Here is a 72,089-nt window from a genome sequence, read left to right as displayed (position 1 = left end):
CTTCTAGGACATTTGAATGAGTTTGTAAGGTTTTTGAACAGCGGAGTAACATGATCTGGCAATTCTTAATAGAATAATTCAGGCTGCTGTGTTAGGAGTAGGCTGAAGGGGACAGGAAGGATGCAGGGAGAGAATTTAGCATGCTATTGCACTATAAGAGAAAATTATGGTCTTGCCAGGGTGACCATGTGATGTGGTCGGATTCTGCATATATTTTGACAGGATATTCCAAAATACTGAATGTAGTATATGAGAAAAAAGAAGGAGTCAAAGGTGACCCCTACATGTTTGACCTGAACAACTGAAATGGCCATTACTGAAGTGGGAAGGAGAAACAGCTTTGCAGGGTGGAGATCAGGTGCTCAGCTTGGGGCAAGTTAAAATTTAAGAAATCCAAGTTGATATGTCAAGTAGGTACTCAGATGTAGTGCAATTGTTTAAATGTTAAATTCATTACCTGGCAATACATTTCAGTTGTTGGTTTTTATTTGGTAGCAGCATTCAATTACTAGAGTGTAAGGAAAGGTGCTTAGAAAATGCAAGCAGCTTAATCTCCATAGTGACCTGTAATGACTCAGCTCATGGTTGTGTGTTCAAGATTTATATGCAGGAGTCCTTTGTTGTTAAACCCCAACTGGCTTTCACTTTAGATAAGATACAGAACTTCCTGCTATTGAAATTCTTTTAGATGTAGCACCCAGGACTCTTGCTTTTAAATTTGCAGCAAACTAGCAATTGGTCTCAATGCAAGACATCAATTTTTAAAGCACTCCATATCAGATGTATCCAACTCAACTTAAAATTTATTAAATCCTTTCTCACCTTTTTTTTTGATATTAAAGCTTTTAAATTTATATTTCCTCCCTTTCAGCATTACCAAGTTTTTTCTCTAAGCACATAATATCTTTGGATAATTATCCATACCACACAACTATCATATGCATTTTACTAACTTTAATATAGATACAAAATAATAATGGTATTTATTATATAATGTTGTGCCAAATTGTGTTTAAAGTCCAATTTTCTAATTTTTAACCATACTTTAGAAAAATGAATAAATCTTATTGTCAAATAAGTGAAAAATATACTAATTATTTTACCATTTAATTTTTTACTCAGAACATCCTTCATATTTTTAAATGTAGTTAAGAATAATAGATAGATTTCAAATGAATTATGGAGTAACCATGCATCTTGTGAGAGGATATCTTAGATTTCTTTTGACATTTTATAATTTTTAGATCTAGCTGATTCTTCATGTTGGTATTAGAATACAGTACCAGTTTATCAGGGAAGAGGAGAAAGTCTTAATCTACCCTCAAGATGGTGTCAAGGAATATACGTAGTATTTAATTGATTTTTATAAACAATAAGAGGAAAGAGATTGAGAAAAACAGTTTTTGGAGTTTTCTAAAATTCTCCCTTAAGCTGTTTATTCTTATAACCAAAAATAGCACTAGTTATACACACATACAGTTGTATCATAAGCAGTTTGAGTCTATACTTTAAATATTCCCAATGGTCTTCAAATAAATAGAATGACATGTATTTATTGTTGCTTTAAAATTCATTTTCAAGAGTTGAGAAGATCGTAAAATATAAATAAATTACTTTCAAATATATTGCAATTAACATTAAGAATTTTCAGAGAATTATTACAGTTTTAAATTTATTTATATAAAGGGAAAATGAGCATAAGAAAATATCCTCAATATTATTAGTCACCAGAGAAATTTAAACCACAATGATATATCACTACACACTCACTAGAATAGCTACAATAAAAAAGACTGACAATGCCAATGTTGGTGAGGAGGCAGAGCAACTAGAATGTGTGTACATTTCTGATGTGAATTCAGAGGGGTACAGACACTTAGGAAAAGAGACAATTTCTTATAAAGTTAAACATATAATGAGCATATGACCTTGCAATTCTACTCATCGATATTGACCCCCCCAAAAAAAAAACAAATAAGAATGTGTGTGTGCATAAAGACCCACACAAATGTTTATAGTAGCTTTATTCATAATAGCCCAAAACTGGAAATAACCTAAATGTCCATCTATAGGGGAATGGATAGACAATTTCATTCAATGTCATGCTACTCAGAATAAGAGGATTGACTACTGTGACACACAAGAACATGGATGAATTTCAAAAACATACTAAGCAAAAGAAGCCAAAGTCAAAAGAGTGCATTATGTGTGATTCCAATTCTATAAATTTTTATATTCTTAAAAAAGCAATTCCAATGTAGAGTGAAAGAAAGCTAATCAATGCTTACCTGGGGTCAATGCACTAAGCAAACTTTTCTTTTAAATATTTTCTCATCTTAGCCTCAATATCCAGGGGACCTCTTTGAACTCACAGGCCTGCTAAGAAATATCAGTTCACACAAAGGAAGGACGCATTCAAACGGAATCCTTCCTTTGGGCAAGGCTTTCACCATGAATAGAAAAAAAAAACCCTACCCTGGGTCCTTACCTGTAGGGATCAGTTCACCTTCAGAAGGCTGATGGGGGTCCCCTGATGAGAAGTTAGAAATTCTCTCCGGCCGGGGCACATATCTCAGTTTATTTCCTTGGAGATTTTACATAGTCGGAATTGTATATGCATGAGCATGAAGGGGGGGATGGGAAGGGTAGAGAGGCCATACTCAATTTATACATTTACCTTTAAGGCTAGTCTTATATTTACTTTCTTTTTTCTTATCCAAGAGTTCATAAATTTTTCATGTATAAATTAGACAAGTTACATAGAGAGGTAGCTTGTCATTAAAAGCCCTTAGTAGACATTTAAACAGTCCACTTAGCTCCGAGTTTGGAATCAGGAGATGCACAATCAGTAGGAGTCACAGACCTAAAAGTGCTTTGAAGGAAACCAGGTTTTGTTTAGTATACAATGTACACTAGAAACCCTTCAATTTACTTCACCAGTCATCAAAAAATTGATATAGAGAGTCTATATACTATAAAAATGCTTTCTAATCACAAAGATAAAGCAGATAGGTTTTTTTAGGAAAACAATAGAAGATACAGATTTTACCCTTTATTCTTTATAATTTTAAGTAATTTTGAGGATTCCTGATAAATGCACTGTAGACATTGTAGCTGAGAAGCCACATTTTTTGTAAAGCCCCAAATTTGACATGAGGAGGAGTGAGAAAAACCTTCACTCCATGTGCCAGTTTGGATACATTATAGCTCCCCAAAAGCCATGTTTTAATCCAGTTTTGTGAAATATTTGGATTAGGTTGTTTCTATGGAGATGTGACGCATCCAGCTGTAGGTGAAACATTTTGATTAGATATTTCCATGAAGGTGTGACCCCACCCATTCAAGGTGGGTCTTAATTAGATCACCAGAGTCGTTTAAGTGATACTTGGGAGCCAGCAAAGATGCTAAGAGCTGACCCAGATGCTTGCTGATGCTTGGAGACGCTTGGAGATGCAGACAGAAGGACATTTGGAGATGCTAAGCTAAAAGATGAAGCCCAGAGTTTGCCCCAGGAGAACCAAGCAGAGAGCTGAGAGAAGCTAAGACAAGTGCCCAGAGACATTTTGGAGAAAACAGTTTTGAAACCCAACCTGGGAACAAAGGACCAGTAGATGCCAGCCACGTGCCTTCCCAGCTGATGTATTCTGGACACCGTCAGCCATTCTTCAGTGAAGGTATCTTCTTATTGATGTCTTAGTCTGGACTTTTCTATGGCCTTAGAACTGTGACTTTGTAATGTAATAAATCTCCTTTATAAAAGCCAATCCATTTCTGGTTTTTTGCATGATGGCAACATTAGCATCATCCAAAAAGTGTTCCCTGGTACACTCCCATTTGAGGACTACCAGATTGTCATGAGAAAATGGAGAAAGAAATAGCTCACAATGTTTACACTGGAAAGAAACTAGTACTTGGAATTTGAGCATTAGATGTTTTTTAAAGAATGAATTTATATTGTCAGTAAAGTTTCTATGGATCATGTTTCACAGTGGCAGTTCATGTGAACAAGACATGGATAAACTGGTGCTTATAAGTCTGCATTAGTACATCAGCATTTGTCAAATGAACATAGATACCCACAGGATATGTCCATCAAAGTGTCTCAAGTCTCCTACCTAGCTGAAAAGAGTAATATCGGAAGACAAGAAAACCTTAACATGGATTTACACTGATATGCAAGGAAAAGAGGGAATTTGAAATTAACTAATAGTAAAAAGTAAATTCTGTGATGATAAAGTAGAAATTGCAGATGAAAGAGCCATAACAGTTACTATAGCTGTGTCACTCCCTGCAAAGGCAGTTTCAGCAAAATCCAAGAGGGTATGGAAACTCTAAGATTCAGTCTAGATGGTTTCAGTGTCCAAGGGGACACGGTAGGTCACAGTAGCTCAGTTACCACATGGGAGTCCAGATCATTCTTCTGAGAGGCTGTACACGATGCAAGAATTAGCAGAAGCTGCAACCCAATTGTGAGGCACCAGGAACTGGGCAAGGACACAGCAGACCTGTTTCCTGACCTTAAATGCTAGTTAGGAGAGAAATCCTAATAAACCCCGATTATAACAAAAATTAATAGCTATAGAGTGTTTACTATGTACCATGAATAGTTCTAAATGATTATATTAATTCATTTAATCATACAAGAATCCTATGAGGTAGATATTATAATCATCCCCATTTTACATATAAGGAGACTGAGGCACTGAAGGTTAAGTAATTTGCTTGCTAAAGGTCATATAGCTAGTAAGTGACAGTGCCAGGATTTGAGCCTAGAGAGTCTGGCTCACAATTCTAGTCATTTACCCTCCAAGCTTTCTTCTAGATCCATTTTTCATTGGCTTAGAAGCAGAGTAAGTTTGATCCTAAAGGTTAAAGGCATTATTATTGAGGTAGACAAGGGTTAAGTTCAATTTTTTTCTAAAATAAAATTGCCCTGATTTGTGCCTAAAACATAAGTGCCTTGTATATTACGCATATAAAGAAAATCTTCCTTGAACTTCAGATCCATTTAGATAACATTCTAGTCCAGTGATTCCACCATACAGGATGTGGACCACTGACACTACGAAAGATTATTTTTAGATAGTAGATAAACATGACATTAAGTAGTAGTAATATACTTAGTGAGAAAGTTTTTCCCATTTAATTATCTTTCAACTATTCTGATTTACTTTCCTTAAGAAGAAAAATTCAATTTGGTGCTATCACCTCTTCAGTGATTGCTAATTCATTTTAGCAAAGAGAGAGAAAACTTCTGTTTTTGGCAATATGACAGATTAGATACCCTGAACAAAACTCTCAGTGAAAATCCCTAAATTGGCTAGATAGAAATGTTTTAAAAATATTTTCAAATACATCACAGACCCAACAAGAGATAAATGAATGTGTATAGAGGCCAAAAATGAATTGATAAGTCTAAGAGGTAAGTTCAGAAATTATCTTTACGTAGATAGTATTGGACAAACTTTGGTGACTTCATCATTTATTTTCTTGGCTCTGAAATGTGCAGGGAATGGAAGATAATACCTAACATCTGCCCAAGGCAGGGAGTCTAATAAAAGACCCTACTTAAAACTGGACACTGAAGGGCTACACTCTCAGTGTAAGGGTTAATAAATACTAAAGCTCTTGTTCAGAAGGAAAAAAAGAAAACAAGAAAATGTGTCTTCCTCTACCTTGATGCTTGGTGAAGGGATAAAAAATGTTTCCTCTGAAAATTCATAATGGAAATTCAACTCTAAAATTGTATCTTGACTCTAATTCATGTGTAGTCTAAAAACCCTCACACACAAAATATAATTTAAAGTGATCTCCAGTTGGTGGTAATCCCAAACAATTTGAAATGAGTGCAAAATTTCTCAGATAAAAACAAGAATTCCCAAAAATAAAGTTCCAAGGAAAATTAAACAAACAAACAACATGAAAAAATATGGCAACTTGAGTGACGGTCAGGAGAAAGAAAGGAGAATCAATCTGCAAAGACTACAGATTGGAATTATCAGACTTAATTTTATTAAGCATAAAATCAATATGTTTAACATATATAAAGAAATGCATCTTGAAATATGCAAATAAGAAACACGAGGCTATAAAAACTGAGCAGATAAAAAAAGATCAAGTAGACCTTTCAGGAATGAAAAACACAGCTACAGATAAAAACTCAATGGATGGATTAAATGACAGAATAGACACAGCTGAAAATGGAATTAAAGAGCTGGAAAGTAATCCAAAGAAGTTATTCAAGATGTAGCAGTGCAGATACAAAGTAATGAAAAAAAAATTTTAATGATTAAAGCTTAAAAAATATCTTCTGTACCTATATACATTATAGTGAAATTGCAGAACAATAAAGGAAAAGATAAGATCAGAAGCAGCAAGAAAGTAAAGAGCCTGCCAATCCTTAGGAGTAACAATTAAACTTCACAAAATTAACAAACAGTGGAGTAAAATCACCAATGTGATAAGAGAAAATACTTATTAGTCTGCAATTCTCATTTCAGTGAATTTCTCTTTTATGAATAAAGGCAAAATTAGAATATATTAGACATATAAAAATGTGGGTCCATAATACCCTCATTAAAGGAAATTTTAAAGGATATAATTTGAACAGAAAGAAAATAATTTCAGGTGGAAAGTTTTAGATTCCAAAGGAAATGGTGAGCAAATACATTGATAAATGGGTAAATAGGTCAAAATAAGTTTCTATGGTATAAAATAACAGTAATAATGGCTGTTTTTTGTGGATGAAAATCAACCTAGAACTACAAGACTGAAGAGCAATAGCATATAAATTGGTGGAGGGGCGATAATTGGATTTAAACTATCTTAAGGTTCATATAATTTGAGAGGAGGTAAAGACATTAACTTTAGAATTGTTAAGAATGCATGTTAAAAAACCTAAAGAAACCCTTAAAAGAACAAATAATGTAGAATTTCCATTTACAGGGAGAAAAATGAAGAGAAAAAGAAAAATTAGACAATCAAAAAGAAAACAAGAGTGATGTCATCAGCATGGTGATGTAAGACATCACCTGAGAAAACCTCCCCAGATTCAATAAATAAAAAGACAAATCCCACTTGCTTAGAATTCTGAGGATAGTAGAGACTAGAGAAGGAATCCACAAATGCTGAAACAAAGAAAAAGAAAAAATATCAGGTAGGAAACATCCATCCTGTACAAGCTGGTCCTCTTCCCTCTCCCCTCACTTAGTTCCAGGCAGCTTGGAAGTTGCTCAGAGGTAGTGGCCCAGAACCTTCCCACCTACCACCAGGGACACAGACTATAAAGACACTCATAGCAGCAATAGCATATCCAAGCACAGATACTCAAGTCCACAGAGACACAGGGTGAAACACAAGCTGCTGAGGAGTGCTGCATATAAAAGGGCCCTGGTGGGGGGAGGGGGTCACTAATTTAATCCAGTTACTGACTGCTGGATTGCCTAAATGCAAAACTGACTTTTCTGGAGTGACCCACATTTCTGGATTGACCCCATCAGCCTCTCCAAGGCAGGATACCATAATGGGAAAGACATTTGAGGCAGAAAAGCCTCACAGAGGAAAAAAAAAAAGGAGTTTAAACTGAATTAATGTAAGACAAGAGGGTCCTAGAACAGAAAAGTATAAGGAAAATGGGGCACTGAGTGAGGGAGAGAATTTAAACAAATTATAGGAGCTGGGGAGAAAAGTCTGCAGGAAAACAAACAGAACAGATCAAGTTTCCCAGAGGAATAGAATATAGAAAGCTTTCTCCTGGAGGTGAAACAATTACATAAAAATTACAGTCTTAAAAATTGTACCTCATTTCCAGGGCAAGAATCAGATGAAGAAAAGCTGAGAAAATCTGATCAGTTAAACATGGGATATTCTAAAAATATAGAATAAGCTGGACCAAGCATCAAAGAAGAGCCTTAACACAAAGCCAATCAACAATAAAATCCTAGACAAGAGGGAGACTCTAACCTTCAGAATTAACTCATCAAGATAATCAGATGCCTACACAGCAGCAAAAAATTACAAACTGTACTAAGAAACAGGGAGATATATCTCAGTCAAAGGAACAAACTAAAACTTCAGAGAAGGCACAGAATTTGGAACAATTAATGAAAGAAGTGCTAACAAATCTCCTAAAACAATTCAATGAGATGAAGGAAAATATGCATAAAGATATAAAGGATATTAAGAAGTCAATGTGTGAGTATAAGGAAGAATTTGAAAGTGAAAAAGAAACATAACAGCAATTATGGGGATGAAAGATAAAATAGTGGATATTAAAAATACACTAGAGGCATACAACAGCAGATTTGAAAAGAAAAAAGAAAAATTCAGCAAACTAGAGTACAGGACAATTGAAATAATACAGTAAGAAGAACAGATAGAGAAAAGAATAGAAAAACATGAGCAGTGTCTCAGGAATTTGTGTGACAGCACAAAGCATACAAACATATACATTATGAGTGTCCCAAAAGGAGAAGAGAAGGGAAAAGGGCAGAAAGAATATTTGTGAGAATAATGGTCCAAAATTTCCCACCTTTTATGAAAGACATAAATATACATGTCCAAGAAGTGCAATGTACTCCAAACAGAATAAACCCTAATAGACCTACTCTGAGATATATTCTAATCAGAATGTCAAATACCAAAGATAAAGAGAGAATTCTGAAAGCAGCAAGAGAAAGCCAACTCATCACATGGAAGTGATCCTCAATAAGACCAAGTATTGATTTCCCATCAGAAACCACAGAGGCAAGGAGCCAGAGGTGTGATATATTTAAGGTTCTGAAAGAAAGAGCTGCCAGCCAAAATTTCTCTGTCTGGCCAAACTGTCCTTCAAAATGAGAGGGAATCAAGGAAGACCTAAATAGATGAAGGGGCATACTGTGTTCATGGATTGGAAGACTAAACATAGTTAAGATGTCAATTCTACTCAAAATGATTTACAGATTCAATGCAATACCAATCAAAATTCCAACAGTTTACTTTGAAGAAATAGAAAAACTGATAATCAGATTTATTTGGAAGGGCAATATGCCTTGAATAGAAAACAAACATCTTGAAAAAGAAAAATAAAATTGGAGGTCTCACACTTCCTGACTTTAAAGCATATTAAAAAGCTACAGTGATTAAGACAGCATGGTACCAGCATAAGGATAGATATACCAACCAATGTAATCATATTAAGAGTTCAGAATCTATGGCCAATTGATTTTTGACAAGGCAGCCAAGACCACTCTACTGGGACAGAACAGCCTCTTCAACAAATAGTGCTGGGAGAACTGGATATCCATATCCAAAAGAATGAAAGAGGATCCCGGTCTCACACCTTATACAATAATTAACTAAAAATGGATCAAAGATCTAAACATTAGAGCTAGGACCATAAAACTCCTGGAAAAAAATTGGAGGTAAATATCTTAAAGATCTTATGGTAGGAGGTGGTTTCCTAGACATTAAACCCAAAGCACGAGCAATGAAAGAAGAAATAGGTAAGTGGGATCTCCTCAAAACTGAATACTTTTGTGCATCAAAGGACTTTGTTCAAGAAAGTAAAAAGGCAGCCTACTCAATGGGAGAAAATGTTCAGAAACCACATATCAGATAAGGGTTTAATATCCAGAATACATAGAGAAATCCTACAACTCAACAACAAAAAGACAAAAAGCCCAATTGAAAAATGGGCAAAAGACATGGATAGACACTTTTCCAAAGAATAAATACAAATGAATAAAAGCAAAAAAAAAGATGCTCAACTTCACTAGCTATTAGGAAAATGCAAATCAAAACCACATAAAAATAGCATTTCACAACTACTAGAATTGCCATTATCAAAAAAAAAAAAAAAAAAACAGAAAACTACAAGTGCTGGAGAGGATGTGGTGAAATAGGTACAATTATTCACTGTTTGTGGGAATGGTGAATGATGCAGCCACTCTGGAAGGCAGTTTGGTGGTTCCTCATGAAGCTAAGAATAAAATTGCCATATGATCCAGCAATCCCATTACTAAGTAGACATTCAGAAGCATTGAAACCAGGGACATGAATAGATATTTGCACCCTGATGTTTATAGAGGCATTATTCACAATCGCCAACAGATGGAAACAGCCTGAATGACCATCAACTGATGGGTGGATAAACAAACTGTGGTATTTACATACAATGGAATATCATGCAGCTGTAAGAAGGAATGAAGTCATGATGCACACAAAAACATGGATGAACCTTGAAGACATTATGTTCAGTGACAGACAGAAACAAAAAGACAAAAACTGTATGGTCTTACTATTACGAACTAACTATAATGAGCAAACTCTGAGAATTAAATTTGATAGTATAGGTTTTCAGAAGATAGAAAGAGAGTAGAGATTGGGAATTGATGTCTAAGGAATACAGAATTTTAATAAGGTTGATTGTAAATGTTCAAAAATGGATAGCACAATACTGTGTGATGGTAGCACAATACTGTAAGTGTAATTAGCAAAACTGAGGTGAGTATGGTTGAAAGAGGAAGGCTAGGGTCATGTACATCACCAGAAATAAAGCTAGATGATAAAAAAAATGGATCTTTATAACTTAGCAAAACCTACAATGGACAAGGATGGTGGTTAATTGTACAAATATTAGAAAATTGTTACATGAACTATAACAAAAGTACATAACTATTACAGGGTGTTAATAGGGTGGTATATGAGAAAAATACAATTAATGCAAACTAAGGTCTATAGTTAGCAGTAAGATAGTAATATTCTTTCATAAATTGTAACAAAGGCTCTATACCAAAGCTGAATGTCAATAATAGGGGGAATAAGGAGCATGGGACTTTTTGTGGGAAGAAATGAGAATGTTCTCATATTGACTGTGGTGTTGAATGCATAACTATTTGATTTTACCAAGAGTCATTGATTGTATGCTTAGAATGGATTGTATGGTGTGTGAATAAAACTGTTTAAGCTAAAAAAAAAAACAACTAAGGTGTATGCAAAATTGATGAAAAATACATTATTTCCTAGTTGTATAAAAGGAAACAAACCTATCTAAGAAAGCAATGACAATAAAAGTAAAATAAAATTATAAACCTTTAAATAAAAATGAAATCTATATTCACAGATAAACAGAAACTGGGAGAGTTCATCAACCAAAGAGCTGTCCTACAAGAATTATTCAAGGGAGTTCTGCAGGTTGAAAGAAAAGACAGGAGAAAGTGGCTTGGAGTGGTGTGAAGAAATGAAGGCTATCAGTAAGAGTAACTAAAAGGGTGAATGCAAAACCAAATAGCATTGTATCCTCAATATAAAACTCTACTCCTTGATTCCTGTAAGTATCAGCATACAATCAAAGAAGAAAAAGGCATATTTTCCTTTTTGGACATACGAAAGTTAAAGTGGTAAAGTGGGACAAAAACAACATAAAAGAGGGAAGCATAGGGATTTGGGAACACAGAAGGTGTATGCTATTGAAGCTAATTTGCTATCTTTTCAAACTAGTAGGTTATAGATGTAGGTTGTTGTAACATAAACCCCAGGGTAATGATAAAGTATTTTTAAAATATACAGAAACCAGGTGAGGCAAGATGGTGGTGTAGGGAGATGTGGAATTTAGTTAGTCCTCAGAGCAGCTAGTAAACAGCCAGGGACAACTAGTAAATAATCTGGAACAACTGTTTGGGGGGCATCCATGACCACACACGCATTGTACACCAATCTGGAATGTGTGAAAGGGCGAAGACCACAGTGCAGAACTGTAAGTAAAGCCCCTCAAATGGCTGCTCCCCCACTGGCATGGCAGGCTGGGTTGGAACACTTTGTGGAAAAAAGAAGCAGTCACTACTAGGAGCAAGGAAAGATAGCTCAACCAAGCTCCAATCACAGTTTTAATTAACAAATTTGTACTACTGAATAAAAGCTCTGAGCAGAGGTAAACCTGGAGCAAGAAAGAAAGGAACCCTGAGGTCTCTCTTGGCAGACAGGAGGAGGGCTTGATGGAAAAAAAAAATTTTTTTAATAAATTAAAACAGAGGATTTGGGAGTTGGCCAAGTTCAGAATAATGGAAAAGGGCTGTGAACCAAGAAAAGAGGCCCATAGAGCTGGATATCAACTCCAACTCCAGACTGGTGAAACTGGGGGCCTGGTGACTGGCTCTGAAATGGGAATTTCTTTTGTCTCTCTCTCTTTTTTTAAATTATTCTAAGTAGTTCATTAGAGAAAGCCTCAGGCATTTTCAATTATCAGAGCTGACCCAGGCAAGAGTGGAGTTAAAATAGGTCTGAGAGACAAGTAAGGAGTCAAGTGAAGGAGATAATTCTCTAAAGGGTGTATCTTCTCCAAGAAAAGGGGGGTGGGGCCCAGCTCAAGTGGCAGCACTCCTTCAGAGAATTCAGACCCCAGGGACTGGGAAAGAAAAAATAAAGAAACAGAAACAGCTTAAGCTTGTCTTAACCATGACCCTGGGAGGGGCAGGATCTGCTGAGAATTAAGGACACTGCACATCTTTATGCCAGTGGGAAGCTGCAGGCTGACAAACACCACCTGCTGGACAGGACAGGAAAAGCACAGAGTCTAGAGGCCTCACAGGAAAGTCTGACAACCTGCCGGGTCTCATCCTCAGGGAAATTTGATACTGATTACTCCCTCTTCCTGAGACCTGGGCCTGTCTGGCCTGGGAAAATCTCTTTGGGGTCAATATAAGATACAATATCTTTCCTTTTGTGTCTGACTTATTTTACTCAGCATTATGTCTTCAAAGTTCATCCATGTTGTCATATGTTTCAGGATCTCATTCCTTCTTACTATTGCATACTATTCCATCATATGTATATACTACATTTTGTTTATCCACTCATCTGTTGAAGGACACTTGTATTGCCTCCATCTCTTGGCAATTGTGAACAATGCCACTATGAACATTGGTATGCAAATATCTGTTCATGCCACTGCTTTCAGATCTTCTGAATATATACTGAGAAGTGAAATTGCAAGATTGTAGGATAACTTGATATATGGTTTTCTGAGGAACCACCGAACTGTCTTCCACAGTGGCTGTACCACTATACATTCCCACCAGCAATAAATAAGAGTTCCAATTTCTTCACATCCTCTCCAACATTTGTAGTTTCCTGTTTGTTTAATGGCAGACATTCCTAATGGTGTGAGGCGATCTCACTGTGGTTTTGATTTGTATTTCCTGATAGCTAGCAAAGATGAACTTTTTTTTTCATACATTTTTTAGCCATTTGTATTTCCTTTTCAGAAAAATATCTTTTCATATCTTTTGCCTATTTTATAATTGGGCTGTTTGCACTATTGTAGTTGAGTTGTAGGATTTCTTTATATGTGCTGGAATGATATCCATTATCCTTTTTTTAATTAAATTCCATTTTATTGAAATATATTCACATATCATAAAATCATCCATGGTGTACAATCATCCATGGTGTACAATCAACTATTCACAGTACATATAGTCATGTATTCACCCCAATCTATTTTTGAACATTTTCCTTACATCAGAAAGAATCAACATAAGAATTAAAGATAAAGGTAAAAAAGAACACCCAAATCATCCCCCCCATCCTACCTATTTTTCATTCAGTTTTAGCCCCCATTTTTCTACTCATCCATCCATACATTAGATAAAGGGAGTGTGAGTCACAAGGTTTTAACAATCACACTGTCACCCCTTGTAAGCTACATTGTTGTACAATCATCTTCAAGAGTCCAGACTACTGGGTTGGAGTTAGATAGTTTCAGATATTTACTTCTAGCTATTCCAATACAGTAAAACCTAAGAGGTGTTATCTATATAGAGCATAAGACTGTCCACCAGAGTGACCTTTAGACTCCATTTGAAATCTCTTAGCCACTGAAACTTTCTTTCATTTCATTTTGCATCCTCCTTTTGGTCAAGAAGATATGCTCAATCCCATGATGCCAGGTCCAGATTCAACCCCAGGAGTCATATCTGCATTTCCAGGAAGATTTACACCCTGGGAGTCAGGTCCCACATAGGGGGGAAGGCATGAATTCACCTGCCAAGGTGGCTTAGTTAGAGAGAGAGAGAGAGGGCCACATCTGAGCAACAATGAGGTACTCAGGGGGAGACTCTTAGGCACAATAATATGCAAGTCTAGCCCCTCCCTTGCAGTAATGATCTTCATAAGGGAAAGTGCCGTGATAGAGGGCTCAGCACATCAAACCCCCAGTCCTCAATGTCTGTGACAACATCAGCATCAGTCCAGGTGAGGAAGTCCAACTCTTTACAGGGCCCCCCGAGGAACTGGGGGGAAATGTGGAAAAGTTGGAAAATACTTGGAAACCACATGTGTTGGTTTGAAGCTGTATATACCCCAGAAAAATCATGTTCTTAAATTTAATCCATTCTTGTGGGTGTGAACCCATTGTAATAGGATCTTTGAGTAAGTAAGATCTTAAGTTAAGATGTGACCTTATTCAGGGTGGGTCTTAATATTCTTACTGGAGTCCTTGAAAGAGGATGAAATACAAAAGGAAACACACAGAAGACAGGGAGAAGCATACAGAAGCTCAGAAAGAAAACCACAGACAGAGCATCCAGCAGATGAAAGCAATGAAACCCAGGAGAGAAGGACCAACAGACATCACATGTGCCTTGCCATGTGACAGAGGAGTCCAGGATCACCAGATAGCCTGTTGATACCTTGATTTGGACATTTTCATGGCCTCAGAACTGTAAGCTTGTAAACTAATAAATTCCCATTCTTAAAATCTATCCCATTTCTGGTATATTGCATTTTGGCAGCTTTAGCAAATTAAAATGCCAATATATAAAAACCTACACCTCAACAATAAAAAGACAAACCACCAGTTTGAAAATGGGCAAAAAAGTTGTATAGACATTTCTCCAAAGAGGATATACAGATGGCTAAAAAACACATGGAAATATGCTTAACATCACTAACTATTAGGGAAATGCAAATCAAAACCACATGAAATGTCATTTCACACTAACTAGAGTGGCTCTATTAAAAAAGAAAACCAAAAATATACAAGTGCTGGAGAGGATGTGGAGAAATAGGAACACTCATTCATATAAAATGAAGCAGCTGCTGTGGAAGACACTTTGGTGGTTCCTCAGGCAGCTAAGTATAGAATTACCATATGACCTGGCATTCCTGTTATTAGTATATACCCAGAAGAGCTGAAAACAGGGACAAAACAGACATTTGCACACTGGTGTTCATGGCAGCATTATTCACAATTGCCAAAAGACGGAAACAACCCAGCGTCCATCATCTGATGAACGGATAAACAATGTGGTACATATATATGATGGGATATTATTCAGTCATAAAAAGGAAGTCCTGATGCATGCAACATCATGGATGAAACTTGAGGACATTATGCTGAGTGAAATAAGCCAGACACAAAAGGACAAATATTGCTTGATACTGATCTTCATATTATTAATTAGAATAAGCAAACTCATGGAGTTAGAATCTAGAATATAGGTTACCAGTGAATAGAGAATGGGGAATGGATGCTTAATTTGTACAGAATTTCTGTTTAGGTTGATTGCAAAGGTTTGGAAATGGATGGTGATGATGATAGCACATTATTGTGAATGTAATTAACAGGACTGAAATATATAGATGAACATGGTTAAAAGGGCAAACAGCTCACATATGTTACAAGATAAAAATTAAAATAATAGCATAAAACTTTATAACAGAGTGAACCCTATTGGGGATAATGGACTATAGTTAATAGTACAAGTATAAGAATGTTCTTTAATTAATTATAACAAATGTACAACACTAATACAAGATATTAATAATAGAGTGTGTGTGGCTTGGATATATTATGTCCCCAAGAAAGGTCATGATCTTTTAACCTAATCTTGTTGGGTGGAACCTCTTTATTGAGTATTTCCATGGAGATACAACTCACCCAACTGTGGGTGGTAGCTTTGATTAAATTATTCCCGAAAAAAAACAGCTAGACCCCAGGCCGGGCAAGATGGCAGACTGGTGAGCTGTATGTTTTAGTTACTCCTCCAGGAAAGTAGGTAGAAAGCCAGGAACTGCGTGGACTGGACACCACAGAGCAATCTGACTTTGGGCATACTTCATACAACACTCATGAAAACGTGGAACTGCTGAGATCAGCGAAATCTGTAAGTTTTTGCGGCCAGGGGACCCGCGCCCCTCCCTGCCAGGCTCAGTCCCGGGGGAGGAGGGGCTGTCAGCTCCGGGAAGGAGAAGGGAGAACTGAAGTGGCAGCCCTTATCGGAAACTCATTCTACTGATCCAAAATCCAACCATAGATAGACTGAGACCAGACACCAGAGAATCTGAGAGCAGCCAGCCCAGCAGAGAGGAGACAGGCATAGGAAAAAAAAACAACACGAAAAACTCCAAAATAAAAGCGGAGGATTTTAGGAGTTCTGGTGAACATAGAAAGGGGAAGGGCCCTGAGGCGCATATGCAAATCCTGAAGAAAAGCTGATCTCTCTGCCCTGTGGACCTTTCCTTAATGGCCCTGGTTGCTTTGTCTCTTAGCATTTCAATAACCCATTAGATCTCTCAGGAGGGCCCGTTTTTTTTTGTTTTTTTTTTTTTTAATCCTTTTTTCTTTTTCTAAAACAATTACTCTAAGAAGCCCAATACAGAAAGCTTCAAAGACTTACTATTTGGGCACGTCAAGTCAAGAGCAGAACTAGGAGAGTTCTGAGACAAAACGCAATAATCCAGTGGCTGAGAAAATTCACTAAACACCACAACTTCCCAAGAAAAGGGGGGTGTCCGCTCACAGCCATCACCCTGGTGGACAGGAAACACTCCTGCCCATTGCCAGCCCCATAGCCCAGAACTGCCCCAGACAACCCAGTGTGACGGAAGTGCTTCAAATAACAGGCACACACCACAAAACTGGGCGTGGACATTAGCCTTCCCTGCAACCTCAGCTGATTGTCCCGGAGTTGGGAAGGTAGAGCAGTGTGAATTAACAAAGCCCCATTCAGCCATCATTTCAGCAGACTGGGAGCCACCCTACACAGCCCAGCAGCCCAGAACTGCCCTGGGGGGACGGCACTCACCTGTGACATAGCACAGTCATCCCTCAACAGAGGACCCGGGGTGCACGGCCTGGAAGAGGGGCCCACTTGCAAGTCTCTGGAGCCATACGCCAATACCAAGGACTTGTGGGTCAGTGGCAGAGACAAACGGGGGCAGGACTGAACTGAAGGATTAGACTATTGCAGCAGCTTTAAAACTCTAGGATCACCAGGGAGATTTGATTGTTAGAGCCACCCCCCCCTCCCTGACTGCCCAGAAACACGCCCCATATACAGGGCAGGCAACACCAACTACACACGCAAGCTTGGTACACCAACTGGAACCCACAAGACTCACTCCCCCACTCACCACAAAGGCTAAGCAGGGGAGAACTGGCTTGTGGAGAACAGGTGGCTCGTGGACGCCACCTGCTGGTTAGTTAGAGAAAGTGTACTCCACGAAGCTGTAGATCTGATAAATTAGACATAAAGACTTCAATTGGTCTACAAATCCTAAAAGAATCCTATCAAGTTCAGCAAATGCCACGAGGCCAAAAACAACAGAAAATTATAAAGCATATGAAAAAACCAGACGATATGGATAACCCAAGCCCAAGCACCCAAATCAAAAGACCAGAAGAGACACAGCACCTAGAGCAGCTACTCAAAGAACTAAAGATGAACAATGAGACCATAGTACGGGAGATAAAGGAAATCAAGAAGACCCTAGAAGAGCATAAAGAAGACATTGCAAGACTAAATAAAAAAATGGATGATCTTATGGAAATTAAAGAAACTGTTGACCAAATTAAAAAGATACTGGACACTCATAGTACAAGACTAGAGGAAGTTGAACAACGAATCAGTGACCTTGAAGATGACAGAATGGAAAATGAAAGCATAAAAGAAAGAATGGGGAAAAAAATTGAAAAAATCGAAATGGACCTCAGGGATATGATAGATAATATGAAACGTCCAAATATAAGACTCATTGGTGTCCCAGAAGGGGAAGAAAAGGGTAAAGGTCTAGGAAGAGTATTCAAAGAAATTGTTGGGGAAAACTTCCCAAATCTTCTAAACAACATAAATACACAAATCATAAATGCTCAGCAAACTCCAAATAGAATAAATCCAAATAAATCCACTCCAAGACATATACTGATCACACTATCAAACACAGAAGAGAAGGAGCAAGTTCTGAAAGCAGCAAGAGAAAAGCAATTCACCACATACAAAGGAAACAGCATAAGACTAAGTAGTGACTACTCAGCAGCCACCATGGAAGCGAGAAGGCAGTGGCACGATATATTTAAAATTCTGAGTGAGAAAAATTTCCAGCCAAGAATACTTTATCCAGCAAAGCTCTCCTTCAAATTTGAGCGAGAGCTTAAATTTTTCACAGACAAACAAATGCTAAAAGAATTTGCTAACAAGAGACCTGCCCTACTGGAGATACTCAAGGGAGCCCTACAGACAGAGAAACAAAGAAAGGACAGAGAGACTTGGAGAAAGGTTCAATACTAAAGAGATTCGGTATGGGTACAATAAAGGATATTAATAGACAGAGGGGAAAAATATGACAAACATAAACCAAAGGATAAGATGGCTGATTCAAGAAATGCCTTCACAGTTATAACGTTGAATGTAAATGGATTAAACTCCCCAATTAAAAGATATAGATTCGCAGAATGGATCAAAAAAAATGAACCATCAATATGTTGCATACAAGAGACCCATCTTAGACACAGGGACACAAAGAAACTGAAAGTGAAAGGATGGAAAAAAATATTTCATGCAAGCTACAGCCAAAAGAAAGCAGGTGTAGCAATATTAATCTCAGATAAAATAGACTTCAAATGCAGGGATGTTTTGAGAGACAAAGAAGGCCACTACGTACTAATAAAAGGGGCAATTCAGCAAGAAGAAATAACAATCGTAAATGTCTATGCACCCAACCAAGGTGCCACAAAATACATGAGAGAAACACTGGCAAAACTAAAGGAAGCAATTGATGTTTCCACAATAATTGTGGGAGACTTCAACACATCACTCTCTCCTATAGATAGATCAACCAGACAGAAGACCAATAAGGAAATTGAAAACCTAAACAATCTGATAAATGAATTAGATTTAACAGACATATACAGGACATTACATCCCAAATCACCAGGATACACATACTTTTCTAGTGCTCATGGAACTTTCTCCAGAATAGATCATATGCTGGGACATAAAACAAGCCTCAATAAATTTAAAAAGATTGAAATTATTCAAAGCACATTCTCTGACCACAATGGAATACAATTAGAAGTCAATAACCATCAGAGACTTAGAAAATTCACAAATACCTGGAGGTTAAACAACACACTCCTAAACAATCAGTGGGTTAAAGAAGAAATAGCAAGAGAAATTGCTAAATATATAGAGACGAATGAAAATGAGAACACAACATACCAAAACCTATGGGATGCAGCAAAAGCAGTGCTAAGGGGGAAATTTATAGCACTAAACGCATATATTAAAAAGGAAGAAAGAGCCAAAATCAAAGAACTAATGGATCAACTGAAGAAGCTATAAAATGAACAGCAAAGCAATCCTAAACCAAGTACAAGAAAAGAAATCACAAGGATTAAAGCAGAAATAAATGACATAGAGAACAAAAAAACAATAGAGAGGATAAATATCACCAAAAGTTGGTTCTTTGAGAAGATCAACAAGATTGACAAGCCCCTCGCTAGACTGACAAAATCAAAAAGAGAGAAGACCCATATAAACAAAATAATGAATGAAAAAGGTGACATAACTGCAGATCCTGAAGAAATTAAAAAAATTATAAGAGGATACTATGAACAACTGTATGGCAACAAACTGGATAATGTAGAGGAAATGGACAATTTCCTGGAAACATATGAACAACCTAGACTGAGCAGAGAAGAAATAGAAGACCTCAACCAACCCATCACAAGCAAAGAGATCCAATCAGTCATCAAAAATCTTCCCACAAATAAATGCCCAGGGCCAGATGGCTTCACAGAGGAATTCTACCAAACTTTCCAGAAAGAACTGACACCAATCTTACTCAAACTCTTTCAAAACATTGAAGAAAATGGAACACTACCTAACTCATTTTATGAAGCTAACATCAATCTAATACCAAAACCAGGCAAAGATGTTACAAAAAAGGAAAACTACCGGCCAATCTCCCTAATGAATATAGATGCAAAAATCCTCAACAAAATACTTGCAAATCGAATCCAAAGACACATTAAAAAAATCATACACCATGACCAAGTGGGGTTTATTCCAGGCATGCAAGGATGGTTCAACATAAGAAAATCAATCAATGTATTACAACACATTAACAAGTCAAAAGGGAAAAATCAATTGATCATCTCAATAGATGCTGAAAAAGCATTTGACAAAATCCAACATCCCTTTTTGATAAAAACACTTCAAAAGGTAGGAATTGAAGGAAACTTCCTCAACATGATAAAGAGCATATATGAAAAACCCACAGCCAGCATAGTACTCAATGGTGAGAGACTGAAAGCCTTCCCTCTAAGATCAGGAACAAGACAAGGATGCCCGCTCTCACCACTGTTATTCAACATTGTGCTGGAAGTGCTAGCCAGGGCAATCCTGCAAGACAAAGAAATAAAAGGCATCCAAATTGGAAAAGAAGAAGTAAAACTGTCATTGTTTGCAGATGATATGATCTTATATCTAGAAAACCCTGAGAAATCGACGATACAGCTACTAGAGCTAATAAACAAATTTAGCAAAGTAGCGGGATACAAGGTTAATGCACATAAGTCAGTAATGTTTCTATACACTAGAAATGAACAAACCGAAGAGACACTCAAGAAAAAGATACCATTTTCAATAGCAACTAAAAAAATCAAGTACCTAGGAATAAACTTAACCAAAGATGTAAAAGACCTATACAAAGAAAACTACATAACTCTACTAAAAGAAATAGAAGGGGACCTTAAAAGATGGAAAAATATTCCATGTTCATGGATAGGAAGACTAAATGTCATTAAGATGTCAATTCTACCCAAACTCATCTACAGATTCAATGCAATCCCAATCAAAATTCCAACAACCTACTTTGCAGACTTGGAAAAGCTAGTTATCAAATTTATTTGGAAAGGGAAGAAGCCTCAAATTGCTAAAGACACTCTAAAAAAGAAAAACGAAGTGGGAGGACTTACACTCCCTGACTTTGAAGCTTATTATAAAGCCACAGTTGCCAAAACAGCATGGTACTGGCACAAAGATAGACATATAGATCAATGGAATCGAATTGAGAATTCGGAGATAGACCCTCAGATCTATGGCCGACTGATCTTTGATAAGGCCCCCAAAGTCACTGAACTGAGTCATAATGGTCTTTTCAACAAATGGGGCTGGGAGAGTTGGATATCCATATCCAAAAGAATGAAAGAGGACCCCTACCTCACCCCCTACACAAAAATTAACTCAAAATGGACCAAAGATCTCAATATAAAAGAAAGTACCATAAAACTCCTAGAAGATAATGTAGGAAAACATCTTCAAGACCTTGTATTAGGCGGCCACTTCCTAGACTTTACACCCAAAGCACAAGCAACAAAAGAGAAAATAGATAAATGGGAACTCCTCAAGCTTAGAAGTTTCTGCACCTCAAAGGAATTTCTCAAAAAGGTAAAGAGGCAGCCAACTCAATGGGAAAAACTTTTTGGAAACCATGTATCTGACAAAAGACTGATATCTTGCATATACAAAGAAATCCTACAACTCAATGACAATAGTACAGACAGCCCAATTATAAAATGGGCAAAAGATATGAAAAGACAGTTCTCTGAAGAGGAAATACAAATGGCCAAGAAACACATGAAAAAATGTTCAGCTTCACTAGCTATTAGAGAGATGCAAATTAAGACCACAATGAGATACCATCTAACACCGGTTAGAATGGCTGCCATTAAACAAACAGGAAACTACAAATGCTGGAGGGGATGTGGAGAAATTGGAACTCTTATTCACTGTTGGTGGGACTGTATAATGGTTCAGCCACTCTGGAAGTCAGTCTGGCGGTTCCTTAGAAAACTAGATATAGAGCTACCATTCGATCCAGCGATTGCACTTCTCGGTATATACCCGGAAGGTCGGAAAGCAGTGACACGAACAGATATCTGCACGCCAATGTTCATAGCAGCATTATTCACAATTGCCAAGAGATGGAAACAACCCAAATGTCCTTCAACAGATGAGTGGATAAATAAAATGTGGTATATACACACGATGGAATACTACGCGGCAGTAAGAAGGAACGATCTGGTGAAACATATGACAACATGGATGAACCTTGAAGACATAATGCTGAGCGAAATAAGCCAGGCACAAAAAGAGAAATATTATATGCTACCACTAATGTGAACTTTGAAAAATGTAAAACAAATGGTTTATAATGTAGAATGTAGGGGAACTAGCAGTAGAGAGCAATTAAGGAAGGGGGAACAATAATCCAAGAAGAACAGATAAGCTATTTAACGTTCTGGGGATGCCCAGAAATGACTATGGTCTGTTAATTTCTGATGGATGTAGTAGGAACAAGTTCACTGAAATGTTGCTATATTATGTAACTTTCTTGGGGTAAAGTAGGAACATGTTGGAAGTTAAGCAGTTATCTTAGGTTAGTTGTCTTTTTCTTACTCCCTTGCTATGGTCTCTTTGAAATGTTTTTTTATTGTATGTTTGTTTTCTTTTTAACTTTTTTTTTCATACAGTTGATTTGAAAAAAGAAGGGAAAGTTAAAAAAAAAAAAAAAAAGAAAAAAGACAAACAAGGAAAAAAAAAAAAAAAAGATGTAGTGCCCCCTTGAGGAGCCTGTGGAGAATGCAGGGGTATTCGCCTACCCCACCTCCATGGTTGCTAACATGACCACAGACATAGGGGACTGGTGGTTTGATGGGTTGAGCCCTCTACCGTAAGTTTTACCCTTGGGAAGACGGTTGCTGCAAAGGAGAGGCTAGGCCTCCCTGTATTTGTGCCTAAGAGTCCCCTCCTGAATGCCTCTTTGTTGCTCAGATGTGGCCCTCTCTCTCTGGCTAAGCCAACTTGAAAGGTGAAATCACTGCCCTCCCCCCTACGTGGGATCAGACACCCAGGGAAGTGAATCTCCCTGGCAACGTGGAATATGACTCCCGGGGAGGAATGTAGACCCGGCATCATGGGATGGAGAACATCTTCTTGACCAAAAGGGGGATGTGAAAGGAAATGAAATAAGCTTCAGTGGCAGAGAGATTCCAAAACGAGCCGAGAGATCACTCTGGTGGGCACTCTTACGCACACTTTAGACAACCTTTTTTAGGTTCTAAAGAATTGGGGTAGCTGGTGGTGGATACCTGAAACTATTAAACTACAACCCAGAACCCATGAATCTCGAAGACAGTTGTATAAAAATGTAGCTTATGAGGGGTGACAGTGGGATTGGGAATGCCATAAGGACCAAACTCCACTTTGTCTAGTTTATGGATGGATGTGTAGAAAAGTAGGGGAAGCAAACAAACAGACAAAGGTACCTAGTGTTCTTTTTTACTTCAATTGCTCTTTTTCACTCTAATTATTATTCTTGTTATTTTTGTGTGTGTGCTAATGAAGGTGTCAGGGATTGATTTAGGTGATGAATGTACAACTATGTAACGGTACTGTAAACAATCGAAAGTACAATTTGTTTTGTATGACTGCGTGGTATGTGAATATATCTCAATAAAATGATGATTAAAAAAAAAAAAAAAAAAAAAAAAACAAGGAAACAATAAAGATGCAGTGCCCCCTTGAGGAGACTGTGGAGAATGCAGGGGTATTCGCCTACCCCACCTCCATGGTTGCTAACATGACCACAGACATAGGGGACTGGTGGTTTGATGGGTTGAGCCCTCTACCACAGGTTTTACCCTTGGGAAGACGGTTGCTGCAAAGGAGAGGCTAGGGCTCCCTATGGTTGTGCCTAAGAGCCTCCTCCCGAATGCCTCTTTGTTGCTCAGATGTGGCCCTGTCTCTCTAGCTAAGCCAACTTGAAAGGTGAAATCACTGCCCTCCCCCCTACGTGGGATCAGACACCCAGGGGAGTGAATCTCCCTGGCAACGTGGAATATGACTCCCGGGGAGGAATGGAGACCTGGCATCGTGGGACGGAGAACATCTTCTTGACCAAAAGGGGGATGTGAAAGGAAATGAAATAAGCTTCAGTGGCAGAGAGAATCCAAAAGGAGCCGAGAGGTCACTCTGGTGGGCACTCTTACGCACACTTTAGACAACCCTTTTTAGGTTTTAAAGAATTGGGGTAGCTGGTGGTGGATACCTGAAACTATCAAACTACAACCCAGAACCCATGAATCTCGAAGACAGTTGTATAAAAATGTAGCTTATGAGGGGTGACAATGGGATTGGGAAAGCCATAAGGACCACACTCCACTTTGTCTAGTTTATGGATGGATGAGTAGAAAAATAGGGGAAGGAAACAAACAGACAAAGGTACCCAGTGTTCTTTTTTACTTCAATTGCTCTTTTTCACTCTAATTATTATTCTTGTTATTCTTGTGTGTGTGCTAATGAAGGTGTCAGGGATTGATTTGGGTGATGAATGTACAACTATGTAATGGTACTGTGAACAATCGAAAGTACGATTTGTTTTGTATGACTGCGTGGTATATGAATATATCTCAATAAAATGAAGATTAAAAAAAAAAAAAAAAAAGACATAATGCTGAGCAAAATAAGCCAGGCACAAAAAGAGAGATATTGTATGTTACCACTAATGTGAATTCTGTGAAAAATGTACAATGTTTTATACTGTAGAATGTACGGGACCTAGAGATACCAATTAGTGGAGGGGGAATGATAATCTAATAAGAACAGATAAACTATGGAGGGTAATCTCAATGTTATGGGAATGCTCAGGAATGATTATGGTTTGTAAACTTTCTTGGATATAGTAAGATCATGTTGGAAGCAATAGAGTTATTTTAGGTTTTTTTTCTCTTATTCCTTTGTTTTCTTAGGGGTTGTTAATTTTCTTGGGGTATGGTAGGAACATGTTGGAAGCAATGTAGTTATTTTAGATTATTTGTTTTTCTTACTCCTCTGTTTGGACATGGTTTATTAATTTTCTTGGGGTATGGTAGGAACATATTGGAAGCAAAGTAGTTATTTTAGGTTATTTGTTTTCCTTAATCCATTGCTTTGTTTGAAATGTTGTGGGGTTTTTTTGGTTGTTGTTTGCCTGTTTGTTTTTAATTTTTTGATAAACAAAGTTAAAAAATTGAAAAAAAATCAGTAGAAAAATGGGAGTAAAAACTAAATGACAAATAGGGTGGGATGGGGGGATGGTTTGGGTATTCTCTTTTCACTTTTATTTTTTATTCTTATTCTGATTCTTTCTGATGTAAGGAAAATGTTCAGAAATAGATTGTGGTGATGAACGCATAACTATATGATCATACTGTGAACAGTTGATTGTATACCATGGATGACTGTATGGTTTGTGAATATATTTCAATAAAACTGAATTAAAAAATAAATAAATAAATAAATAAATAAAAACAGCTAAAAAAAAAAAAATTATTCCCATGGAGGTGTGGACTCCACCCACTCAGGGTGAGTCTTTTTTGGTTCACTGGATTATTTAAGAGAACTCAAGGGCTGACACAGATGCTGATGACACTTGCAGATGCTTGGAGATGCAGACACAATGATGTTTAGAGATGATAAGCTAAGAGATGAAGCCAGAGCTTGCCTCAGAGAAGCTAAGAGAGGACTCCTGAATGCTTAGAGAGAAATGCCCTGGGAGAACAAGCAAGAATGCACAGGAGCTGAGAAAGAGAAGCTAAGAGAGACCCAGAGATATTTTGGAGAAAGACATTCTGAAACACAACCCAGGAGCAAAGAACCAGCATATGCCAGCCACATGCCTTCCTAGCTGACAGAGGTGTTCCAGATGCTATTGGCATACTTCAGTGATGGTATCCTCTTGTTGATGCCTTGGTTTGGACACTTTTATGGCCTTAGGACTGTAAATTTGTAACCAAATAAGCCCCCTTTATAAAAGCCAATCCATCTCTGGTATTTTGCATAGTGACAGCTCTAGCAAACCAAAACAGTATGGTAAAAGGAGAAAAAAAATACTCTTAATGATGGATGATAGTTAATAGTACTATTTTAACAATCTTTCATCAATTGTAACGAAGCTAGTTACTGTTTAAAAAAAATAGTGCAATTACAAAAAAAAGTGCCATCATCAATTGTAGCAAATGTTCCACACCAATGCAAGGTATTGGTGGTGGGATGCTGTTTGGGAATCCTGTATTTAATGCATGATTATTCTGTAAACCTACAATTTCTCTAATAAAAAATTTAAAAAAAAAAGAATGCAGGAAATCAGGAGGGTCAGAACAATCAGAACAAAAGGAAAGCACATAATTATTGGTAAAATAAATCTTAAGATGTAAATATTCACTGTGGTGTAATGGACTAAAATCTTTAATTGAAAGACAGTTTGTTAGACTGGATTTTCAAAAAACAATCAAACAATATGCTGTTTTATAAACAACACACTTGAACCAAAATGACAGCAAAAGAGTTAATGCTAGAGGAGAACCTAAGATGGTGGCTAGGAGAGACAGGGCAAAAAAACACCTCTGTGAAAAATACTAGGTAAAAGCCAAAAAGTGACCCAGAACACCAGTTACAGTGATGCACCAGCTGGACAAGGTCTGCTAAATCCACAGGGACCATGCACTTGGTGAAACTGGGAGTCTGCATTCTGAAATGAGTGAGGAAGCCACTGAATATCCGGCAGCCACACTGCAGTGTGGGGAAACCAAGGGTTGGCGTTTGGAGGCAGACTAGCTCTTTTTTAAAAAAACCCAAAAGCAGCTGCAGATACAGCAGTGAAAACCACACAGTGAAGTGCGGCAGGAATGGGCTGTGCGAACACATCAACATCTGGCGTGGAAGATAGCCTTTCGAGCACCCACTGCTAATTGTCTCGGAGCAAGGAAGGCAGAGGTTAGCCAAAAGGGGAAAAAAAACCACAACCCTTGCAGCCATCTTCCTGGAAGGCTGGGAACTCCCCTGCCCGGCACCAGGGCCACAGCCCAGAGCCACACCAAGAAACCCAGTGTGACCGGGGTGGGGGGGTGTTTCCAGCAGCACGTGCACATGCCACAGTGTCGGGTATGGACAGTGGCCTTTCATGCACCCACAGCTAATTGTCTTGGAGCTGGGAAGGTGGAGCTGTGCAAAAGGGGGGAAATTAACACACCCCATACAGCCATCCTTACAGCAGGCCGGGAAAGCCCCTACATGGCCCGCCAGCCCAGAACTTCCCTTGAGGGACAGCATGCACTTGTGACATAGGACAACCTTCCCTCAGCAGAGGTCCTAGAAGGGCACAGCTTGGAAGAGGAACCCCTCGGAAATCCCAGGGACCATACACCAATACCAAAGACTTGTGGGTCAGTGGCAGAGACAATCTGTGGCAAGACTGAAATGAAGGTTTAGACTCTTGCAACAGCCTTAAATCTCCAGGAACACCTGGGAGGTTTGATTATTAACGCTGCCCTCCCTCCCTAACCGCTCAGACACACGCCCCATTTTCAGGGCGGACAGCACCAACAACACACCCAAACTTGGTATACCAATTGGACCCCATGAGAATCAGACCTCCACACACCACAAAGACAAAGTTGTGGAGAACTGACTCGAGGGGAATAGGTGACTCACAGACACCATCTGCTGGTTAGTTAGAGAAAGTGTACGCCACCAAGCTGTAGATCTGACAAATTAGAGTTTCATCTTCGAATAATCCTACATATCCTAAAAGAACCCTATCAAGTAAAGCAAATGCCAAGAGGCCAAAAACAACAAAATTTTAAAGCATATGATAAAACCAGATGATATGGATAACCCAAACCCAAACACCTAAATCAAAAGATCAGAGGAGACACAGTACTTGGAGCAATTAATCAAAGAACTAAAGACAAACAATGAGAACATGGCACAGGATATAAAGGACATGAAGAAGACCCTAGAAGAACATAAAGAAGAAATTGCAGGAGTAAATAAAAAAAATAGATGATCATACGGAAATAAAACAAACTGTTGACCAAATTTAAAAGATTCTGGATCCTCATAGGACAAGACTAGTGGAAGTTGAACAACACATCAGTGACCTCAAGGACCACAGAATGGAAAATGAAAGGACAAAAGAAAGAAAGGGGAAAAAAATTTTTAAAAATCAAAATGGACCTCAAGGATATGATAGCTAAAATAAAACGTCCAAATATAAGACTCTTTGGTGTCCCAGAAGGGCAAGAGAAGGGGAAAGGTTTAGAAAGTGTATTCAAAGAAATTGTTGGGAAAACTTCCCAAACCTTCTTCACAATATAAATACACAAAGCATAAATGCCCAGCGAACTCCAAATAGAATAAATCCAAATAAACACACTCCAAGACATATTCTCATCAGACTGTCAAATATTGAGGAGAAGGAGCAAGTTCTGAAAGCAGCAAGAGAAAAGCAATTCACCACATACACAGGTAAGAATATAAGACTAAGTAGTGACAACTCAGTGGCCACCATGGAGGCGAGAAGGCAGTGGCATGACATATTTAAAATTCTGAGAGATAATAATTTCCAACCAAGAATACTTTATCCAGAAAAGCTCTCCTTCAAATTTGAGGGAGAGCTTAAATTTTTCACAGACAAACAAATGCTGAGAGATTTTGCTAATAAAAGTCCTGCCCTACTTCAGATACTAAAGGGAGCCCTACAGACAGAGAAACAAAGAAAGGAGAGAGAGATATGGAGAAAGGTTCAGTACTAAAGAGATTCAATATTGGTTCAATAAAGGACATTAAACACATTCTTCTCTAGTGATCACAGACCTTTCTCCAGAATAGCCCATATGCTGGGACATAAAACAAGCCTCAATAAATTTAAAAAAATTGAAATTATTCAAAGCACATTCTCCGACCACAATGGAATACATTTAGAAGTCAATAACCATCAGAAACTTAGAAAATTAACAAACACTTGGAGGTTAAACAACACACTTCTATAATAAATGGTTTATAATGTAGAATGTAGGGGAACTAGCGATAGAGAGCAATTAATGAAGGGGGAACGATAACCCAATAAGAACAGATAAGCTATCATGGGTAAATTCAACGTTCTGGGAATGCCCAGGAATGACTATGGTTTGTTAATTTCTGATGGATATCGTAGGAACAAGTTCACAGAAATGTTGCTATATTAGGTTATTTTCTTGGGGTAGAGTAGGAACATGTTGGAAGTAAAGTAGTTATTTTAGGTTGGTTGTCTTTTTCTTACTCCCTTGTTATGGTTTGTTTGAAATGTGTTTTTTATTGTGTATCTTTTTTTAAAAAAAAATTTTATATAGTTAATTTTTTAAAAAAGTTAATTAAGAGTTAATGACAATCAATGCAATATATGATACTGGAGTGGATCTAAGAATGGAGGAGAAAAGCTCAAAGGGGGCATAAGGAAAAGTTGGAACATAGAATTAAAGCTTTATATCCATATTAATTTTCTTGAATTAACTGCAGTTAAGTTAATGACATAAGTGAATGTCCTTGTTCATAGGAAATGTACATGGAAATGTTATGAGTTCAAGGAGTATGATATATGTAACCTGCTCTCAGATGTTCAGAAGATGATAAATGGGTAGATAGATAATTGATAGAAAGATAATAGAAATAGTTGAAAGAAAGAGAGAGGGGAGGGAGGGAGAGAGAGAGAAAGGAAAGAACAAAGGAAGGAAGAGAAGGAGGAAGGGAGGAAGGAAGGAGAAAGAAAGGTACTGCAAAGGTAGCAAAATGTAAAATTGGTAGATACGGATATCTGGGGGTGTTGGAGTTCTCTGTATAGGGTTTGTATTGTATTTGCAACTGTCCTATATGTTTAAAATTATTTCAAAATAAAAATTAAAAAAAAAAAAGTTAATGCTAAAGTATGAAAAAAGTTACTCCAGGCAAATTACCAAATATAACCAAAGAATAGCAATAAAACCAAAAAAATATTACAGCATAATAAGATGAGATTAAAAAGAAAAACTTTAAGGGAAAATGTAGAGGGTCACTATATAATGGAACTTTAAAAATTCACCAGGGGAATTTAATAATTATGAATCTGTGTACACTTAATAACATATTGACAAATCAGTGAGGACATTGACAAATTCCCCACTGTAATGGAATATTTTAACACAGCTTTCTCCAAAATTAATAGATATAGCAGATTTTACCAAAAGAAAGCCACAAAATATTTGAAAAGCACAATTAATAATCTTTATATAAAGAATAATTTATCAAGTATTGTACCCAAGAAATGGAAAAATACATATTTTTTCAAGCAGTTGTAAAACATTTATGAAAATTTTCAACTACAAGGTTAAAATAGCCTCAGAATATTTAAAGGGATATGGACCCTACACACCACATTTTCTGATAAAAATGAAATTAAGTTAAAATCAATAACAAAAAGAGAACTGGAAAAAATTCCGTTTGTGGTAAATTTTTTAAAAATCACTTGAAAACAACTCAGGTCAAAGAAGAAAGAAGGCAGGGAGTTTACCTGTAGCAGAGGAACTGTGGGTCACTAGCTGTGAATGTTTGTCCTTGAAAGGCCGTAAACAAATGAAGGTATTATCTATCTCTGCCCCAGACTGAATCCATGAGAACAGGAGCCATATTTTAATTGTCCCAATAGCTTCAGCCTCACCTAACACTTGGCACTGACTGGGAGTCAATAAATGCTCACCCAATGGATTAAAAGTAGATCTCCATGGATCCTTACATGCAGATGAAGCTAGAAGAAGCTATGGGCCACTGGAATAAAAAACCCACCAAAGTCAGGGTAGCAGTGTACAGAAATCGTAAAAGGAATGGATGTCCATATTAGAATCTGTGAAAGCACTTTGCTTTTCAGGATGCCTTTGGACACCCAGAATCTCAGAATGGAACTTTACAGGTCAGTAACCTTGAAATCTGGAATAAGGAAATTGAGGTTCAGAGAACTAAAGTTATTTGTCCAGGGTTTTTACAAGTTTGAGACAAGAACCCAGGTCTCCTGGCTTTCTATGGAGAGCTTTATGCTAACAGAGCAGACCATTGATATTGCCCAAGAGTATTTGCCTAGACTTCCAGCAATCCCCCATGTCAAACAGAGAAATGTTTGCAAAGGCTTTCTGGCTTCTGCTAGAATCAAATTTAGAGAGAATCATGGGTTGCCTATGCATGTCCTCTCATCACAAGTTAACCACTTTTTCCACTTTTAATAAACTTTTTGTCTTCTCTGCATAATCATTATTCACACAGAGACAGTATTTTTAATAGCTTCACAAGTTACTGCTTGTGCAGTAAGATCATGCGAGCCACAATGAGGCATCAACTCTGATGTTGATGCTGACTTCAGATAGGGGCCCTCATTGTCTAACAGGGGCTCATGAATGAGGTTCAAATCTGTGTCTTATACATCATTATGTTTCAAACTAGAACAATATCAATGTTATATCACATTTTTAAAAATTGTAGATACTATAAAATGCTATGATTCAGTTTTTAATCAAACACAATTTATCCACTCTAAATAAACTAAATTTTTAACAATGATGTCAAGATAAAGGGACATGAAAAATCCCTTACCTTTTTTAAGGCAAAAATTTATGTAGATATTACCCCCTGGAAAAGATTCTGGTAAAACATAAACCAGAGTATCAAGGTGATCTTTCTGGTAATCTTTATTATGCTTTCCTGTATTTAATTTTTTTAAAATTTATATTGAACCTATTTATATTGAACCTACCTACAGGAAGACAATATAATATAGCAGTTAAAGGTCAAAACTCTAGAACCTGATCTGAATTAAAATCCCCGCTCTGCCACTTACTGGCTGCAAAAAGTGGAGTGATTATCTCACTCTCCATATCTGTAAGGTGGTGATAATTATAGAATCTATTGCACTGGGTTGTTGAGAGGATCAAATGAGCTAATATTTATAAAGAGTTTAAAACTGTTCCTGGCACATAGTTAATGCTCAATTGTTAGTTAATATCATTATTCCATTATCTGTTCATCTTCATTATCACCATAATCATCTTTATTATTATTGTATTCCGTTTTAGTTTCCTAGCTGCCAAACAAACATGGGTTATCTTAAACAATGGGATTTTATTGGCTTATGGTTTTGAGATTAGGAGAAGTCCAGAATCAAGGTGTCATCAAGGTGTCACCACAAGCCGTGGTGTTCTGGGGCTGGCCGTGGATGATCCTTGGTCCTTGGCTTTTCTGTCTCATGACAATGCACCTGGCGGCCTCTCCTGGCTTCTCTCTTTTCTGTTGACTTTCAGCTTCTGGCTGCTCCCTGACTTTCTCTGTGTGTGCGTGTGACCTTCATTATAAGGCCTTCAGTAATAGGATTAAGACCCATCCTGATCCAGCTGGGCCACACCTTAACAAACTTACCTCATCAAAAAGTCCTACTTACAAGAGTTCACATTCATGGGAATGCATTAAATTTAAGAACATGTTTGTTGAGGATGCATAGCTCCAAACCACCTCACATCCCACTTACACAGCATTCTGCAAATGACAAAATTACAGAGACGGAGAACAGATTTGTGCTTACCAGGGCAAAAGAGATGGCTATAAAGGGGTAGCATGAGGGATCTTTGTGGTGATGGAATAGTTCTGTACCTTGGTTGTGGTGGTGGTTACGTGAATCCACATGTGATAAAATTGCTTATAAATGAACACACACACACACACATGCACACATAAATGAGTGCCTGTAAAACTGGTGAAAGCTGAAAAAGTCTGTGGGCTGTACCAACTGCATCAGTTCCCTGGTTTTGACACCATGATATAGTTACAGAAGATGTTGCAACTAGGGGAAACTGGGTGGAGGGTACACAGGGCCTCTCTGTACTAGTTTTGTAACTTCCTGTGACTCCATATTCATTTAAAAATGAAAAGTTAAAAAATAATTTCATCACACGTAGTGATTGCTCAAAAAATGTTATTTAGTAGTAGTATTATTTTTGTTTATTTTAGCTGTTTTCCAAGTTTTTTCTGCGTTTAGCATGTATTAATTTTGAAATTAAAGAGACAACAGTAAATGTTATTTTTAAAAAGAAATTGTGTCACCACGAGTTCCAAATTGTTAACAACAGAAAGGAACTTTGAACCCCTGTGAATTGCAAAGTAAGTTAAAGTCTTGATCACTAGTGTCATTTTTATTGTAAGTCCCTTTTGAACTGTGACAACATCAGGAGGCATGAATAAAGAAATCCCAAATCCTTGGTCTGTGGATGCTGATTAACTGATTCTTCTCTGCCGGGAGTTAGGAAACACTGGGAACAATAGACGGGAAAGCATTGGCTTCCCACAATCAGAACTCTGTGGTATCAATGAGTAGTTTATATTCCTGAGACACTCCCAGCAAGAGACAGCAATCTCACATCTCCGTTTTCCAGTTACTTAGTCTGAAAAGTTAGCGTCACGGTGTCCAGAAGTGGCCTTGGAAATCATCCTGTCCAGTCTTTTCAATTTTAGTCAGAAACTGAGGCCCAGGGGAAAAAAGTTTCCCAAACAAGGCCAGTAGCTAGTTAGCAAGCAAGCCTGGACTTGATCCTATATCTCCGGCTTCCAAGGCCAGAGTTGCTTGCCCTGAATCTCACCGTGAATCTCACCATGGGGCGGGTCCAAGCCACCAGGGATTGGATGATGCCCCCGCCTGCATGAATACCCAGATCACTAAGTTCACCGAGGAAAGCAGTGCTCAGCCGGCACCCCTCAGGCCCTCAGCATAAAGAGGGAGCTGCAAGGGGCTCCGCGAGCCGCAGCCCAAGTGCCAGGCAGCAGGAGCTCAGGGTATCTCTGTGCGGTAGGTGGCGATCTACGTGGCATGCCGGTGACTTCACCTGTGACTACATATAGAATTTGGGATTTGGACCTGAAATGAATTCAGGTTCTGAAATCCTAAATTCTGTTCTTAAACTGTGTGGTGCAGCTGGAAAAGCCAAACACAAGGGCGAACGAAGATAGGAGCGTCTTTTTTTTTTTCCTTAATTTTCTTTTTTTTTACTCATCCGCTAAGAGCGAGCGCACAAAGGTACTCTCTCTGCTGGCCGAGCCCCTGATTCCAAGCCCGAAACCAAGTTCCAGTCCCAGCCCTGCCACTTACTAGTCGTGAATTCTTAGACTCGCCTTTCTGAATCTGTTTCTTCATCTACCAAAGGGATTTTTTTTTTTTCTCCCTTAATTGGCAAGATTGTGGTGAGGTTTATGTGAGCTCTTGGATATAAAAGCCTCGTGGAATATGTAGTTATTATGATTTTTTATCATTGGTGTCTTCTCACTGGCCTCCGCTCACTGCAGGGTTCCATTTGGGTCTGGCCTCTTTTGCTCGAAAAGAACTGGAAACTGGAAACTCAAAGGCATGACTCTTTCAGAGCGGAAATTTACACCCCCAAGTAGATCTCGGAAGGAGAGATTTCAGGGCCAGATTACCTCAAATCACATCCCATAGGCCACAAGCCAATTCCGTTGGATGGCTCTACTGGGGTGAAGCAGAGGGTTATGGGAAGGGAACAGGCACAAAAGCACAGGAGACCAACTAGAAAAACATAGCTCTGGCTCCATTTATACCGTCCTGCATCCCAGGAGCCAGCAAGAGGCGCCTGCGGGCTTTACTGCTTGGTCTACCCTGCCATCTTGTGGCTAAATGCCAGAATGCACCCGTCAAAATCCAGACGCAAGAAGAACGATTACCACGCTCACTCAATTACTCCATCATTCAACCAACCTGCATAGACACTCACATTTTTCCAGCCTGAAGGGATTCATAGATGACTGGCTTTGAAAGAGTTCCCGAGGCGGGGGCAGGGAGCGGGACATGCTAAACAGAAGGCGCAGCGTGAGCAAAGACTCTGAAGCGCGGTATGTTTGGAAAAGGATGAGTTTTTCCGCGTAACGCAGTATAGGGTACACCACGTAGAAAAGGAAGGAGATGATCCCATTATCAGGAAACGATGTGTGTGAAACCCAAGGCAGGCTGTACTGGAGGAAAACAGAGATGGACACAATGGCGCCACTGGAGTGCAGGTCAGTTCAGGGTACAGGAACCGTCCAACACTAACCAAGATGATCTCTAGGCTCTCTTTATCATGCCCCTCTCTCTTGAGACTCAGAGCAAGAGACCAGTACTCCAGATCTCTTTCCAAGATCAAAACCAGTATCTAAATTGGACAGGATCTTATACAGTCTCAAGCTTGAAAGGGGCCTTAGAGATCATTCAGTCCAACACTTCCTCCGTGACCATCCCTGCCAAAGCACTGTGCATCTTCTGTCTAGTCACCTTCAGTGATGAGTTCACGCACAGAAAACCAATTCCGTCCTTAGACATCTGCAGAATTCTTTACTCTACCAAGTTTAGTTCTTAGTTCTGTCTCTTTATAATTCCCACCTATCAGTCCAAGTTTTGCCCTACTAGGGTCACACCAAAGACTAGTCCCTTTTACCACATATGAGAAGAAGGTAGTCATTTAGGGGCTGAACTAAGGTTTCTGGAAATAGGAAATCATGGAAGTGTAAGGCAGTAGTTTTAGTGGAGAGGACACTGGCCTAGGTGTTTGGAGAACTGTGTCCTAGTCCTTATAGAACTTCTTTACTTAATGTCACCTGACTTCCTTTTCTGTATGATGAGAGGATTGGATTCAATTAAAGATTCTCAACCCCAGCTGCACATTAGAATCACCTGGAGAGCAGGCAGCAGTATTTTTTTAAACTCTCTGTGGCAGAGTGCTGCTGGATTAGATAATCTCTAGAGTAAACTCAAACATCCATGCTTTTTATAAATATGATGACCAATCCCCAGTTCTTGTCAAGGAGCTTTCAATCAGGCATGTAGAAGTCTGATATATGAGTTCTCAGTAATTCCTACTTCATTGAGACCTACCTGGACCTAGGATTTTTTCCCATGTGCATAACACAAATGTGGTTGTTCACTGAGCATTAATTACTTTGTCCTCTAGTGCTCTCTGGGGTGTAAAACCCACCAATTATATAAAAGGTAAACCCTGTTAAAGACGGAAGAGGAGAAGCACTGCACCACCTCAGCAAGTGACATGACCTTCTTGTCTCTTATTCTCATCTGTAAGAGGTAAATAAAACCCACTTTAGTGGGCTTTCACAAGGATGATGGAGAACATGGCTGTAATACCTAGTTCCTGGTGCTGAGACGGCCCTCCAAATCTCAAATCCTTTGGCCTTTGGGAACTGGGAGAAAGTGCAAAGAGCTGAGGATGGTGCAACTTCTAAGAGCCTTTCATCATTCCTCTTTCCATAAACATCCCCAGAGATGGCTCCTAATAGTGACGACATGGAAGGCAGCTCTGTCCAGATAGAAGGAGGCACTGCAGTTCTACAAAAGGAATGGGAGCCACTTGAAAACTGAGAATGCTTCTCCCCAGGCCACCGGCTAAGGTAGGCTGTCCACCTTGTATCTTCCAGAAAGAACAATTTTCCATTCTGAGCATCCCCCTGCTCAAGGCCCTGTAAATCCTTAGGAACTTTTTTTGGCCACAATTTTATATCTTATGGTGTTTCTTTGTAATTTCTCCACCATATTTGTCCACGTTTTGCTTTCCCTACTTGACTGCAAACTCCTGGAGGGCTGGGACCAGGTTACAAACCTGTCTCTGATAAATATTCTTGGTGTGATCTGAGACACAACACCTGTCCTCTCTGAGCCTTAGCTTCCTCGTCTGAAGAAGAGGATAAACTCTCTAAGTTCCCTCCCATTCTGACAATCTGTGATTCTGACTCCACACATGCTTGTTATTTAACCAACCTGCCAGCTTTGGGCTACAAAGGGAAAAAAGAAACCCAGGGCACCCATCTCTTAGATGTGCAGAGAAGCCAGTCATTTGGGGTTTAATGAATCAGATTCATTTACTAAGGGAGCTAGACCTCAAAGGCTTGAGTCGGGTACATTAAAGGACTCCAGGAGCTACCATCCACACTAGGTGCCCTTCCTAGACTCCAAGGCCCTCCTGCCTCAGCATTGGCCCTTCCATAAAGCCACTTCCAGTGATCATCGAAGCTTTTTCCTCCTTCAGTGAAGGTGCCTGGCTCTGGATGCTGTATTGCCTGTGCTAGACACCATGCTGATAACAAGAGTGGGCTCCTACATGCATTTCAGAGACCTCCTATTGCTGCTTTGGGGGCTTAGAGGAATATTGTCTTTCCAAGGGGTTACAGTGTTTTGAGTAGACCACATTTTATGTTTCACCTTAGAGAGATCACAGCAAGCCTCAACCTCTGATATTGAGAAGCTTAGACCCCTTCAAAGGGTATTTAAGAGTCTCACTAAAACCAGAAACCCCAAAGGCAGTGGGCCTGGGTGTATGAGTAAATTATGTCCTTTTGGTTCCAGGAAACAGGGACTCACACAGACCAGTCCAAATAATTGCAGGTGGTGTAGGAGTGGAGGCAGGGACCTTATTAGAAAGTGGCTATGAGAGGGATGGAATCTCCTAGAAATATAAGACCAGGAACCCCCAATAATGACAAGCCTTATGGAATCTGGTACTGGAAGATCATTCTAGTTCTAAGCCTCTACTGGAGATCTTACTCTGGTGCTCTACCATTAATGCTACTCTCCAAGGATCAGCTTCTCTCTGTACTTCTCTGCTTCTCTCCACCACTCCAATTCTCTTGTGTTTTCCAAAACATGTCTTTGGCAGAACACAAGACAATTTCTACAATTTCTAGAAGGTACATGAATCAATATTTTTATTTTGAATGGTAAGTATTTATTTTATATTTGGTGAAAAGGCAAAAAGTGAGTTCATCTAAAGAAAAATAGTATATAAATAAATATATATTTTGCTATAGCAAAAATCAGGAGGGTGGACCACAATGATTGAAGACTGAGAAAACACTGGCATGGCTGATTCTCTCCATACTTCACTGTCAAATTCCCAGGATATAGAATCTTAGTGGCCCAGCGCATTACCATCCCCCTGTTTAAGCAGAGCTTTACCTGCCATGACAGGCTACATCCTATCTGTGGATTGGTTGTCCTTGGATCTGGCATCCGTCCTTGGACAAAGCAGTGGCCAGGAAGGTAGAGTTACATGATCTAGAGCATGGCTGCCAAAGGTCTGATCCATCAACAGGAGTGAAGACAAGGTTCTCTTGGAAAATTCTGTAGACTGGTACAGGCTGACTTGTTGTTTTGGGCTCCTGGTTCAATTGTTACTCTTGTTGCCCTGCCACTATCCTGGAATTTCTGAGATGGGCATTTGATTTCCATCCCCCTGTGACCCTCGTTTCATGTAAAATGTAGAGTAACCTCTGCCCTGAGGAGTTGTTGTGAGAATTGAATGCGATCATTGTCATAAAGGGGCTTTGAAAATCATAAGCACCATACAATGTCAGATATTACTACCATGGTGTGGTAATTAGAAGTTCATATTCTTAAAGCAAATCCATTCCTGTGGGTGTAGACCTATTGTGGGCAGGACCTTTTGATGAGGTTATTTTAGTTGATGAGGTTATTTTAGTTGAGGCATGTCCCAGGTGGGTCTTAATCCTCTTACTGGAGCCCTTTATAAGAGATGAAATTCAGGGAGGTTGAGAGAGAAGCTAAAAGAAAAACACACAGAAGCTGAGAGAAAAGGGTACACACAGATGCTCAGAAAAAGCCACAGTCAGAGCAGCCAGAAGAAACCCAGGAGAGAAGGACCAGTAGACACTGCCACGCGTCTTGCCATGTGACAGAGGAGTCCTGGATGCCAGCAGTCTTTCCTCAGGAGGAAGGCATCATCCAGTTGATATCTTGATTTGGACATTTTCACAGCCTCTGAACTGTAAACTTGTAAGCTAATAAATCCCCATTGTTAAAAGCCAGTCCATTTGCTGGCATGTTGCGTTTTGACAACTTTAGCAAACCAAAACACATGATTTAATAAAATTATTACTGTGAGTGACAGAGAGAGAGGAATGTGAACCCAGATTCCAAAGGGCATGGCCACTTTGGCTTAAGAAGCCCAATGATTGAACGGAGCTGATTGAAATTCTACCACAAGTTGTGTGACCTCAGTCTGGTTGGCCATTTCTTAGCTGTGTGACCTTGGACAAGTCCCTATCTTGGTTTCCTCATTTCTAAAATGGGAACATATGAATCTTTCCTCCTTTGCCCCAGGGTTGGGGTGCAGAGCAGGAGCCTTGCTCTCTACTCTCCACCCCAGTAGACAGGGACAGCAGGCAAGTGTCTTCACCTCTCATGCCTCAGTCCTTTCATGGTTTAGATAAGAAATCTGAACTAAGTGATCCCCACCATGCTGTCCTTTCAATGCCTGAATAACTCTGCTTGATTCTAACCACCCCACCGGCTTCTCTGGACCTAATCCCCCCACCCCCACTTGCCCTGGTCCTCAGAAACCTCTCCTCTTAAAATCACACAACATAGAGAAGAGGAAAGCATCATGCATAGCCTTTTTTTTTTTTTTTTTTTTTATGGTTTTATTTCACACAAATACAACTTGCACACCAGCTGTCTATTTGTTTTCTTCACTGCGCAGCTGGGCATTGGGGTTGGTGACTCTGATGGCCAGCTGGGCTGCTCTTTCCACAGTGGCTTTGCAGTTCTTGGAAGAAACGTTGTGAGCAATCTCAGCACAGTAGTATTTGTTGCACATCAGCAGCACTTCCATCTCCTTGACATTGTGAACCAGGAACTTTCAGAAGCCACTGGGCAGCATGTGCTTCATTTTCTTGTTGCTCCCGTAACCGATGCTGGGCATCAAGATCTGACCCTTGAATCTTCTCCACACCCTGTTGTCAACGCCTCTGGGTTTCCTCCAGTTACGCTTAATTTTGACATATCGTTCTGACTGGTGCCGGATGAACTTCTTGGTCCTCTTTTTGATGATCTTGGGCTTTACGAGGGGTCTGAAGGCAGCCATGATGCCGGGTAGGAGATGGCTGCCGCCTCCATGGGCAGCGCCGAGGGAAAGAGTGCATACCCTTTCTTAAGATGTATTTCTGAAAAGGTGTGTTCATGTCACAATTTTTGTACTAAAACTTCTGTATTCCCTTTGCCCTAGCTTATCTGTTTAGAGACGTTTCTTTTCATTTATTATTGATTGCCAACTGGCTGCAGTTATTCACTCTTTGATCTCCCCTTTTGTTTGAACGCTGCCCCTCCCCAGTCTCTCTATTAAACAGTAATGATACGTAAACAAACTCAGGGAGCAAAGGAGCCCTGTGGCCAGCCTCTCTTGGGCCTGTGACTTGTCATTCCTGAATCGTTCTGCTTTGTAAGTTCTCCTGCCAAGTTTCTTTGGGAGCAGAGGGATCATTTTCTCCCTTTTCAAAGAGAAGGGTGAGTTGAGGCCTTGAGCTGGCAAGTCCTTTAAAGTCATTTTCAAAGGAAACCTGAGCTGAAAGGCCAGGCAGCTGGCAGAGGGTGGTATGACTTTGTGAGGCTCTCTCTGGGGCTCTGGGTGGTCAGCTCCCGTAAGCTCCCAGCACATGCAGGGAGCCTGCTCCAGAGGTACTGCCAAGGGATGCCACTGTCCAATCAGTGGGCCCCACCACCACCCAGGAATGGGAAGAGGGGGAGTGCGGACTTTCTCCTCCGGGCCAGTGGCCAGAACCACATTTGTCCTCACTGTCTTAAGGTCCCATCAATCAAACTTGATCCTTGGGGTTTTTTGAGGTAAAATAAAACTGGGTTCCAAAGCAAACAAGGTTGAATTTATATCTACATCATGGAATTATAGATGATCTAGTTAATCCAATCCTCTCACCTACAGATTGGGAATGGGACCCAGAGGGGGAAATGGTTGTCCCAAGTCACACAAGGAGGAGATGGCAGAACATGTTTCAGACTTCCATGACAGGGCTGCTTGGGCACAGGGGACCTCTGCAGTGATGGAGGTTTGCTTGGCTCCTGGCCATTTATAATCTTCTAAGTCTGCAGATGGCTGTCAATCACCCGGCATAAGCAAAAAGGACTCCAACTGCACCACGGCTGAGAAATGTGCAGCTGGGGCCAGATGCCTTCCACACTGCCACATGGAGCCAAGTGGAGAGGACATGTTATTGAGCCAAGAGACAAGAACCTTCTCACTTGACAGAATGGGCAAACTGAGGCCCAGGGGAGGGAGAAACTCATATTTGTGTGTCAGAATGACCAGAGCTGGTCATTTAAAACTCAGCCTGAAACTTGAGTGAAAAGCAGAAAGAGGAGGGTACCAGCCAGAAATCAAGGGGAGTGGTCCACCCAAAATTCCCTGCCTAAGCTCCCCGGGCTGGGGTCTGGAGTCTGCAGTCCATCTTGGTGCTGGGAACAAAGTGTCAGCTTGGGCCAAGCTACCAGAAGCAAGCCCCAGTCTTGTCTCAAGTGAAACACCTTTTTGAGATGCCAGCAATTAGCAGCTCCCTCCTGTGAGCTCTTTCCACTAGGTTAAGAGCTGAGGGAATCAGATCCTGATCCATACAAGTCCAGATTCACACACAAGGAAAGTCCTCTGAACAAGATGACTTGACTTTTCAACACTTTATTCTGTATTTGTACAGCTATATTTTACAACGCGTAATGCAGTTTAGACACAGCCAAACCCTGTCTCCGGAATAGTTATAACACAAGCATGACGCAGAATGTGATGAGACAAACATTCTCAAAGAGAGTTTAGTTAGTGACAACTTCAAGTCCCTGTGTCTGCCTACACTTCAAAAAAGGGATGGCGCTCACTTGTCCATCACTGAAAACTTCCATGAAAAAAGGCACCGTGAGGACATGTTGTACAGTTATATACAAACTGAAAACTAGAACAAAATTACACATTTTTTTCCTTCTGCAGCTTTTTTTTGTTGTTCTTTTTTTTTTAATACACACTTTGTAAATTGTAAACCTTCACTTGCAAAAAAATACAAATACACTGAGGCATTTTAGACAAAATATTTTCTTACTTACACAGATGCAATACTTAAAATATTCTCTTAAGTGCTCTTTCTCAATAAAGATTCTCAGATCCGTGTCTGCCTGCAGATACAAAATCGAGCCTTTAACGCAGTTTTATATTTTTAATATATCTTTTTTAGGTTTATATATATTTATTTTATATATATATTTATATATTTACAACTCTGCCGTATATTCCTTCACCTTTGGTTAAAAAAATTAAAGCCCTCTCTTTGATAACATACCGAACTCTTGTCTTTTAAAAGAATGCACATTTACATACAAAAGAAACATCTGTTCCCACAAAACATATACATTCCTCATTTTGCAGACTAAGTCAAGTCAGAACTTTTGCATACTCCCCCACTTCGATATTTAAAATGATTTTGCCTTTTGCTGACATGGTTCGCTTTACACATAGGAGAAGAAGCAATATTATTTTCTTAATGTTTTATGGCAGTGGGGGAAGGGGAGCTGCCTTTGCTCCCAGACCCCCGGGCCCCTCTGCCCACCCCTCACCCCCCCAGCTATGATTTGCACTAGTGGATGAAAGAGGCACTACATCATGGGATGAACATTGTAAAGTGTTACGGTATCCTTTGGGTAGATTCTGAGAAGGGGCTCGAGAGACAAGCATCGACACTCCATGCTTCAGCAGGCTTTCGGGAGTTCCGGAGGCAGGTCGGTGGCCGACACGCGGTACTGCACCTTGGTGTTGGTGATGGCGCCGTGCTTCTGGCGCAAGTGAAGACGCAGCTGGCTTTTGTGACGGAAATGCAGGTTACACTTCTCACACTGGAGGAAGACCAGAGGCAAACTGTTAGCTGACCTCGATCCAGGAAGCAAGTCGTGGCTCAAAGACCCAGAGAGGGTGGCCCTCCTTGGGAGGGATCAGGGCAGCGCCTCCCTCTCAAAGGCCAGGCTAAGAACCCAGAAGAATCCTGGCTTCTGCCGAGGCATAGTGAGCGTTGTGCGAAAGTGCCCTGCTCTGCTTTCCAAAGAGTTGGCCACGCTTTTTTCCCTGCTTAAGATGTCTTTCCCTGCCTTATCTCCACAAGTTCAAACCTTGTCCAAAAAATGCAGTTCAGGTGCAAATTCCCCTAATTTTTAAGGTTCTTCTGAAACTCTCCAGGATGAAAACAATCCCCCTTTCCTTTGAACCTCCGTGTAATTTCTAGCTTTGCCATATAGTCATCCTTGTGCAGTAACACCTTAACAGGTAGAGAACACTTTGAGGGCAGTGACTGCTTCTTACTAAACATGATCAGCTTCCTAGTATCTAGCAATATATACCTCTTAGGCAATTGTGCAATAAATTTGAACACAGATGGACAAGCTGACTAGACCAGTCTGTATTCATGGAAATTCTGGAGTCTTAGCACACATTTATTTTAAATGCAGTTATATTTCTTCTTAGTATATATACTTTATGTGAGCTAACAAAGCACTAGCAATAGATATGTTTCTTGTGAGTAGAAGATAATATTTTTGGTGAAGAAAGTTACTTAAAAGAAAAATGAATGACTAAATATAATGTAACCTGAATGAGATCCTGGGACAGAAAAACAATATTAAGTAAAAACTAACAATATCCACATTAAGTATGGGCCTTGGTTTATAATAATGTATCAGTATTGATTCAGTATCAGTATAATAATGTATCAGTATAATAATATATCAGTATCAGTTGTGACAATTGTATCATACTAATGTAAGATATTAACAATAGGGCAGCTCAGTGTGGGATAAATGGGAACCCTCAGTACTACCTATGCAACTTATCTGTAAACTTAAAACTATTCTAAAATTTTTAAAGTGTATTTTAAAATGTTGACGCCCAGAATATGTCTCTTTAAAGTAAAAACAGAAATCAATTTAGAAAAATAAGAAGTAAGTAAAATGGACAAGACTGAGTAGAAAGAGTCCTGGCCTGGGTAAACTAGGGGTCCCTGTAGTGATACCAGCCACTGCTTTGTGTCCCAAGCAAGCCCATTCTCTCTGGGTCTTAGCCCTTCCTGCCATAAAGGGCCAAGTCAATACACTTTGCAGGTCTCTTTAAACTCTGACATCCTATGCATCTAAAATTCTAGCAAATAAATGTAGCATCAAATCCTTATTGTAAGCCTATATGCCAAGCCACCATTCTGCCCACTTTAATGAATGAGGTGACTTAATACAACTCTTGAGGTTGGTACTATTATCAAGCTCATTTTACAGATGAGGAAATTAAGGTACTGAGAGGATACCTAATTTGCCCAAGAACAAATCACATTTAAGAAGATCTTCATGCAAGGCTTAATAAATGGATGAATAAAAACACGTTTTGCAGGTTAACATTTGTGACATGGGTTAACCATTCACTGGTATTTTCTAGTTCTCGTGCCCATCACCACCTGAGAGTGTTGGCATAAGCTCACCAAAGTCCAAACAAGAGGACTCGGCATTGCCTATAACCGTGAGTTCTATACTTGTAGGCCCTGGGACTCTTTTTTAAGATGAAAACACATATGGAAATCAGAAAGGTGAAAGAAGCTCTAGCTGCATCCAGACATGCCCTGAAGGGTTGCAGAACCTCTACAACTGCAAGACCCAAGGTGAAAACTGCTCATTTTGAGCACCTCCATCATTTTATAAAGATACCATGGTCCCGAGAGAAGCCTAAGGCCAAAAAAGGGTTAGTGTCAGAGTCGGAATAAGAATTCAGATATCCCGGAAGTCTCACCAAAATCTTTCCCTTCTAAAACACGAGTTGACAAACTTTTCCTGTAAAGGGCTAGATAGCAAATAGTTTAGTCTTTGTTGGCCATACTTTCTGTATTGCCACTACTCAACTCTGACATTGCAGCGTGAAAGCAGCCACAGATAATACATAAATACATGAGTTGGCTTGCTCCAATTAAACTTCCTTTATGGACAATGGAATCTGAATTTCCTGTATTTGCATGTCATGAAATATTCTTCTTCTTTTGATTTTTTTCAAACATTTAAATATGTTTACATGTTCTTAACTCGCAGGACATACAAAAATTGGCCTGTCCTAGAACACTACAATTCCAATGGCCTATGAGTGGCGCTGTGTTATGCAGCTGGCCATCTCCTCCTTCCTGAACTAGACTTTTCTCTGAGTTTTTCTAATAACACCATGTTCTCCTGGTTCTCTCCCTTTGCCTATGAGTGTTCTTTCCAGAACACTTCAGCTCCTCTTCCATGCATATCTAACCGAGGAGGGGCTATGGTAGGCACTCAATTAAGTATTTGTGGAATGAATGAATGAGTCCAACAGCTATGTTTGCACTTTCCTAAGGCCAAGGTCACGTTGCCTGATACCCCCACTTTAAAGATGAGCAAACTGAGGCCCAGGCCAACGTCAAGTAGAGTGCCTTTGACAGACCCACATCCAGGTCTTCTGACCATTAATTCAGTGGTGATCCCACTGCATGCAAACACCGGTGCAAACACTTCTGAGGTCCATCCCGCCACCTCCCCACCCCTCCCAGGGCAGCCAGTGGCCACAGGAGGCTCACATACATGGTAAGGTTTCTCTCCCGTGTGGATTCGCAGGTGGCTCTTCAGAGTCTGGAGGTGCCGGAAACGGGTGCCACATATTTCACAGGGATAGGGCTTCTCGCCAGTGTGGATGAGCACGTGGGCACGGAGGTGGGCCACCTAGACAGAAGGACAAAGCATGAGAGGCTCTCAGGGTGGGTCGCAGCCCTCCCAGCAGCCCTCACTTTGGTATACAGTAGCCAAGGGGTCCTCAGACCATGCCGCCTGGCTTACCTGTACAAATCTGGCTCCACAGGTTTCGCATTTGTAGGGCTTCTCTCCAGAGTGAATTCGAGTATGGGTTTTCAGGTTGGCTGGCCGGTTGAACTGGGCCCCACAGATGTTGCAACGATAAGGTTTCTCACCTATTACAGAGAAAAAAGGGAAAAAATTAGAGAAAAGCCATATTCAGTGGGAAAGGTCTCCTGGATTCAGTGGGGGAAGGCTTCCTGAATTTCAAAGCAAACAGCTCTTCCTTGGGACCACTTCTGTCATCCTTTCCCTTGGGGGATGTCAGAGAGAGCATCTGTGGGCTTCCCCCTGGTCTGAGGCCCCCCACTCTCACACACTCCAGCACGCCCTGAAGAGGGCCAGGGCCAAGGAGCAAGTGGAGGCCTAGACGAGCAGAAGCAATTCTGAGCACGGGACAGAGAGCCAGGGAGGTTCCAAGGAGCCTGGGCTTTGAAACCTGCTTTGACACTGCAATTAGCTGCCTGCCGGACCTAGAAAAGTCCCTCTCCTCTGGACCTCAGTTTCCCTCTCTGGAAAATGAGGCGCTAATTTAGATGACCTGGGAAGGCTCTTCTAGTTTGTCTCTTGAATAAGACTGATTCAATAACCAACCCACTCACCAGGGAGATACAATCAGGCTGCTCTAGTTTCTCTCTCTTAAAACAAACATACTTTTCCACTTGGGGCAACTACAGCTGGTTTCCATTTGCAAGAGAGGTGGGCCTGACTCTGAGTAGATGCTCAAAGGGAGGAAACCAATAGAAGGGCTGAGCCTTCCTTCATGGAAAGTTTCTGGGATAATGGACCCATTTAAAACACCAAGGGAGAGTAAACTTTGGTCAACAATCAGGTTATAAAAAGCTATCTGGTAAAGGAACCTGAGTTGATAAAGAACAAATCCTTGGGAAAATCAAGAAGCCTATAATTTTTTTTCCGCCTTTTGAAAGTCTAATCCACTTTCCCTCTATCAGACTTAGTTTCTTCACCTAAGCAGTGGGATTAGCATGTCCGACTTCAGCAAGGGCAGAGAAGCAGGCAGAGTGACCAAATGAAAAGTCACCAAGTGAAGATGAGGCAGGGTTAAGCCCCTCATTCAGGCCAGAACAGAGCCTGCTCCCTGCCCCATGCCATCGAGAACTAAGGACCCACACCACTTTCTCCAGGATCCTTTCCCTGGACCGTCCCCAATAATCCTGGCACACTCAGGTGGGGTGGGGCAGGACCATACCTGTGTGGACAGTCTTGTGGCTGGCGAGGTTGCCCTTGTAGCGGAAGGAGGCCTGGCAGCGGTCACACTTGTAGGGTTTGTCACTGTGAGTCTGTAGGGTATGTCTCTTGAGTGAGGCCTCCTCAGAGAAGCGGCAGTCACACTCATTGCAGAAGAAGGCCCCATTTTCTGTCAGGAGGGGGACACCAAAGTCAGCACGAGGAGGGTGGGGGTGAGGCACCATGGCCTCTCTCCCCCTGCCCCAGTAACAGACTAACGCCCCAGTCCCCTGTCCACCTGAAATTCATGGGAGCCCAGAGCCAAGGAGTGTGGGATTTTATTTTTCTTAGAATTTGGGGTCTCAGTCATGGAGGAGAGAGGACATAGATTTGGATCTTAAGTCATGGAAGGGAAGCTCAATCCAACAGGTACTCATATGGCTGACACCAGCTTGCCAAATTCTCAGCAGAGCTTTGGCTTCTTTGAAGGGCTCTGAAAACTGGCACTTCTGATCAGTTCATAGCTTCATTCACATTCATACACAGAAGCCCAAAGGTAAGCTACTTCACCTATCTGAGCTCCCTCTGTGTCTCTATCTCTGAAATCAGGACAATAAATCTCTGTCCTGCCTATCTCATAGGAGCATATTGTACAACACAAAATAAAACACAAAGCCTCAAATGAATTCAATTATACTTTGAGGCCAAGAAAGGAGAAATTACTAATGATGGAATAGCCCCTGGTCATCCTTTCTCCTATCTGGATTTTATTTCTCCCAAACACTTCTGTGAGTTTGGGATAGAACAAGACAACTGTGGAAATGGAAACAGAGGTCCAGAGAGGAGAAACTTGGGGTGCAGAGCAAAGGCAAATGGCCAGGGGGAGAGGCGGGGACAGCACCAGCTCTTCAAACTATAGGTTCATGTCCCTGTGCCAAACCTCTCAGGTAAGCACCTGCATTTTCTCTTCTGTTACAACAATTAGAAAAGGCTAAACCATGGTGGCTTAACACTGATTAGGTATTACTGAGTCCTATTTCTGCAGCCAAAGCTAGGTGAAAAAGTAGATTTTATCTGGTAAAAACTGCAGATGAAGACTCTCCAGAGACTTCAGTTTAATAACTCAGTTCAACTAATTTAATTCAACCAGCATTTACTGATCCTAGGGACTTGCTAGGACCTATGGGTGATGCAGGACTGAATAAGATCCAATGCCTCTCCTTATGGACGCTACAGCCTAGCCATGTCCACACATCAGTACCAGTGGCTCAGGGAGTTATAACCAGCCCTGCAAACTGCCTTGGCTGAAATGAAGCTGATAAAGGTGGTGTGGTCAGTCCCAGTTACTCCCAATGAACTCTAACACCCCCTCCCTTACTTTTGTCAGCCTGGTTTCCTAAGTGATCAGTGAGGCGATTGGCTGGTACTTTCAAGTGCCAATGGACTTCCTCTCAGGGACTTCTCCCAATCAGAGACCACAGCATAAATGACATGGAAGCACAAAACCGGGGGAACAGAGGCAAGGACTTCCTGCTCCCCAGCAAGGGGAGGGAGGGAACGGGACTCACCACAGCTGGAATCTGAGTACTCGGACTGTGTCTCCCCCATCTCCTCGGGGAACGTGGGGCCGGCCGTGTGGAGACACATCTCTGCGTGCTGCGGGGACTGGGAGCCGCAGGAGGCGCACTTGGCGGGGTGCATGTAGAGAGGCGAGTGGCTCTCGCTGCTGATGCGGGGGGAGCCCGTCAGGGATCTGCGGGCGGGAGTCAGGAGAACCTCAGGACATGGAGCAGCGTAAAGCGTGCAGCTCTGCCTCAAGGCCATCCCTCTTCCCTGCAGTCAGGCAAGCCCGGAGGCCAGAGCTAGGCAGCCCCACTCAGGATCAGGGGCCTCTGAGTTATCCTCATGCCTACCTCCAAAGAGCATCTGCACTGAGATCATGGATCGGGTCAAACCAAGCCACAAACCCCCAGTTTCTTCCCTCCTGTACTGCAACCCACACCTCCCGCAGTCCAAGGGAAGTAAGAGGATCCCCGTCACACTAAGACCACAAGAATTCCCTTTGGGAGTCATGGAATGCTCTTTTGCCATGGAGGGGAATCATTTTTCTTATTTTTTAAGAACTATACTTCAGCATCTCTTTCCTTACTTAGGCTAATTCAATCAATCAGCACTGATTGCACACCCCTTATAGGCTCAGCGCTTCAGGCTGGAAAGGAAAGAACAAAGACGATCCCTGAATCCATCAGATGGAGAGGAGAAGAAGTGAGCCCCAGAACCCTGCCCAGGGAACCTCTGACCTGGGACCCGGACCGCCTCTGAAATCACCTGCTGACGATGTTATTGAGCCGGCTGGCCTGCGGGATGGTGGAGTCCTCCCCACTGACGCTGAGCTTGGTTGGGGACTGGAGGTCAAGGCTCTCGGGCTCCATGGGCGGCTGGCAGGCCGGCGGGGCGGGGTAGGCTCGCGGGGAGAGGCGGCCCAGCTCCCCTGGCTCAGGACCCTCCGGTTTGGTGTTCTGATTGAGGCTGTTGAGCACGATGAACTTGTATTTCTTCCAGTTGCAGGCTTTGGGGTCGGTGGGGCTTTTGGCCGGAGGGGAGCCTGAGGTCTGGAGGATGCAGGCGTTCTTGCTGCTACAGGACTCCGTGGGCGAGTTGGGCTGGCAGTCGGACTTCTGTGGGCTCTGTGGACTCACCAGCCCCTTCCGGTTCAGAGGCGCACTGGGGGGCTCGAAATGCAGGGCGATCTCGTCCTCCGAGGAGGGCCTCTCTTCCTCCTTGCTGGCCTTGTCACAGGGGAAGTATGGAGGGTTCCGGACCAAGGGGGCTGCGGGCTTGGGGCCTTCGGCCACACTGTAGTGCATGTCGCTCCGAGCCTCCTCCAGGGCTGCCTCTTTGGGCGAGTAGATGCTGCCGTGGCACACACCAGGGCACACTTCCATGGCTGGCCGGCCGTACTCGCTGGGGACCGGCCTGGCACCATCGCAGGGGAGGGCTCGCTCCTTGGGGAAAGGGTTGGACACGGGCATCCGGGCATCCCGCAGCTCCTCGTCAGAGAAGAGGAAGCTGCTGACAGGGAGGTGGCTGTACATGGGGTAGGAGGCTGGTGGTGTGGACAGGCCGCTGTACAGGCTGGGGGCAAAGGCTCTGCTCTCACACCCAGGGGCACTCCTCAGTGGCAGGTTGCTCTCCACCACCTCGCGACCCCGATAGGCCATGATCTCCTGCGGCATCAGCATCCGACTGTTCAAGAACTCCTCACGGGGAGGCTTGATCGCAGGGACCATCTCTGCTTCACTGTGGGTGAAAAAGGAGAGAAAACACCCACCCCAATCAGAACTGTTAAATAGACGGCCTTCCGAATGACCCTGTGAGGTGTTGTCCTGGCTGAGCTTGGCTAGACATAGGGGATGTGGCTCTGGAGTGGGGAAATACTTCCAATTTTACAAGGCATCTATTTATGCCAGAAGTCTAGAACTTTAGCCCACAGATGGAGAAGCTGAGACCCAGAGAAGAGAAGTGAGTTACCCACACACGATCTTGTATGTTTAAGTCACATGTGTGTGTGTGTGTGTGTGAACCCACAATTCTTATGATGTTATGGAATTTGATAGTTTATGTAAAGTTTTCAGAGTCTTTTATCATTTCACCCATGCTAAATCCTGCAAGGAAGGAAGAGCAGGTATTATTGTCTCCATTTTACAGAAATGGAAACTGAGGCTCGGGGAGGTAAGAGTTTATACATCATTGGCACCACATTTTCAGAGGGTCATAAACAAGCTGGTGCCCTATCAAAGAGCAATGAGAATGGGGGAAGGACTTGCCCCATGTGCTGCCTGGAGTTGCTCAGAGGTTTTCCATGGAGAAAGGCAGCATAAGCCGGTATAAGAAGCCCTGGCTCTGGAGCAGCCAGACTGGTGTCCAATCCCAGCTGTTACTTAACTGCTCCGAACACAACACCTGACTGATAGAAAGGATTCTTAAGTGACAGCAATGAGGATCCTGCCACCATTATCACCCCCAGGGGACAAAGAGCTCTGGCTGCTTACAGTTGAAGGGACACTATGTGGGAGAAAAAATAGGCCAGCTCAACAGGATCCCAGTTAACAGAGCTAGAACCAACAAGCGAAGGTTAAAGGAGAGATTTCACTATGCCACAGAGAGGGGCTTTCCAACTGTCCAAGGCAGACTGGGTGGCTCTGAAAATAGTGAGTTCCTGATCCCTAGAGGTGTTCAAAAGAGGGTGAAAAACCCTTTGGCTTGAGCAAGGATTTAAGCACCATAGAGCAATTGAACCAAATGCTTCTAGAGAGGTTAAGCCCAGGGAGTCTTTGTTCTCCCACTCAGGCAAAGCTCTCGGCTTCTCTGGACCTCAGGCTCTTCACCTTTAAATGATGGTCATGTCTTACCAGCCCTCAGGTAGGGGGTTAGACTCAATCAACTCAATTCAATTAAAAAAAAAAAAGTCCTCCCTAACAGGAGCAAGGTGACAGAAAAGATGAGTGAGGCAACCCCTGGTGGAAGAGCTAAAGCATATATGTAAACAGTTACAATAGAAATCTAAAGGAGAACATAAAACATAAATAAGGGAGAGACAGAAGGCTTCAGAATACAGAGGAAAAGCTGAGGAAGGAAGTGTGATAATCAGAAACAACTTGCTGAAGGAGATGGCCTGCAAGCTGTGCCTTGTAGGACGGGTGGAAGAAATGGGCACATCAAGTGAATGGAAGAAAGCAAGAGGTGGGGATGCCCAGGAAATACCTAGACAGCAGCAAGCAATCAAGTCTGGCTGGAGTGTGAGAGGTAAAAACAATAGTGGAAAGGTGGTGTGTGATGTGAAAGCATATTTTTCTGCATGCACAAAGAATTATCAAAGTTTCTGATCAGGGACCATCCCTTCCAGCTCCAGGGCTTCCAGCCAGTGCCAGCTCACCTGGCCTTGATAAACTTCCGACAAGTGTCTACAACATGCTCCATCTGCAGGTACATGGCTGTGGTCATCACAGCCATGATGTTGCCCTCCCGCAGATTAAGTCGAGACGTGTACATGAAGTCCAAGAGGATGCAGAACCCCTCGGGGTTGATCTCAGGATCCAGATTGATCACACTGAGGTTGCATTTCAACTGGTCTGTGAAGATGCTGTAGAACAGGCCACTGTAAAATAACCAAATGTCTCACTATTATAAATATATAGAATCTGTGATCCACTATACTCAGCACTAATGCCCAGACCCTCTCCCCTGGGCCTTGCTCCAGAACTTCCATGGCTCTTAATAATAGCCACCATTTTTGGAGAGCCTACTAAATGCCAGAGAGTAATTAAGCACTTTGCAAACATTTTCCTGCATTCCTTACAAACTTGCAAGGTAGGTACTATCACTGTCTCCATTTTATAAATGGGGGAACTAAGGCTCAGAGAGGTTAAGTGATTTCCTCCTAGTCACAGAGCCTGTTTTCCTTTTAATCACAACTGCCCAAATTATCAGACTTACATTTAGCACTCATTTGCAGTAACTATTCTTAGGCTATATCTTGGGGATAAGCATTTCCCTTCTCGTCTCATCACATTATCCCTTTTAAAAAAATCCTATTGCATCTTTTCTTTAGAAGCAGGCAGGGTACGGAAGATAAATATATATGTGCCTATATCTACAGTCTGCTACCTTTCTACAAGTCTACAAGACTTATCATAAGGTCAAGTGTTCCTAGAAGATCCACGTCAGACCTCAAGCCATGCCTCCAGGTGTCACATTGTCTGACAGTGGAAAGAGCATTCAATTAGAAGCCAGAATTCTGGGCTGTCACCTAGTTTATACTCTTTCTGAGTGGGTTGACAGAAGTGAGCCCAGCTCCCTGGGTTTGAATGATAGCTCCACCACTTACTAGCTCTACAACCTTGGGTAAGATACTTACCTTTCTATACCTGGGTTTGACTCATCTGTACAGTGGGGAAAATAATAGCACAACATCACAGAGTTGTGGTAAGAATGAAAATATAAAAGGGGATAGAATAGCATCTGGCACATAGTAAGCACGTGATAAACATCTATTATTTTTATATCTCTACAAAACTTTGTTCCTTTTACTATTAAAAAAAAAAAGGGTACTTGCACTAGATGTTGGAAAACTTCTCTGCTAGCAATAGAGAGTCCTGATTCCACATCATTATACCTATCTGTGCCTTCCTTTTTCATCTATAAACTGGAGGTAATACTGCCATCCCATAACCCAGAAGGCTGTTACAAGGATGAAGGGAAATAATGTAAAATTGCTTTGAAAACTTGACACACTTGACAAATAGGGAGAATTAGCTGGCTTACTTTCACAATACATACACCCTGAAACACCCATGGGAGCACAGTTACAGTACATAATAAATAGTTACAGCATAAAGGAGTGAAAGATTTCAAATGAACTTGCTTAAAATATTTAAGGACTCTCCTTCATTTTGCATTTCTTCGTTGGTTAACGGACCTTATTTTCCATGTTTGCCCCAAACACACCCTTCCTTGTGGCGGTTTATGATTGTTTCCCCCACAAGGGCCACGGAACAGAAACTCTTTCTGTTACAAAAGTGCATTCATTCACTCGCTTCCTTGGAGCCTACTCTGCCAGACCCTGTGCTAGAGATCTGAAGACAAATGAGCTGTGCTCCCAAACACAGCAAGAGGCTTCACTTTCCGCCTTGCTGGCCACCAGCCCCATCACCCCCACCCCCCCCTTCCTATTAATCTGCCCCTCCCTTCCAGACCCCTCACCTGCAGGCCATGAGAACTGTCTTATGGGCTCTAAACTGCTCGCGGCTCACCACAATGACAACATCAGTCAAGATGTCGCGGCTTCGAAGGCGATTAAGGTTGAGAAGAACGTCACTGGCATGGCGGGTAAACTGAATACAGCTATCAGCTGGTGAGGCCATTGTGTCGTCACCTGACAAAAAGGACCAAAATCCTGTTAGTCCTCCAGAACCTGTTTCCTGCTTATGAGGTGTGCCCAAGAAGGTGGCTCAGCCTGCTAAAGCACAGAATGCAAACTCAGGCCCTTGTGTTTAGTTTCTGAACAATTCATGGCACATCTCTGGGTCTTACTCTTCACATCTTAATCCAATAAAATGGGATAGATAAGCTCCACAGGGGAAAGAGGAAGGGAATGAATGTTTATTGAGTGTTTTTACCACATAGCAAATACTTTGTCAAGTGATGAGGGACAGTGCGTTGCAAAGGAGAGACACCATGCTTTGAAGGTTAGCATGCTAGCTTGCCACTTACTAGCTGTGTGACTTAGTCCCCTCATTGGTAAAATAGGAGGAGTAAGATCTATATGCTTGTAAAAATTAGACACATGTGCCTGGTCCATAGCAGGTTCTCAAAAATAACAGCTTTTCCCATCAGTACCTCATTTCATTATCACAGCCACCATCCATCACTCCCCCTATCAGCACCTAGCACACTGCTGGTGCATAGTAGGAGGCTAAATTAGTTTTGAACCAATAAATGAGTAAGGGAATGAATGGCCATACTTAGTGTTAAGATGGTGCCATGCAGGGGTAAAGGGGTGGAGGCTATTCGGCAGAACTACATGCACTGGCAAATGCAAAAGAAAGTGTGTCCACAAAATTTTAAAGCATATAATTCAATTTACTTACCCAATGCCCTGATTCACAGTCCAAAATTTTGCTTAAAACCTGCAGGGAAGAGAAAAGAGAGCAAATAGAAATTGACTTAATGAATGTAAGATTGTCCATTATAACCTTATTTTAGAACACACACATATTTAGTTTTGCTTTGATAGCTGCAGCCTGCCAGCTGGTGTGGTTTTACCACAAGCAAGCAAACATTTTCCAACCCTGCTCTTACAGAAACAACAGGACCGAAGCTATGTGATAATGCTTTTTACCCTGAGTTGTTTTTTTTAATATACTGGGAATAAAATGTTTACATTAATTGCACACATACACACACACATACTTCCTCAAATTAAAAAAAAAATACATCATTCAAAAGCCACTTCAGTTTATGGGAAAGAAAAGATAAGTGGTTCTTTCAATATTAATGATAATGATCTTTCAGGGGCCTACAAACACTGGACACTTTTCAAATTCTGCTAAAATATTATCTTTCAAGTCTTAAAATGATTCCACAAGTCTTTAACCCTATTGCACTGGTGATGAAATTGAGACCAGGGGTTCAAGTGGCTTGCTCACCAAAAAGTGACAGGCCACATCACCTGACCATCTGAAATACTTAAACCTGGGTAAGGAATCTGAAGAATACAATCTGAGATGGCATGTCTACACTTTCCTCTAGAATTGTACCCTCTTTTTCAAGTTTCCTCTCCCTTCTTTTACCTCCTGATTCTAAGACTAGATATGCTGTTACAACTTCCAAGATTTGTGCTTTCCCCTGCTGGTGAAAGACTTGAGTGTGGTTTAGCTGAGAACTGGCCCAAGAGCCCTAAATCTTAAAGACATTTAAGGAAATAAGTACCACTCTTCAAATCAGTCTCTCTAAAATAAAATAATTAAATCAAAGGTGTAAGACTCTCATTTATGATGATATGTGGGCTTCAAAACAAAACAATACTTGAACTCCTCCCCTCCTTTTTAAACAGCATAACCCATTAGAGCTCCTTTCTGGGTAAAGAGGCTGAAGGCCAGTGAGGTCACGTTGGGCCACATGGACAGCTGGTGGCCTGATCCTAGCTCTTCTGGCTCAAATTCCTGTCCCATCTCCAAGTCAGCCTACGTGCTACAGAACATGCAGGACGGCACCCTGAGGTGTGTGAATCTCATTTTTAAGTTCCTTCCACCACACAAACACTTTGCCCCATTCCAGGCTGCTGAGTCTTACCAAATGAGCACTCTAAAATGAGAAGTTTCCTTGAGTCTGTAACCAAACAGTCTGACATTTCTCTGTGGTCCCAAGTGCCAGTCAATCAATCCCATCGGCTTCAAGGTTAGTGGGTGCATGTGAGTGAGTGGGGACCAGGGGGAAGGAAACAGGGGAAGGAAGAAGATAGAAAAAGACAAAAGAACCTCTCTCTTCTCTCCATCCTAACTCAAAATGGGTAAAGACAGATAGATAGACTAAGTTGATCCCACCTTAAGTTTAATGACTGTATCCTTTGAAAAGGAATGCTGAGGACACCCATGAGATTTATCTAAAAACATTATCTTCTCTCTGTCAAGGAAGAGATCCCTAAACACTTCTGGGATACCTGGGCTGTCCTTTAACCAGCTTCAACCACTAGCTCACTTGTGGCTTTCCACTCACAGACTTTGGAACCACAGGAAGCCCAGATTTGCCATTTCACCTTGACAAGTGGCAATGACTCACTGCAGATGTAGACTAAAACAAACAAAACAAACCTCCTAGGTCCACTGTTGGCCTGGCCCTGGGCTGAGTGTTTTTCACCTTAAGCTTCTGCCTGGTCTAGCCAGACACAAACCCACATACATGGAGGCCCAAGTCCTTATTAAGTCTACTCCTTCTTAAGCTAACTCTGGTTGGGAGGATCCCACAACTTGTGAGTGGGTGGGATATATTGGATGTGGGCAACCTTGTCATCCCTCTTAGATGCTGCAAAAGTGGAAGCACCACCAGTATTTTTTTGTTTTGTTTTTTAAAGACCACACAGCCATTTTACAACTCATTATTGTATCTGATCCATGTAATATCCCTGCTTGTCTGGCAAGGATACTAAGGCTGCAGGGAATGAGCCTTGCCCAAGATCCCAAAGGTAATTCCCAACAAAGTCCCGGACAGACTCAGTCTTCTAGCTCCAGCCATATCACCCATTCCACACGCAAGACAAAAACAACTGCCAAGAGACCAGGACTGTCAACGAGAAACTAACAACTGCCACAGCCCAGACCTGAACTCCCCTCTGCTCGTGGCACCGGGTCCAAAGTATCCACTGAGTAAGAATTACTGGCTGTCTTCTCCAGTCCCATGCCCTTTCTCTGCTTTGGGCTTTCTCTGCATATTTTTAAATAGGTGAAGTCAGATCTTCTAAAGAAACCGCCCCCCGCCCGCCCCCAACCAAGACCACCAAAAGGCAGCAAAAATAGAGAAGACAGAAGACGTGAGAAAGACCGACAAGAGAAGAGGTGAGAGAAGAAGAAAGAGGAGAAAAAGAAGAGCGAGAAGGGAGGTTAAGAATGAGAGAGCAAGTCAATACGAAAGACCCCATCCTTTTCTCTCTCCACACTCTGCTGGCACCTGGCAGCCCCATTCTCTCGCTCTCACGCACACGGGCACAAACGTGAGTCTTACGCGCTCGGGCAAGCCCGGCGCAGACTCGCAGACTCTCTCACCCTCAAGACACAGTACCTGTCGGCCAGGGACCGCCCACCCCCCGGCTTTCTGCAGGAACCGCGGCCCATGCGCCTCCAAGCCCGCGCAAACACAGCTGAGGCGCCGTGGTGTAACCGTAGCGGCCCTTAATTCGGTTAGATTCAAAGAAAACTTTTCCTGCACTTCGGGAGCTAGCATTGTGTGTCTGTGCCGTTTTTCCTGTTACGCCGTCAAGGCGGGGAGCAGTGAGGGGAATGGCACAGCCCTCATTCCCGGAACGTAGTCGATCTCGACTCAGCGGATTTCACAGAACACTGCCTATCGCCGGCTCCAACGAGAAGTAACTTTCCAGGAAGCTGCCGGCCCCCGACGGTCGCCAGGATAGGTGCCTGCGAGGCGCGGGCCACCGGGGATTCACCCCGGGCGGGGGGTGGGGAGCGGGCGCTGGGGAGGCTAGCGGGGAATACGGCACACTTTCCCCTAAATCCCTCGTCCGCGACCAGTCCAGGGCTCTCAGAGTTCACCAAGTCCACCCCCCTCCCCCACAACAATTTTATAAATTGGGAAAGTCAGACATGTTAGCAGAAAAGGCGGGTCTAGCACCCAGGAGTCCAGGGCCAATCTGAGGCTCATTTCATGACTTCAGGTTGCCCAATTCTGGCGTTCGTTTGCCTGGTGCGTCGTTTGTTTCTTCTCCTTTTCTCTCTTTTTGCTTGCTATTTTTGTTTGTTTGCTTTTGGAAAGGGGACGGTTAGAAAAGGCGTCCAGGTCAATAAGATGGAGACCCTCTAGGGTCTCCAGCCTGCGCGCCCCAGCTGACTTGAAGAGAAATTAACCCGAAAGCCCCTTCCGCCTACATTAGCAAGAAAGCGAACCCAGTGCGGCTCGGTTTCCGCCCAGGGTCTTTAGAATAGGAGCTCTCAGATCGAACCTGGCGGGGTTTCGAGATTTCCGAATCCGATTTCCCCGAAGTCGCAGACACTAGCTTAGGACGCAGTACAGGCCGGGGCTCCGACCCCAGCGCGCGCAGGGGCGCGCTCCAAGCTTGCCGCACCTCCCCTTGGCCTTCCTTGGAGTTATAATCACTGGACTCCATCTCCAAATTGGTTTCGAGAGGGAACTTTAGGAAGCACTTCCGAGTGGGGGGTGGGGGTGGAGTGTGACAGACGCAGCCTCCAAGGTCCCAGTCTTGTCCTAAACCGCGGGCAGCGTCACACAGCGCCGTGCTTTCCTTCTGCGGCGGAGGCGGGGTCGCGAAGACTGGGCATCCTTAGCTTCATAAAATCCTACTTTGAGGCTTTCTCAGCCACCCCTTCACCTAGTGGTGCTAAGGTGAAGGCGAAGGCTAGAACTTAATATGGTATGGAAGATGAGACTTTGGGAAGGGAAATTAAATTTTTTAAAATGCATTTATTGGAACTCGAGGAGTACTAGGTTCCGGGAGCTCAAGCCTAACCATGTTCTACCGCTGCCAAACACTAGAGAGAGCCCTAGGTCAAGGCTTAGATACCGACAACACCCCGCCCCCCCTTCTCGCCCCGCCCCTCTTCCCATTGACCTAGTTTGGACAGTCTCCTGATTTGGAGAATGCCTTTCCTCCCTCCGCCCCTCTCTGTTCCCTGCCAGCCGTTGTTTTACTGGTAATCTAATAACTCCAATAACTCTCTGGAAAATCCAAGGGAGAATTTGAAAGTGCAAAGCACTACTTAGGGTTGGGGAGGAGGAATTTTAATAAGGCTGGAGCTGCCGCAGTGAAACCCGCAGCGGCAGGGCTTCTGCTGGAGCGCCCCCTTTCCCAGGCAGCAGTTTAGCTAATAGGCAGGTCGGGCCTCGCTGCTGTGGTCCTGAGGTGGAGTGGGGTCAAATCGTCGGGTTGTTTTTTGAGTGGGGGAAACACTCTTCGAGCCCTTGGCTGGGGAGCGGGGGGGGGGGGGGGTTGGCGGACAGAGGATGGGTAGACCACAGTAGAATAAAGTGAATTTGAAAACGCCGTGGCCTCTGCAGCTGCTTTGGGCGACCGAGGTGTTCGGGGACATTATGTCCTGACTTTCGCTTCTATCACGTTTCCTGCCAACAGCGCTCTTGCAAGGCTGCAGGCTTCTAGGAAATGCAATAAAATAGAGGGATGTGTTTTATCATCGAGATCTGAAGAGAAGCTGCAAAAGGGACACTCCCCATGCACCCGGCGCTCAACAGCTTTCCAGAAGGGCCAGCAGACAATGCCAGCAAACTACATCCCGGGCAGAGATCTCTCGGCCTGCCTGACTGTACCGGGTTCGGCCTTTGCAAAAAAAAAAAAAAAAAGACTGCAAGGGAGGGGGAGAGGCCTGATCTCCCAACAAACAATGCCTTTAAAAATCCGCTCTGGACAGAAGTCAACCAAGGTCTTTATTCACGTTAATGAGGATGGAAGGCACTAACTGTCCTTGGAAAGCGATGACTCAGACTTGACCGCGCTTCAAACCCGTCCCCAGATTCTTTTCCAACCCGAACAGAGGCGGTTTCTCCGACGCCGCCTCCGACAGGTCCAGTAGTTGGGAGAGGCTGAACTCGATCGCCGCGGATCTGGGCGGTGGTGAGGACTGCGCCTCTCGCGGGTAAGCGGGCCGGCCGCCGCTAGGGGCCGCAAGCACGCGGGACTCGCGTTTGCCATCTTGTCACGAGCTCCGAAAAAGAAAACTTTGCTAAGAAACTGTGGTGGCACAAATTCTGCGAGAATTATGCTCTATCTGTCCATATCATACTCACGCAGACACACTCCCCCCACACACACACCCGTAGTTTCTCGCCAGACCTTTAGCCGCTTCCGGTAGGCAAGCCACTCAGCAAAGGATGGAAGAATGGGGAACAGTGATTTCAAGGTTCAAACGTGAGCCCCGGGTGCAGCGTGGAGCCGATACAATCTAGGGACTAGGCCTTAACCACCCTCTATGTACAAGCACACCCTGGAGCTCTGGGATGGGCCTCCACCCCACCCATCCCCCCACCCCCCACATCCCAATACAACAGTAGGCTTATAATGTCTGTTACCGAAAATCTTAGGCCACGCTTTCCAAACAGATTCCTCCAAGACCGCTGGGAGCCATTTCCAATGTGTGCTGGCAGTTCAGCCCCTAAGAGGTTTAAATCAGGGCTTTCCCTGCTGCTCCTCTTTCTTAGATGCTTCAAAGGATGTGAGATAAACTCGCCTTTGACCTGGAACTCGAAAGCCGAAAATTTCGTCCAGGTCATGGCCCCACTCCGAGACCTTTTGCCTCAAGTGTGAAATGTGTTATTAAGTGTTAGAGCCTCTGAACTCCGAGATGGCATCCTCCCAGTACCAACTTCTCCCAGAGAGGGGCCACAGTCACAGGCAGATAGCGTTCAAAAAGGGTTATTTTATGGTTCGCTTGGAGGAGACAGGCGTCGCTAGAAGACTGTGGATTGGGCGAGCATCCGGGACCTTTCTAATTTTCAGCCGTCTTGACAAAATTTTGGCGGTCGGATGCCATTCCCCATTGGAGGGTGCTTTCCCTCTGCCAGTCCTCGTATCTGACTTGTTGCTTTTTTAGCAGCGGGTCGGGATACTCCAGCACCCAAAGGTGATGTGGTGGGCCTGCCGCCCAAGGCGGGGAACTCGGTCATGACTCACCACTAGGTGGCAGTCTCCGCCCGTCCGAGAATCACTGCGCGGTCACAGCCTTCCACGCTGGACTCCCTTTTTTTTGGTCTGTTGAGGGAGGAAAGGGGGGAATCCCCTCTACAGCCAAAACTGGAAAACCTTTAATTTAGTGGGCATAATTCCGTTCTTCCCGTTGCTCACGCCATACTAACCATAAGGCGGCATCTGGAGCTGCGTAATACGTTGATTTTCCAACCAGAAAAGCTGGAGGAAGGGAAAGAAAGGGTAGCTTGTCTCCAAAAAAGCAGAGTGGCACTCGACAGTATTAGCAGAGGTTTCTGCCAACTCTCGCCGGCCAGCAATGAGGGTCGGGAATAAATCCCTGACTCCCACGCATTAGAAGCAAGGGGCCGAGGGCTGGGTCCCACCTAAGATTACTGCTTCTTGCAAAGCCGGGGCTGTATAGTAGGACGAGTGCGGTCTTTCGGTGGGGCTGCTAGCCCTGCTCTGGGTGGCAGAGAGGATTGGGAAGAGCCGTTCCCGGCTTCCAGCGGAGCGAAGAGAAAACGACCAGCACTACCACAACACAGCACCCTCGGATGGCTGCGGCGGCGTTCCCACTTGTTGCGCAGTGCAGGAAACCAGCACGCGCCTCACAACTTTGGCTTTCAAAGGACTCCAAACCCAGCTACAGACCAACCTACCGCTGTCCCACGCCATCCGCAAACCTTCCCTTAAACCGCCCCCCACCTCCCACCCCCTCACACACACCATCGCCACCACCGACGAAACAGCAAGGCTTCCAGCCACTGTTCTTTTACATCAAAACATTCCTCCTTATCTCAACGTCAGGCAGGCAGAGGTATTCAGATGCCTTGAGAAATCAAGTCCAAGGAGAAGGGAAGCTGCCTCCACTTAGAGAAACTCCTACCTAAATCCAACCAGACACACCTACATCCTACCCTCCCCCCGTGAAGATTATTCATATGAAACTGTTTATATATGACACCATACTAGCTGGAAAGCAACTTTTCCTTTCCAGTTGAGAGATGCAAAGCCCTTTTTTTTAAAAGTCAGTTTTATCCCTTTCGGTGGGGGGGGGGGTGTCTCATAAGACCATTTCTTAACACTTTGCAGATATTTGACTTTTTGCAAATAAAGTTTCACCCACCGAGGGGTGGCGCTGCCGCTCCACCTCCTCTGAATCGCTAAGTTTTCACAACAAAGTTGGTAGTGAGTGTGGCTACCCAGCAGGGGAGGGGGAAGGAAGGATTTTGACATCTAGTCAGGCTACCATTTACTCAACCAATAACTGGAACTCTTCAAGGGCTCAGCAAACGACAGCTTAAGGGTGTAGAGCCCCATCCTTGTCCACCAAACCCAGGATAAACTGGGACAGTCTTTTCAAGAAAGCATGGCGGTAAAAACCCTTCAAAACTGAGCACAGAGAAAAAGGCCAATTGGAGAATTCCAGCTTCTTCTGTCTCCTTCAAATCGCCCAATTTTTACAAACAACTTCTAGCCTTATTGCCATTACCAGCAGACCTTAAAGTCAGCCAAGGCTTGGGCCTGCAATATTGGAAACTTCTATTTATAAATTGGGAGAGGGGAGAAGAAATATTTCCCATCTACAGGTTTCCATTTTAGCCTGAAGACTCCAACTGTAGTCATTTTAGCAAGGGAATGATCTCCTGATTCTTTTGCTCCATTCTCCCCTTCTCCAAAGCCCATATCTTCCTTCTAAAAATATATATATTTATATATATTTTTTTTCCCTAAAGCAAGAATTGTGATTTCACCTCCATCCTTTGAGCTCATGTTCGCTACCTCCAGGAATAGTGGGTGGACTAGGGCCAGATGAACTTCAACTTGGGCTGCAGATTTACCAGGTTCTGTTACAGTGCCAAGGGCTCTTGGTAGTAAATAGTGAGCAAAATAGATACCTGTCTCCTGACAGATCTTGCCGCCCCCTCCCCTCTTGTTTTTTTTAAGTTATTTATTAAAACCACACACACCTTGCAAAGAAAAAGGGAAATTGGCAGTCTCTGTAGAGGAAGCCGGTGGCATCGCTCAGAGCCACAAACTGTATTTCTAAACAGCTCTTTCCCTGGTTCCCTCTCTCCTGCCTCACTTTTTTTTCCGGACAGTAAAAAAACAAATGCACCTACTGACACTCACTTTGCTTTAAAAAAAAAATAAAATAAAGTATTACAAGATTTCCTCCTGCAAACTATAAACCGATTGAAAAAAAATCCATAAAAGATTAAATCTGTTTCTTTGGGTGTGGGGGCGGGGGGTGGGTAGGATGACTGGCTTTCTGAGGCAGTCAGGTACCTAGCAAAAGCTCTGGGCTTTCACACCCGGCTTGGGGTCTTTCCACCTGCTCAGCTGTCAGGACCGTCACCACCATTGCGGGAGGGGGCACAGCACCGAAAGCCTTTTTTCTTTCTCTTTTTTTAAATTGGTTGGGTTGTGTTCTTGTTTTCCATGGGGGAGCTTTAAAACTCATTATTGCAACACTAGTTCCATTTTTCGCCAGGGTTTCAATAATACGGCATCATAAAGGCAACGTAACCCACAGTTCTCAAGCCATTTACCACGGTCACTACATCCGGCAACCGGGTGGCCCCTCGCTCCAGCTGCCCCCGAACGCAGTTGACTTCCTAGGCTCCAACTCCCTACCCACTCCCGCCCCGGGTCGCCGCCGCCGCCGCCTTCCCCCACTCCTACTCCCTCGAGGAGAGCCACAGGTTGCAAATCCAACCAACCTCGCTATCCGTTTTGTAAAATCACTCACAAAGATCTCCCTTTCGCACCCGCGCCTCCGCCCGCCCCCCTCCCCCGCCGCCGCGTCCCAGGCCGGGCCCCCCAACCAAGGCCACAAAATGCCCTCCTCTCCTCCCGGGGTTCGCACGTAAGGAACGCGGGCTGGGGCTGTTTTTCCCCTTGACCGGTGTAAGGACCTCAGAAATCTGAAGCCTGGCGTTGGCTACGCTCAGGCCTGCAGTTGCCTTCTTATAGAGCGTTCACCACGGGAAAAATAAAATTTAGGAACGGAGGGGGAAGAGCCATTGGGAGCCAACACCGAGTCACGCAGCGCCCAAAATACAAACACCGCGGCCGCCAAAAATCCCGCCACCTTCCCGCTCGGCTGGGCTGTCCTGTCAAGGTTCCCTGAGTCCTCACGCGCTGAACGGCACCGCAGGTGCAAACGAGCACCCTTTTCCCACCGTCACCACCCCCAAAATCCCTGTCCCGCCATCAGTCTCTCTTCTCGGGATGGGGAGAGGGAACACGCGGGGGTTCCCGGCTCCCTCGACTGCAACCAAGAAAGATCAATTTTCAAAGTGTTCGACATCCCCGCCCCCATGCAAGCTAAGCCTCCCCAAAACACAAGGCAAGGGTCTCCAAAACACTCCTCTCTCGTTAGGAAGAACAGGCTCTGAAAGGAAATTGTAGACACTATACTTCATCTGGGTTTATGACCAAAAAAAAAAAACAAAAACAAAACAAAAACGAACAAACAAACAAAAAACCCGAGGAGTTCGCTTGCATTTTTCCTCCCAAATCTCGGCTCGGCTCGGAGGCAGGGAAGCTGGTGGAAGGGAGCCAGCGGGGCGAGCGAGCGGGCAGTCTCCCTCCTCGCCTCCCGGAGTTACCGAGAAGGACCGGAGAGGGGAAGGAAGGAGAGGCGAGGGAAGGGAGAAGGGAGGGAGGGAAGGGGAGGAAGGAGCGACTGAGCAAAGGCAGCTTGCAAGCGAGAAAAGAGGGAAAAAACACAGCCGCACGAATCCAGCGAGATCACAAGCTGTACGCAAGCAGCAGCAGAAAGAGCGAGAGCGCGAGCGCGCGTCCTCTCCGCCGTCTGGGGCCAGACAGCCCCCAGACTTGCCCGAATCACCCCCCAAACACTGTCTCGTCCTCTTTGCTCCGGCCGCCCCCTAATTCCCCTCCTTCTTCTCCTCCACCTCCTTTTCAAAAACCAAAACAACACAAGGGAGGGTGGCAAAAGCCTCCCCAACCCGGCTGATTCACTCAAAGACAATAATAATCATAATTAGAAATATATAAAAATCTATATCCTAAGAGTGGGAGAGACATGGGACTAATCTTCGGCATTTATTTTAACACCTGACAGTTAGAATCAATAAAAAATATATACATTTATATCAATAGATACATATAGGAAACTTGGAGCCAAAGCAATTGGCAAGAGCGGAAAAAAAAAAGAATTAAGAGGTAAAATAATGATCATGAGCAGCGGCGGCGGCAGCGGCACCAGCGGCAACAGCGGCGGCGGCGGCGGCAGCAGCAGCAGCGGCGGCAGCAACAGCAATAATCACCTGGTGTCCGGCCTTTCCTAGAAACTTCTTGCATCACCACTTCTAAGAACCCCAGTTCTAAGAATCAACAGAGCTCAATTCTCGGAATTTGAGCTTCGGACTTTACCATTGCTACGTGGCAGGGGAGGACTCAGTGTCACCTCTCTGAGATTTTTGCCTCTCCTGCCCCCTAAAATGCCCTCAAAGTCACAGTGTTTTTCCAGTAGCCAACATATTTCGAGGTTCTCATAGGCTGGGCGCCTCAGGTTTGTAGGTTTCTGTTCGAGGCTAGAGAGGCCAGAAGGTGATTCCCCCTTTCTGGACCCGAGAAGATGGTACGGCCTGCTCCGCCACCGTCACGTGGGCGCCTCCTCTGTGACGTCGGCGTCTTAGCAGTAGCAAAGCTCGGCCTCTGGAATTCTGAGAACTAATTTGCTATTCGGTGACATAAGAGGGGAAGTGCGCTTGCTTTCCCGGGGTCTGGGGCTGATTCCTCCTCTCTTGGCCATAAACTTAACCTCTTCTCTATCAACTCTTCGATCGAAATACACAAAGCGAGTAAGAGGTTTGCACCATTGGGAAAAGTATGGTATATGTAGTAGGTTTAGAGAAGCGAGTGAGAGAGAGAGAGAAAATAATAAACGCCAAGAATATTAGGCACCACGAGAAAAATATTTGCCCACAGTTTTCGGTGGGTTCATTTACTTTATTTGGGGGCAGTTTTTTTTTTCCCCCTGGTGTGGTGGTTTTGGATTTTTTATTGTTGCAATTTTTTTGATTTTCAGATTTTTGCTTCTCATTTTGCCTTTTGCAAGTTTGTGGTGTTACGTCAATAGTAGAATCCGGCATCGGTTGGATTTTGATTAGTGACCCCCCCACCTCCTATCTAATCTCTTAAGCGTTTTGAAGAAGATGTGTTTTTTGAATACTGATAGATTGAAAGAAGCTTAAAATTTCAGTCATAATGTAACAATCCCAACCCCCACGTTTTTCTTTTTCTTTTCCTTTTTTTTCTTCTTTTTTTTTTTGTGTGTGTGTGTGGTGAGATTTTCTATTTCTCCTTGGACTTTCACAGAAGGGAGGCTCTCCTGCACTTAAGAGAAATGTTCAAAGGATTTGTTTTGGTTTGGTTTGTTTCTTTCCAGGACAGCAAGTGGTGGGTTTACTCTTTCTGTTTTTATTGACTCTTAGGAAATTTCTTGTTGCAAGAAACGTGTGTGTATTTGGGGATGTGTACGCGTGCATTCTACAAAATTCTGTGAGCCAGATACATGTTTGTGTTTTGCTTTTTCTTAAAGGTTTGATTCCCTCTCACCCCCACCCCGACTCGTTTCAAGGTCGTTGTAGAAAATCTGTTCAGTCTGTGTTTAAGAGATCAGCCGGAGGGAATTCTAAAGGCCTGCCGTGCCAGTATCACAGATACTGGATGTATTTAGAACAAACTGTGCTATAACTACAACGCACAGTACGGCAGTACCGTACTGTCTTCAGCTTTCTGAGATGGGGGAAGGAGGGAAAAGGGGAGATTTTTTCCTTCTCTCTTTCTTTCTTCCTTTCTTTTTAAAGGCGAATGCTGCTCAGAATCATTTCATTGTGGATCTGGTTTGTTTGTTCAGATCTGCCAGTTTCCCTATTTAAATGTTGGTTGGGGTTTTTTCCCCTCCTACTCATCCCCGAATGAGGGAGACTCTTGTTTCTTTTATGTCTCTCTTAAAAGAAGGGTGTGAGGGGGAAATAATATTTCAGATTCCTCAAGAATTAACCCAAAGTGTTTGGACCAGAAGCAGCTTTCAAAGGTCAGACTGTTCCGAGCTTTGGCTTTGGGAGTCCTTCAGGCGACGCCTTAAATTACAGATGAGTTCTTAAAGGTTCCACAAAATTTTTGCACATGTTAATTTCTAATACAGATATCTCCCGAAATAATCTACTCGACCCCAAAGTTTGGTTTGTAATGGAGAAGTAAGTAGAACTGTGAAAGATTGCTGGCTGTTTACTGGGATATATGGGATCAGTTTCATTGACAGCCCCATAAGGAGTTCAGACCAGTTGCTGAAAATGTTACTGTTGATGTAGTCCCCTTTTTAAAAAGGCTGTGTTGGAAGTTTTGGAACCAAGGGTTGTCCAAAGGGGTTGATTATTTTCCACACGGGTTGGCGCTTAGGAAATATGCCTAAGTGTCTGTCCCTGTGAAATCTGAATATTTTAATACTTATTGACAGATGGATTATTGCAGCCTCTGCAGAAAAGCCTGTCTTGTGAGGGATTTTTGAAAAATGTACATAGGCCTAATCCTTCCAGTGTTGTTGAAATGAATCTTTTCCCCCCAAAGACAGGTGATATTCGTAAGTGTGGATTCATTGTGCCCAAAAGCAGGCTGTCTGCTTTTTTATTTGCATCCTCTTCCCACTGATTTTCAAAGAGTTTTATGTGACTCCCTCTGGATTCAAATGACATTCCAATTTTGCTGATGTGATTTTCTTTGTGTATTTATATGCGTGGTTTTTTCTATCTTTCTGTGAGCAATAAGAACTTTAGGATTTCTCAGATGTATCCATATGGTTGGAATGTGCGTTGTATGGCTCTGACCTATAATTGGTTCTATAACAGGCTTTCTTCTGTAAGTTCTGGTCACTTTTCTTGTTAAAACTGTCTTTGCTTCTCAATGCCCGCCCAGGCCACAAACACACAGCTTGTCCCTCCTGCATGCCCCTTTGCCAATCCAATCTTAGCCCCATGGGGGCGCTGCAGAGCAAAGGGAAATCTGCTCCTACACTCATTGAACAGCCAGAGTGGGGGCTGGGAAGGATTCACCCTTTCCTACCTCAGCCTTCATTAAAAACTCTGTAGGAAGTCCATGGAGCAGCAGAGCCCACCAGGCCCGGTTTATAGACTAAGTAACATCAGCACTAGGGACCTCAAACCTCTTCAGCACATTATTTCTGGGATCAAGGGCCAGAATCCCACATTTCAGCTACAGTATTTTGCCAAATCAATGTGTTTACATTAAAAGAAATTGATCAGGAGACTGTTAGGGGAAAAAAAGAGGAACTATTGGAAATATTCTAAAGATAGACTTACTTTTAGGTGGGTTCCTTTCTCTCTACTAAATGAATAGTGAGGAAAATTGTGCACCGGCCCCTCAGACTCTTTTTCAATTCCTAGGAAAGTAACTTTAGCAAATTTTATGCCAACTGAATTTTTTTCCAGAATGTCAGTCCTCTCATTCCTTATCTCTTTCCATTAGTCACCAGTTGTCATCAGTCTGTGAGCCTCCCTCACTCCAGCAATGCTATGTTACAGGATTAAAGAAAAGACTGACTTGAATAATTCAAATTCTTTTAGATAATCCTTAAGTAGTTATAAAGAGTGATTCCGTGTTTTGAGTCTTATGAGTGATTCCTGCAGACTTGGGAGGATTGTGTATCAACCAGCTCCATTATTTAATGGCTACTGGCTGTTAATGGTTGAGGGGACCAGGCCAGCCTCCTTGCCCCAGGGACTGGCATAATAGCTGGCTCCTGATCACTTCTGCAGGGAAAATATCAGCTTTATTACAAGTAAAATAGCCTGGTCATAATATTACATCTATGTAAAGAAAGGAACAGATTTCACATCCAGTTCCCCTCCCAACACCTTCCGCACAATTCAGTCATAGCTAAAAAGGAACCTGTCCTTGTAATAAGCACTGCCTGCCCTCTTGCTAAGGGGCACAACACAGGAAGTTGGTTTTACCTGTCAAGAACCTCTGGAACCTGGGTAGGTCTTGAAGCTATCAGATCACAGGATTATAGATGTTAGAACTGGAAGGAACCTCACAGATCAATCACTCAACTCCTCCAGGCTTCCTTCTTTCAAGATGACAGGCTGGTTTCTCAGGTGTGTATGTGACCCCAGAACTCAAAAAGTGGTCTGTGTGGTTTGATGTTCCTGGGTCATTTTACAGGATCAAGGTGATCTGCCTACCTTGGTTTGGAAGTGCGTATCTTGTTTTTGAAGAAAGCAAGGTGTCTTTGTGCTCTGTGTAAACTGTAAACTGGTTCTCAGAACAAACTCAAAGTCATGATGGATATCTGATTTTTGTTGGTCATTTGGGTTCGGTTATGCTCACCACTTGCACAGTGGTACGCAACACTACTTTTGGTGGATGTGGGGGCTGTTATCTACCTGACATGTAAAGTTTTACCTGTTCGCTTCATTTAAAATCCATCATTTAGAACCATTGTAAACAAGCTCCTTATTTTATCCTTGGAGAAAGGAAGGCGTTTCTCGGTATGTCTTAGAGAAATTGAGCAGAAAGTTTTGAGATGTTAAAGAAAAAAAAAAAAGATGATTTCCAGCCCCTACCTTCTGAAAAAGAAGTGTCAATATTTAATTTTGATCCGTATGCTGCCTGCTTTCAACCTGTATTATTTTGAGACTTTTTTTTTCTTTAGAAACCTTTTCAGCCTGGCTCCGAGCTTTCCCCCAAACACTGATTTTCCACACTTTTCTTGCTGATTTAAAATGGAAATAAATATTGGGAGCTTAAAATAGAGAAGTGATGGGGGGGGAGGGTAATCATTTGTTTACTGCATCTGATCACTGTTTTGAATAGCAGGGTTTTCACTTCCTATGAAACCTTAGCATGCGGGAAAGCAGCAGCTGGACTTAGACTAGAGGGATGAGGAGAGGAAGGCACTTGAGTGTTTGTAAACTCAGGGTGGCTGGCCCACCCGCCTGCCTGGCTGCTGTACTTAGCTGTCTTTACTACCTAAGGCTAGAAGTGGAAAAACTTGATTTGCGTGCTGTGCCTGCATTTTTTTTTTTCCTTTCCTCTCCACACCACCCTCTGTACACCTGACCAGGCAGAAGCCTATCTGAAGCTGGCTTGATGGCACAGAGAGCTGAGAGCAGAAGAATGTGCAGAGGGAGGGAGCACTCGGTACTTTTCCATTCACGTCTCCACAGTGGCTTTTCTTGTTTATTTCAAACTGCACTCGCAGAAACCTTTCAGCTGCCTGAAATTCGAGTCATTAAACAGTTCCCTGAGGTCAGAATACAGATGCTTGCTGCATGTTTCCTTCATGTCAGTGTCTATGTAACATGTGTACCTACACAGACGCACACGCAAACATAACTCCATGGGGTACAGGGTGAGGCAGAAGAAAAAACTGGATTCGTTGCCAAAAAAACCTTGGTTTCTAATTACAGCTCTGCCTGGAACTCCTTATGGACCTTGAGCAAAGCCATTCGTCAGGACCCCGTTTCCTCGACTGTACAAAGAAATAACCAAGATGATTCACAGAATGTCTATCTGCTTTAAATTCTATGCCTTTATGTCTAAGTATGTTATTTTTGTAACATTAAAGGAGGGGAGAGGGACGGTTATGTGTGCCAGAGTGGGGGAAGGGATTAAAATATAAATTTCTAGGTAAAGAAGGCAGTGCCAGAATCCTCACCTCTATCAATTTTTAACCAATTATAGACCAAAGTCTGGGGTTATGCTGAGTCCAAAAGCCAGTTGAAGATTTTAAACATTAGAGGTGGAGGAGGCAGGTTCTAAGACCTTGTACCTTTGATCTCCAGAATTCGTAATCAGATGTGACAGTTCCCAAGTGTTTTGCTGCCCTATAGTACTTTTTTTTTCTTTTTCTTTTTGGAAACTGTCCCAGTCAATGATAGGAAGGAGATGACACTTGTAAACTGGGCAGTCTTTAAGCCACTTTTGGATGTGGAAAATATGTCGTGGCATTCAGAAAGGGAAGAAAAGGACGGAAGAAGGAAGGAAGGAGGGAGGGAGGGAAGCAAGGAAAAGAAAGAAAAAGAAAACCTAGAGAGAGATTCCTGGTGAGAAACTCAGAGGTGGCTCAGCCATCACTATGTTAAAGGTAATTATTTGAAGTCAGAGGAAATAACAGATGAGGAGTTTGCCCTTATATTAAAAACAAAACAAAACAAAACAAAACAAAAAACACCTTGATCTACCAGAACAGACCTGAAAGCAATGAAAGAATACTTTCCATCAGTATTTCCTATACTTTTTTTTTTTTAACCTCCATGCTTTAGAAAGAAAGGTCTAAAGTTTCTCAGACCTAATTGTCTAGATAAAATTAGGCATTTAACAGACCATGGCATCCTCAGGAAATAAAACAACTCTTATTTATCAGCAGTGACCTTCCACTCCCACCTCCACCCCTCCACTGGCTTAGTCTCTCTAGAAAGTTGAGCTTTATGCCCAAGGAGAGGTGGAGCCATATTTCCTCAATGTAAGACCGTGTAGAGTAACAATATATACTAGATCTGGGAGGGTCCTTAGCAACTATCCAATCCAACACTACCGATTTTTGTAAAATTGGAAAATGAGGCCCAGAGAGAACTCATTTGCCACACACACTGAATCACTGACAGAGCTGTATCCAAAACCCTGATGCCATGGTTCTAAATCCATTATGCTTTCTCCATGGCTGATCATAGAAACAGGGAGTAGGGTGGGAAGCCCTGCATAAGGGCCATTTTTGGTGGCCTCACATTAAAAGAGGCCTCAATTTTAGACTTTCGACTCTCCACTGAGGTTGTACATGATTGCTGGAGGTATACTGAGAGTTGAAGAAGGTCCAAGAGAGGGGAATGGCTTGAAAAGTCCAACCCACAAATGAGTAATAGGTGTATCTTCCCTCCCCTCCTTCCACCTTTTCCCATTTCTCTGCCAAGCGATTATAAGTTCTTTGAACCAACACTTATGTTCACTATGGAGGCTGCATGTAAATAATTCTTGGTGAAATACAGTGAGACTGAGTCCTGTCATACTACAGTATTGACCAGCATGACTCTTTCAGAGA

General features: G+C 42.4%; 1 protein-coding gene and 1 pseudogene across 2 annotated transcripts; both read right to left on the bottom strand.

The window, feature by feature from the left end:
* Positions 1-39,649: 39,649 nt before the first annotated feature.
* On the bottom strand, positions 39,650-41,515 carry LOC119536046 (annotated as a pseudogene).
* A 131-nt stretch (positions 41,516-41,646) lies between these two features.
* Positions 41,647-65,342, bottom strand: BCL6 (BCL6 transcription repressor). Of its 2 annotated transcripts, XM_037838516.1 has the most exons (12): positions 61,378-61,691; positions 61,162-61,213; positions 55,903-57,063; positions 54,699-54,737; positions 53,812-53,983; positions 51,986-52,207; positions 49,378-50,349; positions 48,618-48,802; positions 47,072-47,239; positions 45,847-45,977; positions 45,595-45,732; positions 41,647-42,861 (listed from the first exon to the last, which is right to left on the bottom strand). In XM_037838516.1, the coding sequence occupies exons 5-12, from the start codon at positions 53,970-53,972 to the stop codon at positions 42,718-42,720; spliced, it is 2,121 nt and encodes a 706-aa protein (XP_037694444.1). In that variant the 5' UTR covers positions 53,973-53,983; positions 54,699-54,737; positions 55,903-57,063; positions 61,162-61,213; positions 61,378-61,691; the 3' UTR covers positions 41,647-42,717. The 2 variants fall into 2 exon arrangements, with proteins under 2 accessions (XP_037694444.1, XP_037694455.1); XM_037838527.1 differs by lacking the exons at positions 55,903-57,063; positions 61,162-61,213; positions 61,378-61,691 and adding an exon at positions 65,293-65,342.
* Between the last annotated feature and the right edge of the window lie 6,747 nt (positions 65,343-72,089).

This window comes from Choloepus didactylus, chromosome 1 (genome assembly GCF_015220235.1).
Source record: "Choloepus didactylus isolate mChoDid1 chromosome 1, mChoDid1.pri, whole genome shotgun sequence".
Lineage (NCBI taxonomy): Eukaryota > Metazoa > Chordata > Mammalia > Pilosa > Megalonychidae > Choloepus > Choloepus didactylus.
This window is presented reverse-complemented; position numbering and strand designations above follow the sequence as displayed.

Excerpts from the sequence above, each read along its gene's own strand:
- BCL6 (XM_037838527.1), bottom strand. The coding sequence starts at position 53,972 with ATGGCCTCACCAGCTGATAGCTGTATTCAGTTTACCCGCCATGCCAGT. Across the intron at positions 48,803-49,377 it reads CTCAATAACATCGTCAGCAG|ATCCCTGACGGGCTCCCCCC; the intron begins GTGATTTCAGAG and ends TCCCGCCCGCAG. Across the intron at positions 47,240-48,617 it reads GTACTCAGATTCCAGCTGTG|AAAATGGGGCCTTCTTCTGC; the intron begins GTGAGTCCCGTT and ends CCCTCCTGACAG.